The sequence below is a fragment of the Peromyscus eremicus genome, chromosome 16_21, assembly GCF_949786415.1.
Source record: "Peromyscus eremicus chromosome 16_21, PerEre_H2_v1, whole genome shotgun sequence".
Taxonomy (NCBI): domain Eukaryota; kingdom Metazoa; phylum Chordata; class Mammalia; order Rodentia; family Cricetidae; genus Peromyscus; species Peromyscus eremicus.
The window spans coordinates 53,904,804-53,976,892 of record NC_081432.1 but is presented as its reverse complement, the minus strand read 5'-3'; the positions used below and the strand labels follow the sequence as shown (position 1 = coordinate 53,976,892).

Genomic DNA, 72,089 nt, shown 5'->3' with positions numbered 1-72,089 from the left:
GGGGAACTGGGAGGAGTAGAGGTGGGGGAACCTTAATCAGGGTAAATTATGTAAGGAAAAAATATATTTTCAACCAAAGAAAAAAATTAAAACAAAAATTAAATACAATCTATGAAAATTTAATGAGTACCTATTTGGAAAGAAAAAGAAGGAATTCCTGTTTGGGCAGGTCCTTCTTCCACTTTTCCTTCTGCCTAATGTCTGTGCTGCTCATAGCCAGGGCAGGTGCTGAGGTTGGCAGACTCTTCTCTAAGTTATTCCATATTCTGTAAAATTGCTTTTCAGCTTGTACATTGCCCTTGGTGGCACTTTTGACAAACATTCCTGTCTAACAACACCCATGGGGCACAGACTTTAGTAACCTTTTCCTATAATAAGAAAAAGTCTCACCTCATAAGTTCACCAAAGCATTTTGGGAGTGTGTGAATACATGGGTTTTTAAACCATTTCAGGAGAACCAAGTCCAAGAACCTACTAGAGCTGTTCCAGGAATAGTGGAGGACCCTCGCTTTGGTGAATATAAAACTTAACACTACAGTGGGGGTGGCTCTCACCCTGTATGTGCATCAAGGAACTCAAGAAACAGAGAATTCCTGACTCTACTATGGGTTTCAGCTCATTCTCCATTATTGATATGACCTCCTTAGGTTGGTCACATGTCTGTCCCTGCAGACACAATTCTATGACTAGAATCCTCAATATGACTCAAGGATGAAGCCAGTTTCAACCCTATGACCTTGCAGCATAACAACACCAATACCCAGTTGTGGTGATATTTTATTTGTGCTGAAATGTGATTTTATGTGTATGTTAATAAATAAAGTTGCCTGGGGATCAGAGCTTTAGCTTTTAAGCAAGCCATTTAGCAGAATTCCATTTGTAATGGCACACGCCCTTAGTCCAATCACATGGCAGGTAGAGTCTCTGCATAGTCAAGGACACAGCCAAGTGGTGGCCCTAACCTTGAATCCCAGTATGAACCATAGAAACCTGGAGGTCTATATAGACAGGCAGTGATAAAGAAACCATATGGTTGGGTTTAGAGCCAATGAGAAGTTAGAAGAGAAAGGCAATAAAAAGACAGTTCACACAGGAAAAGGTCTATCTCTGAGGGGAAGGACAGCAGTGACTGGTAAGCTAAAGCCTATTGGCTAGTGCTCTGATCTCTTGGGCGTTTAACTCGGTATTTGACTCTGTGTTTCTTATTTAATAAGACCTTTTAGAATTTGGTGCCCATGTGGCAAGAATTCATTAAAAACCGTTGGTGGCCTCAAAGGCCAGGGTTTTCAAGCTCCGGCTCGGCCAGAGTTTACAGGCCCCAGGCCCTGACGGAGCTACTGGTCAAGCTGCATGAGGTCAGAGCTGCACTCAACCGCAGCTGCAGCAGCTGCAGCTGGAGCTGCTTACGGCCAAATCACCAAGTCACATGGTCAGAGCTTAAGGAAGTCGGGACTTGCCGGGCTTGGTGGCATACACTTTTAATCTCAGCACTTGGGAGGCAGAGGCAGGCAGATCTCTGTGGGTTCAAGGCCAGGCCAGCCTGGGCTACAGAGTGTGTTCCAGGACAAGCTCCAAAGCTACACAGAGAAACCTTGTCTTGAAAAACCAAAGGAAAAAAAAAAAGAGGAAGCAGGGGCTTAGGCCTGAATCAGCTCAGAAAGGAGCACGTGGCTGGATTTCAGCTTTTAGCCAGAATACATGGCTACACTTTCTCTCTCTCTCTCTCTCTCTCTCTCTCTCTCTCTCTCTCTCTCTCTCTCTCTCTCTCTCTCTCTTGCATGCATGCATGTGTGCACAACCACAGATTTCTACTATTCTATGCAGACTTGGTAAGTCAATTAAGATATCAGATATTTTAAAGAGAAAAACTACTTAAAAGAGAAAATTTTTTCCACATTTAAAAAATGGGTAATATCTGTACAATAGAAGGAAATTGGTCTTTGTTTGATAAAACATTAGGCTGTCTGAAAATGGAACAATTACATAAGAGGATTAATGTTGATGGGACATATGTAACATCATTTATGCATATTATTAGTTTACTTATTCTTATTTTACAATTTAAAAAAGTCAATTTAAGTGTCAGTATAAAAGCTTTAGATAAATGTGTTAAAATGAATTATAAAGAAATTCAGACTCAGACATAAGAATTTAAGGATGAAATCATTTCAGGATTGGATTATAAGGTTTCAGAAAACCTATTTTCAAACAATCAAACTTAATAAATCCAGTAACCATACAGCAGCTACCTGATCAAGTAAATATACAAACTAATTGGACTCCAGTTAAAATGTTAGATTTAAGAAGGTTTAAGGAGGCAATAGTATCTTATGGCATGCATTCCCCATTTGTGAAGCAAATGTTAAACTCCTGGTCAACTTGTAATAGGATTATCCCTCAGGACTAGAAATAACTTGTAACTGCTGTCCTGGAACCCAGAACGCAGATGCAGTGGTGTATGTGGTTCAGAGATGAGGCTAAAACCATAGAAAGTCAGTGGAGGTCTGGAGGTGTGGAAATCTCTCTGGATCAGCTTCTAGGAGAAGGCCAATATGCTGAAACACAAAGACAGTGTTTATATGATAACCAAACCCCAATTCTATGTCGAATGGCAGCCATGAATGCATGGGACAGAATTGAGGAAGCAAGAAAAAAAACTGAGTCATTCATAAAACTTACACAGGGCCTGAAAGAATCCTTTGCAGATTTCTTACAAAGACTGTCTTCAGCAGTAAATAGAATGGTCCTGAATTCAGAAGCCAGCCAGATAATAATCGAATCTTTGGCTTTTGAGAATGCAAATGCAACATGAAAGAGAATTATCAGACCATTAAAGGCAAGATCTGCACCCTTGAAGGGTTGGATCAGAGACATGATTAATGTTGAGTCTCATGGCCATGATGATATGTGGATAAGAGAAGCAATTTCAAAAGGTTTGAGGAATGTTAGATGTTTTGGATGTGGAAAGCAAGGACATTTGAAAAGGGACTGTAAACAGGGCATTCCTAGAAACAATTTTTCTTCAAGGACCAATGGCAACAGAATGCCCCTTCCTTCTGGAGTATGCAGAAGGTGTGATAATGGAAAACATTGGAGCAACGAACATAGATCAACAAGGAACAAACAAGGTAATCCTTTGCCTTGGTCATTGGGAAACTCCCAGAGGGGCCTCAGGCTGGTCCCCACAGAAAATTCAGTTCAGACCCTTCCTGCCATCATAGAAGAAACCCCTACTCAGAGCAATTAAATAACCAAATGCCTATTGGAATAAACCAGGCTGCTTGGGGTGATGGAAAAGCTGAGACAGAGAGAACAGAAAATTCAGGAGAAAACATAGAGAAATTTTTTTTGGCAAGCTTCTATAAATGAACAAAGATCGAAATTACCAATAAGAATAAATGATGTTTTGTTATCTGGTCTAATAGACACAGGTGCTGACATGACCATAATTGCACCAGAATTTTGGCATCCAACTTGGCCTCTTCAGGAGGTAAATGTTCACCTATTAGGGATTGGAACATTATCTCAAGTGAAACAGAGTGCAAGATGGCTTGAATATACAGGTCCAGAAGGACAGAGAGGAAAATTAAAGCCATATGTGTCTAACATAGCTATGAATTTATGGGGCCGTGGTCTGTTACAACAATGTAATACTCAGATTAACATCCATCCAACAAATAAAAAACTAACATATGTTTCTGAGAGAAATATTAGAAGGTATTATTCTAATGAGTGGTCACCCCGCCATTCAAATTGTACAAGAATAGGGCATAAAAACTGATGATATTCCAAAGACACCAACTAACTTTAAAATGGTTAACAGACAAGCCTGTATGGTTTGAGTAATGGCCTTTAACAGTAGAGAAACTCCAGGCTTTAGAAGAGCTGGTAGAAAAATAGTTAAATGCTCAACATATTGAAGAATCAACCAGCCCTTGGAATTCTCCTGTAATTTGTTATTAAAAAGAAATCTGGTAAATGGAGAATGGTAATAGACCTTAGAGCAATTAACAAAGTAATTCAACTAATAGGCTCTCTACAGTCTGGAATTCCGTTGCCTACTCTGTTACCTAAAGGATGGCCTCTTATAGCTATCAATTTAAAGATTTAAAAGAATGTTTGTTTTCAATACTCTTACAAGGAAAAGACTGAGAATGATTTGCCTTCATGGTGCCAACATAAATAATTCTCAACCAATTAAGAGATATCAATGGCAGAATCTCCCACAGGGAATGTGGAATAGCCCAACCCTGTGTCAATATTTTGTACAACAGCCATTGGAAGTGATATGTAAAAAAAATTTACTAAATTTATAATTTATCATTATATGGGTGATACTTTATGAGCTGGCTCAAATTCAGATACTTTAGAAAGAATGCTTGAAGAAGTAAAGAAAATTTTGCCTTGCTGAGGATTACAAATTGCTCCTGAAAAGATACAAAGAGGAGATTCTATTAATTATTTAGTACATAAAATAGGTCTACAAAAAATTAGACCACAAAAGGTACAAATTAGGAGAGACTGATTATGGACTTTTAATGACTTTCAAAGATTATTCAGAGATATTTCTCTTTTATGAACTATTGTTGTGGTAAAAAATGATGAACTGAGTAATTTGTTCAAAAACTTAGAAGGTGACAAAGACTTCAATAGTCCAAGATGATTATCACCTGAAACAGAGAAAGAATTGGCCTTGGTAGAAAAGAAAGTACAGGAAGGACATGTGGATTGGGTTGATTCAAAGCTGGATTGCATTTGGTTATTTTACCTGCTAGATATTCTCCTACAGGAATTTTAATGCAGAGGGAATATATTGAATTGGAATAGATTTTTTTCCAAATAAACAGAGTAAAAAAATTAAAAACTTATTTGGAAAATATCTCTGACTTGATTTTGAAAGGAAAACTAAGACTTCATCAATTAGCAGGAATAGACCCAATAGAAATTGTCATACCTTTAACTAAGGAGGACATTGAAACGTTATGGGCAGTAAGTGAACTTTGGCAAAGAGTTTGCAGTAATTATTTGGGAGAGATTAACAGCAAATATCCCAAAAGTGACAGAATTATCTTATGAAAATAACTAATTGGATTTTGCCTCAAATTGTATGGGAAACACCCATATCTGGAGCTCGTACATTTTATACAAATGCAAACAAACAAGGAAAGGCAGATTACAAATCAGAAAATTTAAGTAAAGTGGTTCAAAGTCCTTATAATTCAGTTCAAAAATCAGAATCGTATGCTATTCTGTTGGTATTAATGGAGTTTTCAGAACCTCTCAACCTAGTTACTGACTTTCAGTATGCTGAAAGAGTGGTATTACATATTGAGATTGCAGAATTTATCCCTGATGAGTCAGAATTAACTTCACTATTTATTCACTTACAAGATATAATCAGGAATAGGAATTATCCTTTATATATAACTCACATCCAATCCCATATGAGTCTGCCAGGCCCTCTAGCAGAAGGTAATGATGAGATTGATAAATTATTTCTATGAAATGTGCTGGAGGCCTCAGAATTTCATGAAAAACATCATGTTAATAGTAAAGGTTTAAAAAAGGATTTTTCCATAATCTGACAACAAGTCAAGGAAATTGTAAGGAAATGTCCTACTTGTTCCTTTTACAATCAGACTCCATTACCAGAAGGATGTAATCCAAAGGCTACTCAGAAGAATGAAATCTGGCAGATGGATGTGTTTCACTTTGCAGAATCTGGAAAATTGAAATATGTAAACCATATCATTGATACTTATTCAGGATTCCAATGGGTAACTGCTTTGAGTTCTGAAAAAGCTGATTCTGTCATCACACATTTGCTAGAAGTTATGACTATCATTGGTATACCTGCACAAATTCAAACTGAGAATGCTCCAGCATATGTCTCTGGTAAAATGAAACAGTTTTTTGCTTATTACAGCATAAAGCATATTACAGGTATACCACATAATCCTACTGGCCAAGCAATTATAGAAAGATCAAACAGAAATCTAAAGGATATGCTAAATAAACAAAAAGGGGTAACAAAACCCCCCAGAAATAGAATTCATAATGCTCTATTAACTTTGAATGTTCTCAGTGCTAATGAGATAGGAATAACAGCTGCAGAGAGATATTGGATAATAGAAAAAAAACTACCAAATTAAATCAGCTTATATACTTTAAGGACGTGCTGACCTCAGAGTGGAAACCAGGATATATGTTATGTTGGGGAGGAGGTTTTTGCTTTTGTTTCTACTGGAGAAGATAAGCTGTGGATACCATCAAAATTCATAAAGGTTTGATTTGAACAAGAGAGACCTCTTAATCAGAAGAGGTGATAGTTCATCAACCAGCATGACCATCCAATTTAAACTAACTTATACCATTAACACATGCCTTTTCATTTAATCAGATGTAACTTGCCAAAAGGGATCCTCTCCAAAGTTAATCTTGGGGAAATGTTTTTGTTTTTGTCTTTTAGGAGAATGAAGGCTAAGGAGTCTGAAGAACACTGGACAAATGAGACAACTGAAAAAAAAAGGACAAATCAACTAGAAAAAATGTCCCAAGAAAAAGAGTAAGTTGGCCTACTGGTATATCATCTATAAAATTTCATAAGTCTTCCTAAATGTTTGTTTCTGCTCTTCTCTAATGACATTTAACACTATTAGTCTTCTTGTAGTCTCAGTTCAATTAAAAATTAAAGGTGGCTTTGGAGTTGGAGAATGGCTCTCTCCTTCTTCAAACCCAAGTATGTTGTTAAAAGGAAAATGCAAACTCCCTGTATCATGCCAGAAGAAAGAGCCATCTTGTGATATGAGACAGGAAAAAAAATTAAGGGACTTCTCTATTGCTGCTAATCTCAATTCTTTGATTCTATTCTGGTTTTTAAACTTTTCTTAAAGTACGAATTTTATATCAAAATTTACAAGATTAATATATTATATATAATATATTATATATTTTAATTTTTTAAAGGTATTAATGATCATATAGAGTATTAACTAATTTTAGAAAAAAAGGCTTCAATTAGCTAACTATTCATGTCTTTGTGTTTGACTCTATCAATTTTCTGCAGGGAATCATGGCCAGGCCTAACATCAGCTGAAGTCTCCAGGAAGAAGATGGGGCCCCACAACAACAATAATTCCACGTGAGCAATAATAATACCACTAAGCTGACAAACATCATCTACAGATCAGCTTTGGACTACAAACTGCTCAGAACAATTTTGAGATGACTAGCTGAGATGATCCAGTTTCACAGACTACTTGAACAAGGACTTGAGATAAGCCCTGAACTTTAGCATTTTACAGAGACTGGACAACAAATGATATAGCTGCCTTTCCTAGAATTTGACAGATAACCCAAAATTTCTCTTTTCAGAATAAAGATGCCTTCGCCCAGAACCAGCAGGAAGCAATTTTAAGAACATGATGCCCACATTCCCAAAGAGGTGGTGTAGGGCAGGTGGTTTTTGGTCTTTCAACTGGTTTTGGGTCTGGAATAATTTTCATTGTGTAGGAGGGCTGGGTACAAGCTGTTGTTAAGGGTTAGGAAAAGGGCTAAACAAAGGAGATTAGATTTAAGGTTCTTATTTTTTAAAAAAGATATATAGAAATGATAGAATAGAGGGTAGATTATTGAATCTACTCTGAAAAGTAAAGAGAAGATACAAATATGATATAGATAAAAAGATATATTATTGAATCTACTTTTGTTAGTTTTTAAATACTTTACGTTGGACTGGATTTTTGTATATTGTATACAAATTATATATATTAAGATGGAGATTGTTAGAAAACTCTATATGTATATTTCTAATCTTGTTCAAGATATTGTACTTATACAGTTCATTTAACAATATAATGCAATTTGCTAATCCTTAAATGTTGTTATTACCAACTATTAGGATATAAAGAAATGAAAGTTGTTAGTTAGACATTGCACTTGAATTGTTAGTCATATTAGGTATGTTTTCAACATTGAGCAGATATAATTTAGATAGACAGGTCATCTTCAAAACCTTCAGAGATCTACAGAATATGGCACTTAAAATGTTTTAATAACTTAGAAAATTTTTCTTTTTTTATGACTATGAGACATGTTAGCTCCTGGCAGCACCAATCTATGTCAGAGAAGATATGGGCACTGAAGAAACTGTATATGGAGTTAACTTTCATTGTGGTGAAAGTTAGCCACTGGACAAAAAAAAAAATGTCCTCAAATTGACTGCTAACAAATAGGAGAAAATGGACAGACAGAACATGAAACAAAGGACTACTGATTCTTGCCAAGACAAGTGTGGTTGTGGCTTTAACAACAGGCATCTTCTGAGGCCAGGACAATATGGCACCATCCCTGAAGTGTCCTTTGCAATCCAGAAAAGGTACAGTTGCCCCTTTCTTCAAAGGCAGCTGAACTGGCAGTAGACCAATGGCTTCTGATGTGCAGTAGAACAGCAGCTGAAACAGTTATTCTTGAAAGAATAACTAGGCTGACAGAGTCTAAGCTCTCAATGGTAGACTGCCATTTAATAAAATAGATGAAGCTACCCACAAGCCAAGAAGAATGATCAGCTGAATTCAAAAAACATCAACAATTTCCAGAATTTAAAACTCTGAATCATTACAGGACACTGGTGGAATTCAGGTATTTCTGATACATGGACTACTCTCACCAAATGTGAGGTCAAACCGTAAGCCTTGTGTACATTCTACTTCACAAGTAAATCTATCAGATATGTCAAGCCTATTGGCTGAAGATAATGCCTCAATGTTGCGGAGAAACCTCCAGTGACTGTCCAGGCAGCTGGCTGTTTCTGTCAACTCACAATTGTTTCAGGATCCACTTGCATGTACTTCCTGTTATTTTAGGTAATATTATTTCATTCTTGTGTCTCTGAAGGAGTTGAAGATTAGATAGTTACAGTTATAGTTTGTTGTAGATTAGATAGTTATAGTTTTCCTTGTTAATAACTTCAGAAAAGAAACTCACTAAAGAGGTATAAGTGTATAAATTTGAAAGACATTATAAGATAGTTCTATTAGTAATATAAGTTAGGATAGAAAGTAAATCAGATACATTTTGGATTTACCAGACTAGGATAGATAATGGAATACTTTTTCTGAGTTTCTCAAATGCAAATGGACTAGACATTGTTTAGTCATTTATTGCTTGTATATATTGTATATAGTTATTGTACTTATTGTATATAGTTTTTCTTATATTAGTTATAACTTTTTTCCTTTTTTATTAGAATAGAAGGGGGAAATATGGTGATATTTTATTTGTGCTGAAATGAATTTTATTTGTATGTTAATAAATAAAGTTGCCTGGAGATCAGAGGTCATAGACATTAAGCAGAAGTCTGGAAGTGGTCGCACATATCCTTAATCTGATCACATGGCAGACAGAGTCTCTGTGTGTTCAAGGACACAGCTAGGATGGTGACACATGCCTTTAATCCCAATACCAACATAGAGACATGGAGGTCTGTACAGACATGCAGTGACGAGGAAGTCATGTGGTTGGGTTTAGAGCCAATGAGAAGGCAGAACAGAAAGGTAATAAAAAGACAGGACACAGGAAGAAGGTCTCTATCTCAGGGGAAGGACGGCAGTGAGTGGTAATATAAGGTGATCTTAGCTTTTGGCTACTGCTCTGATCTCTGGGCTTTTAACTCTTTATTTGTCTCTGTGTTTCTTACTTAATAAGACCATTTAGAATTTCGTCTACACACATTCATTAACTATGTGGAGGTGGTAGTGGCCTTTAATCCCAGCACTCTGGAGGCAAAGGTAAGTGGGTCTCTGTGAGTTCAAGTTCAGCCTGGTCTACAAAGTCAGTTCTAGGACAGCCAGAGCTGTTACACAGAGAAACCTGTCTGGAAAAACAACAAAGAAGAAAACAAAACAACAACAAAAAAATGCGGAGGAATTATTGACCTTAGTAACTACTGTATTGATTTCCAGACCATGTTAACTAGGAGCCACCTTGTGTCCTGTTCACTTTGCCCATTATTATGTTCTCATTCAAGTCCTATGTACTTTTTAGTTAAATATCCAAATACAAGGAGAATGAAGACTAAATAAATACAATAAACTAAGCTAATCAGTCTCTCTGCCTTGAGGCACAAAAAGGTGTTCTGAACAAGCTGTGGATGAAGCAGGCAGCTGGGAATTAGCATCACTTCAGAACTCATGGCCTAACCTTTCTTTCCTTAAACCAGTAGTCCTCACCTTTCCTAATGATGCAATCCTTTAATACAGTTCATCATGCTGTGGTGAACCCCAACCATAGAGTTACTTTTCTTGCTTCTTCATAACTATAATTTACTGCTGTTAAAAATCATAATATAAATATCTGAATGAAGGATATCTCATATGCAAACCCTATGTATGGGTCATTCAAACCCCAAGGAGTTTGACCAATAGGTTGAGAACCACTGTCTTAAATGTACATACCATTTCATGGCAGGATTCCCAGTAAAATTGGCATGAGCCTCCCACTCTTTTTTACTATAGCCTGATCACACTTGAATAGAAATTCTTTAGGCATCCGACTATGGACATTGTGATTACAAATAGAAACTATCATGTGGATTTTTTCTTTTATGTTATATTTTATAATTTCACACAAGTATATGATACATTTTTATTACACTCAGATCTCAAATTCTCTTTTTCCATCCATCTCCCAATAATTATAAAATTCACTTCCCAATACACTCTCCTGCTTCATGTCTCATGTTGTTTTTGAGCTCACTAGATTTAAACAGGGTTACACACATGATCATGTGTATGAAGTGATCCCTGGAGCAAAGGCAATCACCAATGGCTAAGCCACTCAAGACAATAACTCCCAATGCTCCCACAGCTATCAACTGCCAATGCCTTCTTAGAGAGCACCTAGTCCCTATGAGACCCTCCTCCATCTATGACTAAATGCTTACAATCCCAGTGTTGTCCAGGTCTTGCAAAGGCAATCATATGTCCCTTTCTTCCTGTTGAAAAGAAGAGTAAGTGTGAGCTGTATCTGTGGTGATATTTTATTTGTGTGTTAATAAATAAAGCTTGCTAGAGATCAGGGGAAAAGACCAGTCATTTTAAGTAAACAAAGAAATCAGGCAGCAGACACCCTTAATCTCTTAGCAGGCAGGATCTCTGTGTATTCAGGCCACACTATGGAACACAGCCAAGCTTGGTGACACACACCTTTAACCCCAGTACCAACCATAGAGACCTGGAGGTCTGTACAGACAGAAAGTGACATAGCTATGCAAGAAGAAGTGAGGTAGCTGTAATAAGAGCCATTGAGAGGACAGAAAAGCAAGGCATATTCAGGAATATGCATAGACAAGAAGTCATTCTCTTGGGAAGGTGCAGAGTTGGTGAGGTGAGGTTATCTGGTGGCTTTCCGTATTTCCCTGATCTCTCTAAGGCATTAACCCAATTTTCTGGCTCTGTGTTTTTTATTTAATAAGACCATTTATAAATTTGTTTGCATGTGCCATAGTTTTGGGGAGTACCTGTTCCAAGATTATACCCATGGTATGTCAAAAAATCCATAATGTCAACAAGAACTAACCTATCTGAGGGGTGTTAGGCAAGAAATACATGCATTTTGATGCTAACTTTCTTTTTTAATTCATCTTGAAGAAAAATTTTCTCTCCTTTTTTTTTGTTATACAGCTCTATATATTCCAAACAGAAAGCTTACATTTGAGGGTCACATTACATTTATTCATTAAACAATAAGAAGAGTCATTCTGATAACACATGTGAAATCACATGGTTTTTCTTGGACTTGGAAAATTACACTGCTTATAACAATACTAATGTTTGGCTGTCAACCAAATTCCCTGGTAAGCCAGCAGGATGCATATAGCACTCAAGTGTTCCACATTTTCTTGAGGGACAGTGACCTTAAAAGTGTCCCAGGGCCTAAACAATAAACAGTTAGTTGGCTGAACCTTGAGTCTTTTATTATAAAACTGAGGTTTAGGAGTTCACACAGAGAGTCAGTTGCTCAGAGATTATGTTCAGGGAGTTATGTCTTTAATGTTACCAGCCAGAGTTTTGCAAGTGAAGAACTGGCACTAAAGTTGTTTTATGCCTTACCTGGGGTCAACAACCAGACACCTGTGAATCTGTCCTTGTGCAATTAATTTGTAGGAACAACTGGTCTATTTTGAATTTGCTCTGAGGTCTTTAATCAGCTAATTGTGTAATAAGCTGTCTTTGTAGCAGAGAATACTGCTGTGGGATGGTCTGTATGTTAAATTACTCTGATTGGTCAATAAATAAATCACTGATTGGCCAGTGGCTAGTCAGGAAGTATAGGCGGGACAAGGAGGAGAATAAAGCTGGGAAGTGGAAGGCTGAGTCAGAGAGACACTGCCAGCCACCACGATGACAAACAGCATGTGAAGATGCCAGTAAGCCACGAGCCACGTGGCAAGGTATAGATTTATAGAAATGGATTAATTTAAGCTGTAAGAAAAGTTAGCAAGAAACCTGCCATGGCCATACAGTTTGTAATCAATATAAGTCTCTGTGTTTACTTGGTTTGGTCTGAGTGGCTGTGGGGCTGGCAGGTGAGAGAGATTTGTCCTGACTGTGGGCCAGGCAGGAAAATTCTAGCTACAGAATACTGTTATTTTCCTATGTCAGCCTGAACTATGAAAAAAATCCTATTATTATTTCTATTCATCAAATTTATACAGATTAAGAAGAAATCATCTTTAGACAGTCTACCAAATAAATGCCCAAGATTGAGATGTAATCATGAGATTACATGTACACATTACATGAAAATGCATGGTAATGGGGAGTTTCCATGGCTGTTTTTGCACATGAGAAGTTACAAATAGAAGCAAGCAGTTTTCAGAGTCTGTGTCCTCGTAAGCCTTGCTTCATAAGATTTCTCCATCAGAGAATTGCCCATCTGGTAGTTTGACCTTATGAACATAAGTTGTCATCTACTGTAATATGCCATAGACCATGGCAGAGCTGGATGTTTATGTATATTCAAGTCATTTAAGAATTTAGGAAATTCAGTTAAGAGATTGGTAAAGTACTTGTTTTTGAAGACAGGCCTTTGTAAATAGAACAGCATTCACTAGTATACTTCAAATTTACTGGCCACCCCACCACCAAAAACAACTTCTTCTGAAGGTCTGGTAGGGTTATTTCTCCCTAAATCTTCACTGTTCATACCAAATAGAGCACTTGAAAGAAATCTTTGAAAATGTTGAGGTATTCCTCAGAGAATGGATCTCCTTGAAACTCTTATCACAGAAGTCCTCAAAGCAAATGAAAGATTCATAGTCTGGCACTGCTTCCATTGGAGCTGTTTTAATGGTGGACACTTGCTGTTTGATTTGTTATCAACTATACCTTGCACCCAATTCTTATTTGCCATGATGTAGTGATTTTTAAGTTTGTTCTTTTTTTTTTTTCAATTTGGCAGGGCAGAGTATCAACCACTAAGCCTTATTATACAGTACAAGACAGCAAAATCTGCTTTTAATTTTGTAATTTAAACTGCAGTTTCAAACACATTTTAAAATTATAAACATAGACATTCACATATTGTTTTAGGACAGGAAAGAAGGGAAAATAAAATCAAAGAGTATAAATCTGATAATGCCGACTTTTCTGTGAATAAATTGAAGCAAAACATGTTTTATTAAATTACACCAGGTACTTCCCATTCTATAGTGTAACTCACACTCTCTAAACTGCACAAATCCTTTGCCTTTTACCTAAATACAACTCAGCCTCACCACCTTCCAGTTCAATAACAGGAGGCTAGTCTGAGGCACTTTTTGTAATAAAGTTCTTTGTTTTCCTGTCTTCCTTGAGGGCATGAGCCACATGAGTTTTCTCACGTGAAAATATTTTGTTACCTGTTCCTGTATCTATTCTTTGTTGTCTAATACTAAAGTGCAATATTTAGTAAAATTCTGAACTACTGGGTTTTGTCTTGTCATTGTAGTGTTTTCTGCTTTTACTTTTAATTCTTTTTGAGTTGGTAATCAAAGAGCACTAGTTAGACTTTTTCTCATGAGGACAAATTCCCAACAACATTTTAGAAGCTATCAATAAATCTTTATTTGTACTTAAGGTTTCAGGAGCTTCAGTCCGGTTCTGTAACAATGGCAGGGTGAACTGCATCCCTCCACTGAAGGGAAGAAGCAGTGGGCAAGATTTGGGATCTTTCTCCCACTTTTTCTCTATTCATTCCTCACACTACCACTGATGCCATGGTCTAGGCCCTACTCAAAGACACTCCTCATTGTAAAGACCTGTTTTGCAACACAGCCTTTCCCCTGAGGGCCTCTATTTTGCAAGTACTAATTATCTTCCTTTACAAATTAATACATAAGCCAAGTGATGCTCTACCTTCATGTGAACATTAAAACCGTTTCTGCCCATACCACCCATGAGGAAGAGAATGACAAGAAACATATTCTCCAGTAAAATACCTAGTTTTAAACATATTAAATTAGACTGGAACAGTCCACACACATGAAAGCTTTCAAAATATGTCAGGAAAACTAAGGCAAAGACTTTCAGATCTGCTCTTGCCATGAAGAAGAAACAGCATTGAGATGTAGGTGGTATCAGCCCATTTTTATGTCAAGAGACAGAAATGCAAAGAAATTCTGATTCTTCTAGGGACTCTACCTCACCTTATTTCCACTGTTAACATGACATATTATACTTGTATCATACACTTACCCACTAGTCTATCCAGATCTGACCTTCTATCTTACCTCTGGAGTTGAACTGATCTTTGGGGCCAGGTCAACCCTTTAGCACTTGGCTTAGCAACATCAAGACCTACAAAAATTTAGATACATTTTCAGGAATATAGTTAGCTCTAGAAGTGTCCATATAATCAGATTTTGTTATTTTGACATTTATGTAATGGAATGCAGCCTGTGAAGAGTTTAACTTAGTAGAAAGGGACCAGGGAACCCACCCCATAGCACAGCCTACCTGAACTGTGACTCCTCTGTAGGCCTTGTGTACATCCATCTGCCCAGTCTTTTGTTCTTCTAAATGGATACTGCCTTTCATTTCTATGGCTCCAAGTTTGTGTATCTCACTTTGTCTCAACTCTGATGCCTGGTTCAGTGCATTGACTTTGTGAATTGATTCTGGAGTGGAATACTTTTACATCTGGAATCATTAATATCTCATCTAAATAGACAGTGGATCTCTTTTGGCAACACTTATTAGCCGTAAGAATCAAGGGTGTCAGATACTTTGAACCACTTTAACTCTGCTTGCAGCTGCCTTAGCACTGTTTTGGCCATAAGGGGTGTGTGTGTGTGTGTGTGTGTGTGTGTGTGTGTGTGTGTGTGTGTGGTGATAGAATACACATGAGAAAGAGAGAAAAGGACACCAGTGGAATTCAGGTTTATCTGGTACATGAGTTACTCTCACCAAATGTGAGGTCGAACTGTAGGCCTTGTGTACATCCTACTACACAAATGAGTCTGTCAGATACACTAAGCCTATAAGCTGAAGATGAAGCCCCAAGGTTGCACAGAAACCTCAGGTGACTCTCCAGGCAGCTGTCTGTATCTGTCAACTCACATTTTTTTGGAAGTCACTTGTTTGCACTTCCTGTCTTATTAGATACTATTATTTCCTTCTTGGGTCCCCAAGGGAGCTGAAGATTAGATAGTTATAGTTATAGTGAGTTGAAGATTAGATAGTTATTGTTATAGTCTTCCTTTTTAGGAATTTCAGAAAAGAAACTTAATAAAGAGGTGTAAGTGTATAAATTTGAAAGACATTATAAGATAGTTCTCTGTTAGTAATATAAGTTAGGATAGAAAGTGATTCAGGCACATTACTTACCAAAATAGGATAGATAATGGAATATTTTCTGTGAGTTTCTCAAATGCAAATGGACTAGACATTGTTTAGTTATTTATTGCTTGTATATATTGTATATAGTTATTGTACTTATTGTATACAGTTTTTCTTATATTAGTTATAACTTTTTTCTTTGTATTAGAATAAAAGCGGGAATGTTGTGATATTTTAATTGTGCTGAAATGTGATTTTATTTGTATGTTAATAAATAAAGTTTGCCTAGAGATCAGAGGTCACATAGTGAGGTCTCATAGCCATTAACAGGAGTCAGGCTGTGGTAGCATATGCCCTTAATCCAATCCCATGGCAGGCAGAGTATCTGTGTGGTCATGGACACAGCCAAGCATGGTGACATGAGCCTTTAATCCTAGTACCAACCATAGAGACCTGGAGGTCTGTATGGACAAGCAGTGACAAGGAAGTCAGGTGACTGGGCTTAGAGCCAATGAGAAGGCAGAGCAGGAAGGCAATAAAAACACAAGTTAGATGGGAAGAAATTTAATCTGGGAAAGTGACAGCGGCAAGGTTGTAAGATAAGGTAGTCATGGCTCTTCGCTAGTTCTCTGATCTCTTTGGCTATTACCTCTGTATTTGGGTTTGTGCTTCTTAGTTCATAAGACTGTTTAGAAATTTGTCTACAAGATAGCCTTGGGAGAGCCTGGGTCCAAACGTACCAGCCCCTTCTGTCTCCACTAAAGGGCTTTTTAAAGGAATGTCAAGGGGTGGAGCAAAAGACCTCCCCCAAGCATAGAAAAGTGCAGACCATTCCAGACACCTAGTGACCATACACCTGATCCAGCCATCCCCTAATGCAGCCTTGCTGTATAAAGAAAGCTCAGATCTCACTTGAAAACCTTTGTGGCCTCCCACAGGTCCCTCCTCTTAATCTTTTAAAGTGCCTCTCAGGCTCCATTGGAGAGACTGAGGTCTCTGTTAGGTCATTCTCTATGATTATTTCTTCTATTACCCATCATGGAGCTATGCTTTTCATCAAGCATACTCTGTTTTAGGATGGAAGCTATCAAGAGAAAGTTGTCTGTTCTTGGCTCTCAGCCTCTGACAGTAGGGAGTACTGAGCTTAACTTAGCCCTGGCCCAGGTTCCTATTGAGCTTACAACCTCCACAGTGATCTTCATAGCTGTGACACCTCCCAGAACAAGAGTAGAGGATGATAGAGATTGCATATCTTTTCTGGAATGGGTCTCAAGACGTCTATATCAATTTTAGGTGTGCCAAGCCATTTTTAAATTAATAAATTCTTGATGAAACTGCACTCAATAAACTATATCCAACTTAAATACTCCCTTAGCTTTTTGCCAAACTCTTGTTCATTAACCTTAATATAATTCTGGTATAAACATCAACATATATATTTACAATTCTCTTAATTGAACTATTATCACTATACATATTTACACTTCTTGCAAACTTACATTAAACATTTAAACTTACATTCAATATTTACACCTCACAAATTCACATTGAACATATACTTATTTATACTTCTTACAAGCCTGTATTCATAAGGAAACTCTATAAGACTACCTTAGAAAATATCTAGGAGAGATTTCATAGAAGAGCTGTAAAGACTCTTAGCAGAACTAACTTACAGTAGAAAAAACCTCTTAGCAGAACTTAGTAGATATACTTTTTACAAGCATATATTCTTAAGGAAACTATATAGGACTACCTTAGCAAATATTCTTCTTAGAAAGACTCATACAATATCCTTATGCCTAAAGCTTATTCTACCCTAATATAAACTTACATTCTATATGACTACTTTCTTAAAACTATTAGAAAGACTCTCTGAACAAGACAGGAAGTATACAAATCATTTCTAAAGTTCAGAGTTTAAGACAGCTTTGATACCATTGGGAAAGTGCTTCTGACAGTTGGAAACAAGAGCCTAATTCTGCAACGGATTTCTCTTAACTCTGGGATATAATGAGTGTTGTTGCTAAACAGTACTTTATGCATTCCAGATCTTTTATAAAAACTCTATTAAGAGCTGTCTCAATTTACAGCAAACTCAAAAAAGGAAGAAAAGAGATGAGAAGAAAAACCTCCTAAGGAACATTCTGTTTCTGAACTGCTTAGCAGGCAACTCAACAGACAATTTCTCATCAGGAGAAGATAATTGTCTAAGATGGAGTGGGGTTCCAGACCTACAGCTTTCAGCAAAAAAAAAAAAATGTTGAAACTTCACTCAAAACTCCTCAGCGGTATAGAAGCCTCCTTATTCTCCTACCATCCCCAGACTGCAAGATGGAACTTCAATGTCAGGAAAATTGATTTAGCTGCTTTTTAATCCAGTTCCTCTAGAAGAGTGGCATTGACGCTGACATTCCTCTGTTCTACACTCATCACCAAACTCTCAGACAATTTTCCCCTTCTTATTATTTTTAAAGCTGTATTTGTTATGAGTTCCTTTAATAATTTTGATGTTTCTCATAGATTTTTATTAGCCCAACATATCTGGCAAGATTATTTGTCTACCAAATCTGTTACTATTCAAAGGAGTCAAGAACATAGATGTTGTTTTATGAACCACATTCTTCATTAGCTTACTCTGAAGAAGAACATTTTCATGATTTAGTATTTTCACTTCATTCACTAGCTTCTCACAAATCTCAGTGCCTTCACTAAGCAAGCATTCTGATTTAGCATTGTTTTCTTATAGGGAACTTTCAAGTGAGGCAACTCTATTTTGTAAGATGGCTAGATTTTTTTGAGGCTTGATCCCCTCTACAAAGCAGTCATTCCTTTTTGAGTGTCTGCTTCATTGTCCTCTTATTAGATTTGCAAAGGAATCACTCATTGCAGGTTGTTTGTTCAAGAGACAAAGACTTTTTTTTATTTGCCCATAAGTTTCTTCATATCTAAAATAATGTTCTATGTATGGACTTCTTTCTCTTGCTTTTTAAAGGATTTTAAAGTGGTTTGTTGATAAACAGTATTAGCATTTAATTATCTCCTGTTAGGCAAGCTTTTGATCACTTGTTTGATTTTTGGGAGGTAAACCCAAACTTTGTAGCATCACTTGGAAAAAAAGCAACGTTTTAAGCTGAGCACTTGAAAGTTTCTGTCCCAATATGTCTGCCCTTTCTCCATACCGGTTTCCCTATGCTGTCTTGCTTCTATGCATTATATTTCCCAGGATCCATAGCATCATTATGTTTCAGACTACCTTTACCTTAATTCGTTTTGGGTCTGAGCAAACTTCCACTTCTGCCTATACGCTTTGTCAAATTTCTGCTTTCAGCGTGGGAGGTTTGAACCAAGCTTTTGGCTTTTTCACCACTGGAGACTGAGAGATTTTTGTTCTCCATTAGCTGCCCTTGCTAGGTATTTCTCTTTCATCTGATCCTGGCTCCAGATCAGAATAGCCCCTGCTTCATTAGCATGCATTGAGGCGGCCATCCCTGATACCAAAATTCCATCAGGGCTTTCTCCTTTGCCCCAGACAGTCAGTGGAAATACTCAAACAAAGCTTTCAGCCCCTTCAGAGAGACTCCCTCACAGACATCTCCTGGTTTGGTTTCTTTTTATGTTGACTGCTTCTGAAGGTAGGGGCTTCTATCTCAATTCGGCCTCAGTTTTTCCCAGCACAGCACTGCTTCTCTTGAAACTGCCTGATCACTGTAGAAATCTTAGTATCCCCAGAATGCACTCAAACTTAGAGGTGCTGGCTCTCTGGCCCCTTGCTAATTGCTTCTTGGTTGCTGGTTAGAAACAAAATTCCATGCTAACAGAGAGGGTTTGCATTGCTTCAGGGAATCTTTGTGCTAGAACAATTATGAGGGAGCTTTTCATTCTGATAGATGCTCACCCAGAACCAAAGTCCCTGATGCCACAGCTCCACTGCAGCCAAAAGGCTCAGCTTTACCTTCTCCTCCTCATCTGTAGCCTCCTATCAAGGGAGGCAGATCCCTTGGCTCTTTGCAGCTCTCAGCCTGCACTCTCTCAAGCACTTATGGTTAAGTTCTATCTAACCTCAGGGGATTCTGACTGCTGCTTCTCCTGGCTTGAAAGAAAGACAGAGCTTAGCACAGAGGTTTGTTGTTTTTTCATAGAGTGAACCACAGGTGATTTTCCCATAGATGTCATTAACAGACAAATCTAATTTGGCCCTTACAGGAGAGAAATTACTGAGAAGCAAAGACCTGAAAGGGCTTTTTTGTTTTTTAGACAGAGAGAGATTGCTAAGTTTTTCCCAAAACTTACATCCTCTAAACATTGGCTTTCATGGCCAAGAGGAAACTAATTCTTCATCCATATTTGCCTCAGGGGAAATCTCTTCTACTGCTTGGACTTAGCATTTTAGCTGTTCCCAGGCCAAAAGCTTCCACAAAATTCTTTTCTGCACATTTTTTCTTTTGCTCTGATCTTTCCCAAGGATTTTGTATTCATATCCCCATAGTTAGAAAATTAAGTACCTAGTTTCTGTCTTGTAGATTATCTTATTCCTAAATATTTTTTTTAAGCTACATTACTACACTCTACCTTCCTTAATTTTTCATAGATAGAATTTCAAGAGAGAGAAAGAGGGAGAGAGGGAGAGGGAGAGAGAGAGAGAGAGAGAGAGAGAGAGAGAGAGAGAGAGAGAGAAGAAAAGAAAGAAACCCAGACAGGCTTATTCAGGCATTTTTCAGCCCCTCATTCATCCTCCCTATAATAAAAGCCCCCACCTTTACATCTACTACAAAGCCAAACCAATCCAAATACTTCCTGTAGGGCTTTCTCCCCAAGCTTTCACCAAGTCCGTGATCCCTGGGTGAGTGCCATTTCAGGGAGACCAGCTCCCTCTTATTCCCTTAGAGTACTCTTGAGCAGAAAGAAATGAGGAATTTGTAGATAGAAGCATAGAGAGAGACAGACAGAAATGACAGGATAGCCTAAGGAGGGTCTGGGTCCAAACCCCCCAGCCCATGCTGGATCTACTAAAGTGCTTTTAAAGGAATTCCAAGGGGTGGAGCAAAAACCTCCCCCCAGCATGGCCAAGTATAGACTATCCCAGATGCCTGGTGACCATGCACCTGGGCTAGCCATCCCCTAATGCAGCCCTGCTGTGAAAAGCAAGCTCAAATCTCACTAGGAAGTTTTTGTGGGCTCCCAAAGTGGTGGAACAACCACCATGTAGTTAAATAGAACATATGACTGTTGTTTGGCTAAGGAGACTGCGTGACAAAATTCCAGTTTTCATAACTTAGCTAAGGAGACTGTAGGACTGTTGTTTGGCTAAGGAAACTGTGTGACAAAGTCCAGTTTCTGGTTGAGTGGATACAGCCCCACTTTCTCCTTTAGATTTTTACTCAAAAAATAAAATCATTTGTGTGGTAGTTTTAGGATTCAATGACTTGTTCCCTTTTGCCCTCAAAATAGTGATGGTCTGAGATGGTCTTGGAAAGGAAATAAGATGAATAAATTTATTGAAAAAAGTAATATAAAACTACACATTTGAACATAGTAATAATGATGAAATGACTGAACAGAATTTTCTAATTAGACCACAGAAATAGAGATGAAAATCAAGACAGGAAAAGTACAAAAAAACTCACAAATAAGTTTGGGAACATTTTCTGATTTTTGTAGTGAAGATATTAATGGTTTCATAGATATAAAATGCAAAGTTGAAAAGTAAGAATCAAGAAAAAGGATATGATTTCATGTTATGAGTTAATCATTAGAAGATTATAAAAATAAGAAAGATAGGAATGTTGCAGAAATTATATAGATATATAAATTAGGATATATATATGTTTAAAATAGATTTTAATATAATTTGATAAGAATTTTTTTGGCTTTTTATAAGTTAGGAATTAGCCTTTTAGAGTCTAATAGTCTGGCAATGGCGACATGAAGGAAAGATAAAAAGCCTCTCCTCCCCCGCCTAGTAAAACTTTGTCTACTTGCTTCAGGAACTGTGATCACTGAATTTTATGATTATGACTTTTTAAGGACATTTTAATTCATGTTGGGAAAATAGTCACGTATTCGATATTTTTTGAAATGCAAATATAGACTGATATAATCATTGTTGTAGGATATAAAAATAAACTCTGTGGCCCTTGGAAGAGAAAGGTTTACATATATTCTCTCCTATACACTGCCTCCCAAGCACAGTATCAAATAAAATATTCTTAGAGGCTCAGAAAAGATTCAAACTGCTGTTCAGCACAAGTTCTTTACATCGCCTGCTCCATCCACCCTTCTCCCGTCCTGATCTCTGCTGCAGCTGGTCCCCAGCATAAGCGGTGCCTGAACAGCAGACCTGAAGTAGGATAAGTATTAATAAGGTGTTTCTGGTGTGGCGAGAATCCCACAAGGGTACTGCAGACCCCCTGTCAAAGAGTTGGGCTGGGTGAGAGTGGTTAATAAGGAAGAATTAATAAAGATCCCTGGTCATCAAATAGGGCCGGGGAGAAAAGAAAAAATAAATATAATGGGACAGGTGGAGTCTAAGGAAAGGAGATATTTTTGTTGATATTTTAAAACATGCTTTGAAAAGGAAAGGAATAAAAGTCAATGAAAAACAAGTTTGTGAGATTTTACAGTGTGTGCATGAGCTTAGTCCTTGGTTTCCTGACCAAGGCTCCGTAGATATTGATAATTGGGATAAAGTAGGAGAAGATATTAGATTGTGGTATGAATCCAATGGACCACAAGGCATGTCTGTAGATGCTTTAGCTTATTGGTCATTAATAAAACAAGCTTTGGTGCCTATAGAAGTTGGGATTTACCTAAATGTAAAAAAAATCTACAGAAACCTCTCCTCAAAATAAATCAATTACTCCTCTTTTATTTAAAAATCCATTAGGAAAAGTCATTAATAATGAGAAGAGAAGAGATAAGAAGATTAAGGAGTCTTTTCAAATAGAAAGTGATGGAGATGAAGAGCAAATTAAAAGTTCTAAGGAGGATTGGCCACCTCAGTATCACCTTTTCTAAAGAAATCTAAAAAGAGGCCAAAAATAAAAAATGAGCCTGTAGGTTTTCCTGCAGCAATTAGAGAAGCTGACAGAACAGGGGAACCTTTGGTTAGGTGTTATCCAGTAATGATAATACAAATGATCAAGAGACGCCTGTGTTGGAGCTCCTTATGCAATTTTACATAGTGAATCCATTGGTTCTTTATATACTTTTGAGACTAACAATGGTTCATTTAAAATACTTTGTAAGTATTGTGTTCTTTCCAATTGTATTGCTTCTAATGTAACAGATGAGGCTTTTGCTATATTACACCAACCACCTTATGTTTTACTTCCTGTTAATATTACTGGAGATTGGTATGCTAATCCTGGTTTATAGGTTATGAATAATGCAGTATATGCTTTCTGCAGAGGTAAATGTTTTGTGGGAACTTTAATTTTAGGAATCACTGCATTAATTGCTACTGCAGCTAGTTTTGTTTCTTTTACTGTTGATTTGGTTAAAGAAATTCATGCAGCTCGACATGTGCATCAATTATCAAAAAATGTTTCTATTGCCCTTATGATTCAGGAACATATGGACAGAGGTATTCAGGGAAGACTTAATGCTTTGGAAGAAGCAGTGCTTCATATAGGAAACCAAATTCAAAATATTAAGGTTAGATTATCAATAGAATGTCAGTCAAATTTCACTGGATTTGTGTTACCTTTTTTTATCATAAAATGCTTCAGATCATTCTTGAGGTAGAATTCAAGGTCACCTAAAGGGAGTTTATAATTAATCAATTTTTTCTTCACATTTTCACAATCTACCTGAAAATAATTCTGGTATAAGTAAAACTCATATTGAATCTTTCAAAGGGAAGAAGTCTCAACTTATTTCCTTTAGGCTATTAGGGAATATATAGGTTCCAGTAAAGTTTGGCCATTTTTTATTAATTTGGAATTGATAATTTTTATTTTCTTACTTATAGTTTTTGTTTTTCCAGTCATCTTACAGCGAATAACATGAGGCATAAAAACACTGACAGTGAAATTTCAAATGGATCGACTAAAAAATAAAAAAGGGGAAGATGGTGGCACCACTCAACATTTAGCTAAATAGAATGTATGACTGTTGTGTGGCTGAGACTGCATGACAAAGTTCCAGTTCTCATAACTTAGCTAAAGAGACTATAGGACTGTTGTTTGGTAAAGAAACTGAGTGACAAAGTCCAATTGAGTGGATACAGCCCCACTTCCTTCTTTTGCATTTTTACTCAAAAAATAAAATCATTTGTATAGTGGTTTTAGGATTCAATGACTTGTTCCCTTTTGCCCTCAAAATATTGATGGTCTGAGATGGCCTTGGAAAGGAAATAAGATGAATAAATTTATTGAAAAAAGTAATATAAAACCTACACGTTTGAAAGTATTAATATTGATGAAATGGCTGAACAGGATGTTCTAACTAGACCATGGAGATGGAGATTAAGATCAAGATTGGGAAAGTACAAGAAACCCACAAATAAGTTTGGGAACATTTTCTGCCTATTTTTTTGTGAAGATAATGCTTTTATAGATATAAAATGAAAATTTGAAACTAAGAATCAAGTAAAAGGATATGATTTCATTTTATGAGTTAATCATTAGAAGATTATAAAAATAAGAAAGATAGGAATGTTGTAGAAGTTATATAGATATACAAATTAGGATATATTTTTATAGGTTTATAAGAGACTATAATATAATTTGATAAGAATTTTTGTTTTGCTTTTTATAAGTTTGGAAATAGCCTTTTAGATTCTAATTGATTGGCAATGGTGACCCTGAGGATACATTAAAGGCCTCTCCTCCCCCGCCTAGTTAAACTTTGTCTACTTGCCCCAGGATCTGTGATCATTGAATTTTATGATTATGACTTTTTAAGGTTATTTTGGTTCATGTTGGGAAAATAGTCACATATTAGATATTTTTTGAAATGCAAATATAGACTGATGTAATCATTGTTGTAGGATATAAAAATAAACTCTGTGGCTCTGGGAAGAGAGAGACATATATTCTCTTCCATACACTGCTTCCCAAGCACAGTATCAAATAAAATGTTCCTAGAGGCTCAGAAAAGATTCAAACTGTTGTCTTGTGCAACTTCTTTATATTGCCTACTGCATCTACCCTTCTCCAGTCTGATCTCTGCTGAAGCTGCTCCCCCGCAAGGCATGGAAAAGCCCTACTCACACCACAGCAATTCTCAACAACTCAAACACTTGGTGCTTTTTCAAAGTAGGAATTACACTGGCCTAATAAAGTAATGGTAAATTCTTCTCTAAGACCCATGATCTAAGTAGAACTGGGTAGTTGGCTAGGTTTCTAGTACCAAGCATAATTTACTCCTTATTGAGGGGTCTTTAGGTATAATTAGATGTTGTCGGTTACAGAGAACATACAAGTGCTGCTATTGAACCTTTCAGGCTATCTTACCATGCTTTTCATTATTGTGGTTTATAGGTATAACAGCTGATTAGGACTACTGATTGCTATTCTCCACTGGCATTTTGCATAGCAACTTCTGGAAGGAAGCTTTCAGACCAGAGCCAGTGAGACACAGCCCTGTATCTAAAGTACATGGTGTCATCAGAAACAGAGACTTAACTTTAAATTCTGGGCAGCAATGAAGGGCAACATCAAAAAGCCTATATTATTTTAGGAGTCACCTGAACTCCCCTAACCAAAAGTTGTATAGAAATTTCTAATGCCTAGTACTGGAGTGTTCCTTAAATAATATATGATTCTTATAGAGTGTTGTTAGACTCACTGGCATAATTAAGGTGTGTGTGTGTGTGTGTGTGTGTGTGTGTGTGTGTGTGTGTGTGTATGTGTATATGTATATACATACATGTAGCTGAGTTTTCCTGGTCCTGCCTGGCCCAGAGTCAGGACAAATCTCTCTCACCTGCCAGTCCCGCAGCTGCTCAGGCCCAACAAGTAAACACACAGAGACTTATATTGCTTATAAACTGTATGGCCGTGGCAAGCTTCTTGCTAACTGTTCTTATATCTTAAATTATCCGATTTCTATTAAACTATGAGTTGCCACATGGCTCGTGGCTTACCGGTATCTTAACATCTCATGGCGGCAGCTGGCAGCATCTCTCCACCTCAGCCTTCCACTTCCCCGAACTCTCTTTTCTGCTTGTCCCACCTATACTTCCTGCCTGGCTACTGGCCAATCAGCATTTTATTTATACAGATCGATATCCACAGCACATATGCTTATATGTATTATATGTAATTTTATAAAAATATGAAATAACATGTTTCTTTAGTTTTTTCAAACCTTCTTGCTGTTATATGTCCCGCCTCTTTTGTTGTTCTTCTAAACTGGCCTACTTCTCCCTCTTTTTTTTTTTCTCATTTCTTCTTGACTTAGATATTCAATAATTCAATATGCAGTTACAAAAACATGTATGTGCTCAACTTTGGATATGATAATGGGTGAGTCATGTATAAAATAAATGTCTTAACCATTCAACATTACCTTTGTGATATGTTCTTTTGTAACACTGCAAATGTCATAGTATGGTAGAGTCTATTTGTGTATCCCAAGGGGACTGTGCAGCACAGCAGGAAAAAGGACTCTGAGAAGACTGTATCCTCAACTGTTGTATGTGTTGGCCAACAGGATTGACTTCTGGCCCTGATCAAGTGATTTCCTTGGGTCAATAAGTGCCATTTTCCCAGGAAGTCTCATCATCCTGTGGAAGACATATCTACACACCAATATTTGTCGTGACTTATTATAGTTTAAAAATGTCTTTTCTCATCATAGATGAGAAAAAAATCAATATGGCATGATGTACTCGTTCAGGTATGTATTTCTAAATGAGTGTATGAGCTACGCTTCAATAGTTTTATTAAACAGCCAGCTGATTGGAGCTAATCTATTCAGAAAGTAAGATTTGTTTTCTTCAGTTATCTTAGCACTCTTCCTGAAAGTTTTAAAACTAGCATGAAAGAGAACTCAAAGCCATAAAAATTAGGATCAAATTTTAACAAACAAGTTACAAAATGCACAAAACCATGTGTCTTTTTTTGTAAAATAGCTAAAAAAACAATCATCTATGTACTAAAAAATGCAGAAAAAGAAATATCATTTGTACTGTGGTTATCTCTACAGATTTGCAAACTGAGGGAAAGTGATAGAAGGTGATTTAGTGGTATAGGCGCATAAACCTACATTGTATCTTGAATCAGTTATCAACCTCCAGGAGAAAGAACTTATTTCTGAGCATAATTTGATAGATTAAAAAAAAACAAACTGTAAATATGAAATTATATCTTCATCATTTAGATTGTATATTTAAACCAATACATGAATTTGCTTTGACTCACTGTAACTCAGGGATACTTAATGAGAAAAAGGAGCAGTGTGGAGAAACTGTGGAAGAAAATCCACTGAATATTTACATATATTTAAAAGAAATGCTATCGTTCTCAGATTATACAAGTTAGATTGCCCCTCTGGACAATTCTTAGCTGCTGAGTAACAGAACTGGGAAATAATTCCTGTCATTTATTTATCTATTTTTCAGTAGAGAGATTGTCTTTGTTGTAATTATGTCTCAATATACCAGATATGTACTGTAATGCCACAGAAACTCTGTTTAAATGTATTTATTAAATGTATAACATTTTGATTAAGGGAAAAAGCAATTTGAATTTGGAACAACTATCAAAGGCCATGGTGTATAGTAGAATAAAGTTAGAGAGAATGTTCTAAAACAGAGACAAAAATAATAAGCTCTGATGTCTTATGGCATACAAAAGGATCACCATGATGACTTGCTATAGATATTACAAATAACTAGGAGATACAAATTACAAGTTGAAAGTAGGAAGTCATAATGATAAAGATAAAATTGCTAACTACCTTAATTTTCTCATTTCACATTGTACACATGAATTGAGTTATCATGCATTATCCCATAGACCTGTAAATCTAGAAGACATTTTTAAGGGGTTGTCTAAAACATTAATCATTTTGATTGGATTAAACTAGAATTTACCTAAATGCATATTGTTCTCTAGATATTTGACATTCCATGTCTAGATTCACTGCTTTCCTTACAGATTTTTGCTGAATTATGGTTGCTCAACAAATCATATGTACACAGTTACAAGTTTTATTATGACACTAATATAAATATATATAGTGTAGACTAAGTTCAGTTTACCAATTTAACTTCCCAACCAAAAAAGTGAGCTGTAAGCTGTAGCTTCTCTGGGGTTTATAATTAAGAAACACGAGTTATGAAAAATTAATATTGGCTATAATATATGTCAATGAAGAAAAGTCCACAAAAATATTGAGAAAAGGGGAAACCAAATTGACAAGCAACAACCACATTGAAAAACTAATATCTTCTTTTTTTTTTTTTTTTGGCCATACTTTTATTTACTACATATACTATAAACATATACAATATATGCTACAAAAAAAAACATTTTTTAAAATTTAACTGTCAAGAAAGTGTATAGTGTTATAATACAATGGCACATGTTCATATTTTATTTCAAATTGGTTTGCTTATCACCCATTTCAAACCATTAATAGTGAAATGTTACTTGTGGAAAATTAAAATTATCTATTTGCATTATTAATAAACAATTCCAACAAATTAATAAGAATTAACCATGTCAAATATTAGTATCCAAAAATGGGCTCTTGCAGAAGTGATTATAAAAACATAGCAGCAAATTTCAGTTTATTTTGCTCTGTGACAATGTACATATGCACTTGACTAGGATTCTAGCACTTGCTATTTTTGGAAGATATCTGTAAGAAGTCCTTTGATCTCTTGAGGTCCAATAACTGCTACACCCAGCCAAATTCAACCAACAGTTTGTGTAATGGCTCTGAACAACTAGTCACTGAGGAGTTCTTCTGATCCCATCAACACCACACACAATGAAGACAGTACAAGCCAGCAGCAAAGGCAAAGGCAAAGAAAATACAAACATTCAAATCAACTGTGACAAGGATTTTCTACAAGGAATTAAGATGCCATAATTTCAGGGACAGATTTTTTTTTATTTAATTAATTAATTTATTTGGTTTTTGAGACAAGGTCTCACTTTGGAACTCTGACTGTCCTAGAAGTAGCTCTGTAGACCAGGCTGGCCTCTAACTCAAAGACCCACCTGCCTCTGAGTGCTAGGACTAAAGGCGTGTGCCACTATGCCTGGCTTAGGAAAACAAGATTTAATGTTCTGGGATTTACAGTATCTATACTAACTGAAAACTGAACCAAGTAGTCAGGTGGAATATACCACATACTGCAAATCTGAATATCTTCTTAAAGTCATTTTTTTAAATTTTTTTATTTTTATTTTGTAATACAATTCAGTTCTACATATTAGCCACGGACTCCCTTCTTCTCCCCCCTCCGGCCCCCCTCATCTTCTCCCCAGCCCACCCCCCATTCCCACCTCCTCCAGGGCAAAGCCTCCCCTGCGGACTGAGATCAACCTGGTAGACTCAGTCCAGGTAGGTCCAGTCCCCTCCTCCCAGGCCGAGCCAAGCGATCCTGCATAGGCCCCAGGTTTCAAACAGCCAACTCATGCATTGAGCACAGGACCCGGTCCCACTGCCTGGATGCCTCCCAAACAGATCAAGCCAATCAACTGTCTCACCCATTCAGAGGGCCTAATCCAGTTGGTGACCCCTCAGCCATTGGTTCATAGTTCATGTGTTTCCATTCATTTGACTATTTATCCCTGTGCTTTATCCAACCTTGGTCTCAACAATTCTCTCTCATATAAACCCTCCTCATTCTTGCTAATTGGACTCCCAGAGATCCACCTGGGGCCTAGCCATGGATCTCTGCATCCAGATCCCTCAGTAGTTGGATGGGGTTTCTAGCATGACAATTAGGGTGTTTGGCCATCTCATCACCAGAGTAGGTCAGTTCGGGCTGTATCTCGACCATTAAAGTCATTTTTATGGTAGATATCTTCTGTTTCTTCTGTGTTGGGATGTTCAGGACTTGCTAATGTAGGTTCTGATGGAGCCATATTGGTTTTTATGTTGTTGACTGTATTTTTGCACTGGTATCTACCCATCTCTTTCTCCACTTGGTGCAAGTGGTATCTGTGTCTGAGGGAGCCTCTCTTGGTCTGATTGATACTCTTGATCCAGTAGGAGCTCTTGGTCTAGTCGATGCTGATGAATTTTTGTCTTAGGGAGCAGCTCTTAGTCCAACTAGTGCTAGTGGGCTCTGTCTCAGGGAGTAGCTGCAGTCTTAGCATGTGGTAGATGGTGATAGTCTGACCTGTCTGCAGGAGGTGCTCCTGCCAACTGGCCTCTTAGTTCAGTCGGGTGCTGGCAGGCTCTGTCTCAGGGAACAGTTGCAGTCTCAGAGGGTGGATGAGATTTGGGGAGGTGGGGCTGGGGTTACAGTGTCTGATGGGGGATGGTGGTAGTCTGTCCTCTGTGCAGGAGGTCTGCTTGCCAACTGACCTGAAACTGGAACTGCAATGGGTGGGGTTGTAGGGGTGCAGGGTTGTGCCCCTGGGCCCACAGCCTAGGGGCTGGGGTGTTCAGGTATGAGGATAAAGACTCACCTCTTAGTCCAGTTGGGTGCTGGCAGGCTCTGTCTCAGGGAACAGTTGCAGTCTCAGAGGGTGGATGGGATTTGGGGGAGGTGGGTCTTGGGTTACAGGGTCTGATAAACTGATAAACTCTTTCAGTAAGGTAGCAGGATACAAGATTAACTCAAATAAACAGTAGCCCTCCTATATACAAATGAAAAAGGGGCTGAGAAAAAATCAGAGAAACATCACCCTTTACAATAGCCACAAATAATATAAAATACCTTTGGGTAACTCTAACTAAGCAAGTGAAACATGTATGATAAGAACTTTAAGTCTCTGAAGAAAGAAATTGAAGAAGGTATCAGAAAATGGAAAGATCTCCCATGCTCATGGATAGGTAGAATCAACATAGTAAAAATTGTCAATCTTGCCAAAAGCAATCTACAGATTCAATGCAATCCCCATCAAAATCCCAACACAATTCTTCACAGACTTGGAAAGAACAATATTTAACTTTATATGGAAAAACAAAAAACCTAGGATAGCTAAAAGAATCCTGTATAATAAAGCAACCTCTGGAGGCATCATGATCCCTGACCTCAAGCTCAACTATAGAGCTATAGTAATAAAAACAGCTTGGTACTGGCATTAAAAACTGACATGTGGACCAATGGAATTGAATTGAAGACCCTGACATTAATCCACACACTTATGGATATATGATTTTCGAAAAAGAAACCAAAACTGTACCATGAAAAAAAGAAAGCATCTTCAACAAATGGTGCTGGCATAACTGGATGTCAACATGCAGAAGATTGCAAATAGATCAATATCTGACGCCATGCACAAAACTCAAGTCCAAGTGGATCAAAGACCTCAACATAAATCCAGTTACACTGAACTTGATAGAAGAGAAAGTAGGAAGTAGTCTGGAACGAATTGGCACAGGAGGCCACTTCCTAAATATAACACCAGTAGCACAGACACTGAGAGCAACAATTAATAAATGAGACCTCCTGAAACTGAGAAGCTTTTGTGGAGCAAAGGACATGGTCAATACGACCAAATGACAGCCTATTGAATGGGAAGAGATCTTTACGAACCCCACATCTGACAGAAGGCTGATCTGCAAAATATATAAAGAACTCAGAAAGCTAGACATCAAAATACTGAACAATCCAATTAAAAAATGGGCCACAGAGCTTAACAGAGATTCTCAACAGAAGAATCTCAAATGGCTGAAAGGCATTTAAGGAATTGCTCAACATCCTTAGTCATCAGGGAAATACAAATCAAAACAACTCTGAGATATACCATCTTACACCTGTCAGAATGGCTAAGATCAAAAACACTGAAGACAGCTTATGTTGGACAGGATGTGGAACAAGGTGAACACTCCTCTACTGTTGGTGGGAATGCAAGCTTGTACAGCCACTCTGGAAATCAGTATGGTGGCTTCTCAGAAAATTGGGAATTAGTCTTCCTCAAGACCCAGTTATACCACTACTGGGCATATACCCAAGGAATGCTCAATCTTACCACAAGGACACATGCTCAACTATGTTCATATCAGCATTATTTGTAATAGCCAGAACCTGGAAACAACCTAGATGCCCCTCAACTGAAGAATGGATAAAGAAAATGTGGCACATGTACACAATGGAGTACTACTCAGCAGTAAAAAACAATGATACCATAAAATTTGCAGGCAAATGGATGAACTAGAAAATATCCTGAGTGAGGTAACCCAGACTCAGAAGGACAAACATAGTATGTACTCACTCATAAGTGGATACTAAATGGGAGGGAAGGGATGACCAGACTGCAACCCACAACTCTAGAGAGGCTAGCTAACAGGAAAAGACCATAGGAGGGACACATGAATGACCCTGTGAAGGAGAAGTGGATGTGATCTACATAAGTGGACTGGGTGTGGGGGGCTGGCAGAAGGCGAGGAGTGGGGCATGAGAACATAGGGAAATGGGAGAGTCAAGCTAGAACAGGGACAGAGTGGGAGGGCAGGGAGGAAGATACCATGATAGATGAGGACATCATGGGAATAGGAAGAGGCAGGGTGCTGAGGAGGCTCTCAGGAATCCACAAGGTTGACTCCACTTTGGTCTGCTGGCAGTGGTCTAGAGGGTGCCTGAACAGGTCTACTCTGGTGACCAGCCTAGCAAATAACCTAGCTGTCATCATAGAGCCTTTGTCCAGTGACTGATGGAGGCAGATACAGAGATCCAAGGCCAGACGCCAGGCTGAGCTCCAGGAATCCAATTGATGAGAGAGGAGAGATACTGCAAGTGAGGGACGTCAAGATCATGATAGGAGAATGTGCAGAGATGACTGGCCACACTAGTGGAAGCCCATGAACTGTGGGCTGGTGGCTGTGGGGCCCCCATGGGACTAGACTAGGCCCTCTGGACACGGAAGACGGTTGTTTGGCTCGAACTGTTTGGGGGGCACCCAGGCAGGGGGATCGGGATCTGTCCCTGGTCTATGGGCAGGCTTCTGGAACCCAGTGCCTGTGGTGTGACACCTTGCACAGCCTTGGTGCAGTGGGAAGGGGCTTGGACCTGCCTAGGCTCAGTGTGCTGGGCTCTGCTGACTCCCCACGGGAGACCTCGATTTGAGGGATGTGGGGATGCGGGGTGGCTTGATAAAGAGGGTTGGGGGTGGGAGGAGGGAGGAGGGAGATCTGTGGATAGTAAGTGGAGTGAGTAGAAAATGTCTTAATAAAGAAAAATGAAAAAAAAGAAAAACTAATATCACTTTGATGCTTGAATGCACATGTGTTATTTCATGAGCAACAGCATCCTTATATTTCTTAGCTTATTTAATGATCATAGAGTATTAAATTTAAGAAAATTCATAAAGCAGGAATCATAATCCAGGATATCTTTGCCTTTCAAACCATTTTCATCCACTTCTTGTGGGAATTTCTCACAGAACCAGCTATTCCCTATTGGTTAATAAAGTCATCTTATTCTCACTTAATTCACAGATGTATGAAGTACTTTTATTTAGGTAAAAAAGAAAAGATGCATTAAACACAGAGAAAAAGGCCTTGAAGATATCTGCTACATGGCAATGGATGAAATGTACTCTATCATCTTATCACAAGTAAACTAAACAGTACTTCCCCACATATACTTTAAAGTAGATACCATTATAAATATTTCACCAATGTTCATGAGAACTGAAATCTCGAGAATATGACAATTTTGCACACTATTAAGCAGACATCAGGGTGAGGATAGAGACTTCTCTGATCATGCTCTTAACACGTTCTTCCATAGAAAACTGGAGTCAGAGACAGCAAATCCAAAGGTAATGTAATTCAGGAATGTTATTTACTTACTTAGAGCTCACATTTGACTTACATATCTATTTTTATTTATTATATTTTTGTGTTTTTAAGACAGGGTTTCTCTTTGTGTAGTTCTGGCTGTCCTGGAACTCACTCTTTAGACCTAGCTAGCCTCAAACTCACTGAGATTCACTTGCCTCTGCCTCCCTAGTGCTTGGATTAAAAGTGTGTACCATCACCACCTGGCTGTCCTTTGTATAGTAAAAAAAAATCACATGAGGAGGTGATGAAAGACAGTTAAGAAACCCGTGAACCTTTAATTTCTTTTTTTTTCTTTTTTCTTTTTTTGGTTTTTTCAAGACAGGGTTTCTCTTTGTAGCTTTGCGCCTTTCCTGGAACTCACTTGGTAGCCCAGGCTGGCCTGGAACTCACAGAGATCCGCCTGGCTCTACCTCCCGAGTGCTGGGATTAAAGGCGTGCGCTACCACCGCCCGGCGAACCTTTATTTTCTTATGGTCAACTCCACCCTCAGCTTTAAAGATTGTCTTATAAAAGTATGCAATAGGTAACCATATTATTAAATACAATTAAAACAGGTATTGTTTAGATTTTGTTCTCTGTTACATCTTTTTCACATAAATCAGTAAACTTAAAGGTAAATGAGAAGATATTATTAAATTATGTATGGCATAATTTAATGTATAAGACAGCATGGGCCTCTAGAAATGCCTCTCAGTGCTATGCATGTACTACCTGTGATTGCTGAATTTATTCTTGCTTATCTATAAAAAAAAGTTTTCTTAACATCATTGCCTAGGAAATTTGTTGTTGTGAGTGCATCCTGCTTCATTTTTATGAAGTGAAAACAAACAGAAATCACAAAGCCTTCTGTGGATCTACTACTCAAATGAGCAATTTGATATGTTGCTCAATGTTGTGATTGGCTTTGTTCTATCAGAAAATGAAAGCTAATACTGGGATCCTTAAAAATACCAGAGGGCTCTGGGGTTCTTCGCCAATATACTCTATAATGCACTATCACATTGAATTTACAAAGGCAAAGGACACAATTACTTTCTAGGGCAATATGGTCCAACAATTAGTAATGGATGCTTTGGATTTCTGTGAAGACATCTTGAATTCTCTGGAGATCATGAAAAGTATAATCTAACACTTATTCTCAAAGAAATTATTTTTTAATTATGTATATATGTGTATATATTTGTTTCTGTGTAGAGGTACATGCATGTGAATAAAGTGTTCAGGGAGACTAGACGGTGTCAATTTCCCTGGAGCTGGAATTACAAGCAGTAGTGAGACAAATGACATGGTGAAGGAGAACTCATTATTGTCTGTTAGAGCATAAGTTACGCTTAACCACTGAGTCGCATCTGCAGCCCCCTTAAAAGAGAGAAATACAGCTCTGATAAGATGAAAATGAGTTGGTTATGAGCGTCTACTGACAAATATATAGATACCTTATAAAACTAGGAAAGCACTAAAGAGCTAGTAAAATTCTCTAATAATTTGTTTCTGATAGCCATACACAGAGTCACCATATGATATCAAAATTTCAGTTAGATGATCACCTATACAATCTGCCATGACAGATTTTGTGCCCTACCTTTTAAATCAAGATATGCTTGTTTTGATGTTCTAGCTCTGCTAGCCTGGGTACCCTTGGAGGCAAGGGGTGAGAAGATGCATAATCAATGGCACAGATTCTGAGAGTTGCAAGCAAGCTCATTTATTAAACAAAGAGTGAGGTATTCATGTGTGAGCTGCTGGGAAAGCTTCGGTTCTATGGCTATTGTGGCATTTCTTGACATGGCCCTGGGTCTTAAGTTGGCAGTTGTCATCTTAGGGGTCCAGTTTTAGGCTCCTCTAGGTCAGGTGCTACTATGCATGTCACAGGTTTTTTTTACTTGAAGCTTAGCCCACTCATCTGGCATGTGGGATTTATCTGCCTCATTTCATCCTTTTATTTTGAATTTTTTAGGCAAGCAGTGGGAATTGGGGTCTTTGGCTCCAATCTTGTCGTCCCCACCTCAGAGGGCCCACAACATGGCTGCTGTGCCTGTCTTAGGTTGGTCTTACCTATCTTTGACTACCAGCCCTCAGAGAGTAGCACCCCTGGAGTCTGCCATGTTTGTGCTGGACACATGACCTATATTGGATGCTATAATTATGATCATGCCATCAGACCTTCCCATGTCATACGCCGTGCCATTCTCTATTGCATCAGCAACATTTTTTTCTGCCTAAAAAAAAAGCTAACAATTTCTTAGCAATATCATCATATGGCATTCTGGTATTATAAGTACCCCCTGATTCGATTGGTGGGATTCTTTGATATCTCACCCACATAGTCTGGACTTCAAGCAATGCTATTCTTTTCTGAAAAAAGGTCATGGCTCTTAAAGTGGCATGGCACAAATGCTAGCAAAAGCAATATGATCATAAGTGGTCCCAGCAGTGTGGAAATCAGCATGGTCAGCCAGGATGATGAATAGAATAAGGAATCAAACCAGCCCTGGTTCGCCTCTCTTTCCCTTTTTCTCCTGTTGAGTCCTTCTCTTAGTTTTGCCATGGAATCTTTCACTACACCAGAGTGATCTATATAGAAGCACATTTCCTCTCCTAGGGCTGCACATAAACTACCTAATTTGAAGGTGCATTGAACCCAACCCCTGCCTTTTTATGCAAGAGAGGATAAAGATTCCTGAAGGTGGGAGATAGAGCTCTCCAACCTTTCTATATCAATGTCAGTGGCTGTGCTAGGGCTGGCATAGTGTTGGTTTTGAGTAATTAATAAGGCTGTTCCTGTCCCAACTCCAGGCAGGCTGGCTCCCAGGAAGATAGTGAGTGTAAGTGCTGTTAATGGCTCTCTTTTTATGCGGCTCCTTGAGGTCATGTTTCATCTATTGAGAAATTCTTCATTCGAGTGATAGAGGAATCTGGGGAGCAGCTGTATTAGCATGCAGAACCCTTTTATATTGAGGAGCACTATGGTGTAAGCACAAGGTGTCAATCCTATAGAACAGGCCCATCAGGTATTGAGGGGAACAAGGTATTGTGAGCTATTGGACAGTTCATGGGTCTGGTTGCAAATATTTAGATGAGCAGAGGGAACTGTTCCCACACAAAGGCCTTACACATTACTTGCTGTAGAGTAAGGGATGCTCTGGAATTCCAACAACAAGAGTTTGAATCAGTACTACTTGTAAAAGAGCCCATTGTTTCTATTCCCTCATAATACAGTGGGCCTGTATTGTAACAGAGTCAGCAAAAGATGGTTATATTAGGTATAGAGGAGTTTAAGACTCTGTAGGCTCTCTTTGCTAGTTACCAGAGGGTCAGTATTAGGGTCTTCTGTAGAGATTCTTTCCAGGTTGGAGGTTTTTGGGGGTTACTGTGGTATAGTGGTAAGTATCATGCAGGAGACGATGGTAGAATTTTCTCTTGCTGTGGTTAAGGATGTGGTAGTAGTACTTGGAGGCTGGGAGGTTCTTTTGAGGGGGGGGCAAGGATGGTGTTAGGTTCAATTGTCATTCTTATGGGCTTTTGGAGGTGTATGGTAAACAATAGTCCAGGATTATACCTTGAGCAATATAATCACAAACTCCATGTTTTGCCTGCCAACCAGCCTTGCCTTTTTCCTACCTCTGTGAATTTGATAGCTAGTTGACAGCATTTTTCCTTTTGAGTGGCACATGGGTGATAGGGGAACCTCTCCTTGTCATAACAGGGACCACAGTCCACTTGGTTCCCCCCAAAGTGCAGGTGCCAGTACCTGTTGTTTTCATGTTTCCTGAATGTTGTACAGTAGCTTGGCGTTCAAGCTATCCCACCTGTGGACTCCAATCCCCAGGCCTTGCAAAAATAGTCACTCATGCCACCACATTGCATCATTTTTTCTTTGGTTTGTTAGTGCCCTGGACACACATAGAACCCAAGACCTCTGGTTTTACTTCAACCCCTGGGGGAATTACAACCATATCCTGGATATAGCTTTTGATTGGAGGTGTCCCAAGCTTCTACTACCAAGTCACATAGGTCTGCATAAAGAGAAACCAGTCCCTCCAGGATGATATAAAGATTTGGTTCTATTTGCTATGTCCCCTGTCTCTGTGTTGATAATGAGCCATGTCTGTATGGTTGGAATATGGGGACTGCCCAAGGTTGAACCCATGATTACATGAATTATACCAAGGATATAGGCAAAGGTGTGTCTTCCTGGTCAGGTATGTTCTGGTCTGTGGAAGGTCTGACATCTCAGATAGCCACATATCAGATTGGTCCGATCCTGTGGAAAGACATAGCTATAACCTTGCCCACATGTCAACAAGGGTTGGCTGCCAGATATTAGTGAGGAGATCCCTCCATCTTATTATAGGGAGCAAGGTTTCCCTGTGGATGGATGCCCAGTGTTTGTATGCTGGGCTAAGTCCTCCATCACCAAATGCCAAGAAGATCTTTTTAAAAATGATCTCCACTATGGCTAAATGTGGGTCTCTCTTGAATTCTGATGGTAATTTAGATAGCTCCTCATTAATTGAGCAGTTTGCTCTGTCCACATTTGCTTCTCATTGTGGGTTATAGGAGATCCTCATCATGTGGGTTATAGGAGATCCTCATCATGTGCTAGATCCCTCAATCATGCAGAAATTTCTTGAATGATTGGGAGGTATATGTGGGGCCATTGTCTGTTTTAAGTGCTCAGTGTACTCCCATTACCATCATGGCTGCTTTTAGAGCTTTGATGGCCTGTGATGCCTTTTCTTCCATTTGGGCTATTACATAAACAAAGGTGGAGAAGGTATCAAAAATCACATGCATGTACCTAAGATTGCCAAAGGGGCAATAGTGAGTAGCATCCATTTGCAATTGCCCATTAGTTACTAGGCCTCTGGGATTTACTCTCATTTTATTCAGGGGCCCCAAAGGTGCTAAGGGGTGCATGTGGTACAAGTAAATGCTAGGTGCTTCCAGCTTGACAGGGGCAAGTCAGACATAAGTTTTTGGAAGTTGTGAAGTAACAGGTGGAATTGTTGGCATAAGCACCTGTCCTGCTCCAGCATTGGCAGCAACAATGTCATGATCATTTTATCTACACAGTGGTTGCCAGCAGCCAGCATTCCTGGCAATCTTGAGTGTGATCAAATATCCGATACATATCAGGGATGCCTCCTATTCTCCAGCATGTCTTGTATTGCTTTCATGGTCATGAAGGTGGGATCTCTAAGAGTTTTTAGTTTAGCAAAGGACAATAACTTGCATGCCTGGGTTATCTATTGGCTGTCTGAAAAAAATGTTTATGGGCATTGACTGGCTCAACTCCAGTACTTTAAGGATGGCCAGGAGTTCTCCCATTCGGATGAAGCCTGGGTTGAGTTGGGTGTGAGTTATTTCTTTAACATTAGGCATGGTTATTATTAAGCTGAAATTGTTCTTATTGGCATCTGTAAAGGCTATAGCCACTTGAGAAAGAGGGACATTTGAGAAATTAGCATGAGGAGTGACAAGACTGACAAATGTTCATCTTGGGGAAAGTCCATATGCAAGGTCCCTGGAAAACCTATCATTTTTTGGAAAGGAAGAGAGCCTGCCCATAAGGGCTGAGTATTTTGGAGGAAAAAGAGGAAGATAAGCTTGTTTGGTTTGTGGCCCATGCTACTCCAACTTTAATGGCTATCACAAAGACCATATCAAATTTTGAGGTGATATGGGATAGCTCAGAATGTGATAGGTGTATCCAGATTAGGGAGCCTAATTGCCACAGTGCTTCCAATATGATGCCCTTAGTCTAAAGGACTAGTGCTATCTGAAGAACATTTGGATCGTGTCTCCTCAGGGAGGCATCATAGGCAAGTTCACCAGCCCTTTTTAAGAGATCCCTGGCCCCCTTTGCCGATCATATTTTTTGTAGAGGGGGAGGTATGCCCCTTGAGAAGGGAGAATAGTTGTTTCATATCTTCATCAGGAATTGAGATAAAGTGTTTGAGCCAATTAATGGTGTTTTAGAGTTCCTGGAGGTCTGACATGGAGTATGACTCTTGTATTATAAGAGAGGTATTGAGAGATTAGATGACTTGGCCAATTTGGTAACCCAAGAAGGCAAATGGGGGCAGCCATTGCATCATTTCTGGGACTACCTTGAGGCAAAGAGCTCCTAAGTCCTCAAAGACCTGGGGCAATAACTCCTGAAGTCTCTGTTTGCTTAGGTAGGCCAACAGGATATCATCCATATAATGGATCATTAATACCTCACCAGGAAACCTAGCTAAGGCCTGTTGAACATACAACTGGCAAGTAACTGAACTATTTTTCATACCTTGTGGTAGTACCTCCCAGTGACAAAGGGAAGCAGGTTTTTGAACATTGGGCTCCCAGACAGTGAATGTGAAGTGCTCTCTGTCTTCTGGAGTCAATGGCATTAAGAAAAAACAATATTTAATATCTATTACAAGAATATGCCATCCTGGTGGAATAACACCTGGATACAGTAGCCCTGCTTGAGGGGAGCCCATCTTTTCTATTTGTGCATTGATTTGCCTTAAGTCTTGCAGAAAGCAAAACTTTCCTGACTTTTTCTTAATTACAAAAATGGGGGTACTAAATCTACAGCAGGAAGTCTCAATATGGCCCAATGATAATTACTCTTCAACTAACTTTATTAACTCTGATAGTTTGGGTTCTATAATAGGCCACTGGTCCACCCACACAGGCTTCTGTGATGCTCAATTTAATGGTATGGGCCTTCGAATATTTATATCTTTGCAGGGGGCAATGGCCCTTAGAATTGGGGATGAAGGCTAGAATTTCTACCAGATTGACCTGTTATGTCATTTGTTTCTACATCCTCATAAAAGGCCTTATCATCTGTGGTAAGCATAGCCCCTATTTCCTCTAATAGATCATGACACCAAAGAGCACAGGATGTATCAGCTATAATTGGGCAGAATCACCCCTGATTGCCATTAAGGTCCTTCCAGTGAACAGGGAGAAAGGTGTTTTTTGAAAGCTTATGCCTTCCTACCCTGGTAATGGTTGTGCCATCTTTAAGTTTCCAATGTGGGAAGGCTTGAGTATCATTAAGAGATATTACAGTGGCTTCTACCCTTGCATCCAGCAGTCCCTTGGTGGGTCTGCCATCCCAGGTATATAGTCATCATGGGAGAATGGGGGAATATGAGAAGGGTCCACAACAGTCTGGGTTTGAGGACCTCACTCTTACTTGCTGGGTTGAGGGGTGCCTCTCCTCATGTTTAAAGGAATCTGGGGAGAGCTCCTGCAATAATGTCCCTAATAAAACCCTTTTTGGCATTTGGAGCATTTGGTCTTGGGTTGAGCTCTAATACAGTCTCTACAAAAGTGACTTGACTGACCACAGCCCCAACAAGAACAGTCAGGTGGGTGGGGAGAGGACTGCCCATGATCATTATCTTTGGAAGCTAATAATGTGTTGAGAGAGTCTATAAGGGCAGCTATGGGTCCTTCCTGGGGGTTGAGATCTCAAGTAGTGATCATCCATTTATGGATGTCCTCAATACACACTGCTGCAACTGCATTGAGGGTAGAGGCATTAAGCCCTTCCCGTGTTAATTGCTTTAATGAGTATCTCCCTGCTCGAGCCAGGATCCACCCATTTCTCCATTGTATCATTGACTCTGGCTAGGAAGTCAGTAAACAATTCCCCAGGCTGCTATATCAGAAAGTATGCAGTCAGATCCAGGGAGTGCAGGATTCCAAGGCTTTAAATGCAAGGTCAGAGACCTACTGAAGATAGGCATGCAGGCCAATTTGGGCTTGAGTCACAGGATCAATATATTGGCTCCTGCCATTCAGCATGTCTAGAGAAACAGCAATATTATATTGAATATTTAGGTGTGCCTACTCTTAAGCTTGATCTTCATAGGACACCTGCCGATTAAGAAAAACAGCTAGTTCAAGTATGCTTTCATTAGGTTTGTAAATGCATTGTGCATTGTTGCAGCACTTGCTCAAAATATGCCAAGTCTGGACCTGATTCATTAGTGGCTTTACAAATCAAAGACAGATCAGTAAGAGGGGTGGGCATCCAGGATTGGTTAATTGCATTAGGTCTCACATTGACTGGAAAGGCAAAAGGATTAGTAGAGTGATATTTAATTGTTGAGGCTTGCATAAGGGGATCAGGTACTGGGGCTAGATAGTCTTTAATTACTGAGTGGGATTTTGGCTTAAGGGAGTCACAGTGAGGCTCTTCATGGCATGAGAATGAGGGGAGTCCTGCCCAAGGATAGAGAGCTCCCTCTGTAGGAGGTGAGGTGGGAGGGAATTGTATGGAAGGTTTCTTTGCCTGGTTGTCCTCATCCTTTGAATCTGGATCTACATATGGAGACAGGAAATCAAGCTAGATGGAATTGATTTTTTATATCTTACAGTGGTCATTAAAAGCTCGAAGAACATTGTCCGTGGTGCCTGATTTTATACAGGCTATCATGCCCAGTAATATGGATACAAATGCCAAATGAGGGGATTTCCCTTCTTGAACCTCCCTTTTCCTGGCCAAAATAAGATTTGCATCCATAAAGAAGGATTGCAAATGTTCTCGGGGGATATCGAAGGTGCTATGGAAGAGGCTTCAGCTCTAAAACTGACCAGGTGTGAGCACTTGACTCAAATATCTATGGTCTATATCAGAGCTTTAAGTGTCACCATCTGAGGCTCCTATGTGGAAGAAGGAAAGTTGCCCATTGTTTGTTAAATGGGTAAAAATGCACTCTCTTGGGAGTTTGGTGCTTTTCAGCTACCCTCTCCTAATCACAGCTGCAGGGGAGTGCAAGGGAGAGTGCACATGTCTCAGGTGGCCCGCCTCCTCTCCTGTGCCACTGGTGTACTGGTGGAGGGGGAAGAGCATGTCTCTGCTGCCGCTTGGGAAACAGGCTTATCTCAGGACAGGCTGGGGTGTGGGGGGAAGAGCAGGACAGCATGCGTTTGCTGCCTTTGTAACTTTGTTGGGGAAGGTGGAGTAGGGAGATTGGGCACAGACTGAATGCCAGGCTGGTACCACCTGAGCTATAGGCATGGGGTAGGGGGACAGCATGTTTCTGCTGCCACCCAAGGCTCGCATACTGGGAAGTGAGCTGTGCTCGAGATGCCACCCATCCATGTGTGGGCAGGGAACAGTTGCAGCTGGGCCTCGCCACACTGCGCGGATACCCTGTGCAGCAGTGGAGGCAACAGTGGCAGTGACTCCCTGTGCTCTGCTGCGGCACCAGGGACAGGCTGGTGTGGGGAGATGCCACCAGGTGGGCGGCCAGGCAGATGAGGGAGGTGGGGAATGACAGTTGAACAAGGAAACTACAGAGAACTGGTAAACCTTGAGAGAAAAGTTCCCATCCCTTCCTGGGGGAGAAACCATGGGTGGGACTCCTGCAGGGGATAGACAGAAGCCTGCTCGTGAGTTTCAGAAATCAGCCACTGCCTTTTTGGCATTTAACTTCTGGTCACATAACCAGATTGAAGAATAGAGTAATAGACTAAAGGCCTTCAACCACACCCCACGAGAGCTGTAGGGGTCCTGCCAGCAGACAGAGATCCATTCAGTCTCTCCTGTAGAGTAGCCCCAGGCAGGAGACTTCAATTGGTTCAGATGCATGGAAAGTCTCTTATGAGGTCTTAGGCCAGGAATAAGAGAAAAGGCTTGCTTGGTATGGAATGTAAGTGCTTTGTGTGTGTGTGTGGGGGGGGGCTTCCACAGTTTTTTAGGACATGGCTGCTTGCCCACACAGTGTCTCCAGAGAGAAAAGACCATTCAGGGCCTCAGTACTTGATTCCATTTCCTGGGTGGCCAGCCCTTATGTGGAAATATAAGGATTAATTGAAAATAAACTATGTGCCCTAAAGAAGAGCGAGAGGAAAGGAATGAAAAGAGGGAGGGAGGGAGGGAGGGAGGGAGGGAGGGAGGGAGGGAGGGAGAGAGTGAGAGAGAGAGAGAGAGAGAAAGAGAGAGAGAGAGAGAGAGAGAGAGAGAGAGAGAGAGAGAGAGAGAGAATGCAATACTCACCAATTAGAGGAAAAACACAGAGACTATGAAATAGGGTCAATTCACCAAAATCAGCCAGAGGGGATGAATCAAAATGCTGCAATGAAGTCGGGGTCTGGTCAGCAAATCAGCCAACAATAAAGAGATAAAAACAACCCATGTTGGGGTTCAGAATTGTTGCTGTTCGGGCTCTCCTAGCCTGGGTACCCTTGGAGGCAGGGGGTGAGAAGACACAGAATCAATGACACAGATCCTGGGAGTTGCAAGCAAGCTTGTTTTTTTAAACAAAGGGCTGAGGTATTTATGTGTGTGCTGTTTGGCAGGCGTTGTTTTTATGGCTATTGTGGCATTTCTTGATTTGGTCCTGAGTCTTACATCAGCAGCTGTTATCTTGGGTGTCCAATTTCACGCTCCTCTGGGTCAGGGCACTGCTGTGCATGTCACAGCTTTATTTAACTTGAGGTTTAGCCCATTAATCTAACATGTGGGCCTTATCAGCCTCATGCCTGTGTGGTCGTATTGTGTTCCCCAAAATATTGTGTACCTTAATAAACTTATCTGGGGTCAGAGAACAGAAAAGCCACAAGATATTTAGGCTAGAAAATGTTAGCACACGCCTTTAATCCTAGCATTCCAGAGACAGAAATCCCTCTGGATCTCTGTGAGTTCAAGGCCCAATTGGAAACAGCCAGGCATGGTGACTCACGCCTTTAATCCCAGAAAGCAGCCTTTAATCCCAGGGAGTGGTGGTAGAAAGCAGAAAGGTTTATAAGGCGTGAGGACCAGAAACTAGAAGCATTTGCCTGGTTAAGCATTTGGCTGGTTAAGCTTTTAGGTTTGGAGCACAGTTCAGCTGAGAGCCATTGGGATGAGGACACAGAAGCTTCCTGTCTGAGGAAACAAGACCAGCTGAGAAGTTGGCCAGGTGAGGTTAGCTGTGGCTTGTTCTATCTCTCTGACCTTCCAGCATCACCCCAATAACTGGCCCCAGGTTTGATTTTATTAATAAGACTCTCTAAGATTCATGCTACATGCCTGTACAACCAGATTGTGCCAAAACTGGAAATAGGTAGAAGACATATATACAGTTCTGACTCTTGTCTGTTACCATGTTCCTCTTCCAGCAGAACAAACACTTCATTCTGCTTGGATACCAGCAGTAGGTAGCACTCTTTTATTTGAAGATGAATTTCCTGATGCCAGTGCATTTATAACTCAGCAGCAGCAAAATGTTATAGTTAGTGATTGCACATCTGGACTGTTGTCAGGCCCCTCATGATAATTTTATTGAGTACAATGGATTTTATTTAATCTCTAAAGCTAAGTATACATGATTTAAATAGCTTATTTGTTATCCTGGAAATGCTTTTGTATAGAGATGTGGGAATTAATTTCTTTATTTTAAAATTAGAAATAATGGCTGTGACTTTTCAAAGTAGTTATATTAGAAGTATGATTACTAGAACTACTATTTAGGAGTGCAGGGATTTTTCTGTGTACTAATGCAAATATTATTAGATTATGGATGAGAAGGTAGCCTTACTAATGATTTTAAATTGTCCAACTCAACATTATAGCTCTGAACTTGAAATAAATGTGTTATTGGTGATGATAAGAATATATAACTGGGCCGGGCGGTGGTGGCGCACGCCTTTAATCCTAGCACTCGGGAGGCAGAGCCAGGCGGATCTCTGTGAGTTCGAGGCCAGCCTGGGCTACCAAGTGAGTTCCAGGAAAGGCGCAAAGTACACAGAGAAACCCTGTCAGAATATATAACTGGTCCATAAAATACATCAAGGCAAGCAGAAAACAAAACATTTCATTTTCTGATCATAGGTGAATATACTCAGGTAACTTGTAGGTTCTCTACATGTATAAAGTATGTGTATATCTTATATGACAAAGCAGTTTCCCTCATAGATATTTATGTTTGGGACAGAAAAGAAATTATTCTGGAGAAAATTGGATATTATGATACTATTTAATATCAATTAAAAGGGAATTATATGATTTTAGAGAAGATTATAATTCCAAAAGGAATTAATTAAAACTTTTCTTCATGGGTTTAAATGATGTACTCAACTAGTCGACATCTGAACCTATAGTACCTGCCAATCTAGCTAAACTTCTGATGTTGGATCAAAATCAGTCAAAGTTATGATAAGTGTCAATCCTGAGAGCAATTTGATAATAGACTACTTTGTAGTAAATTTCAATCCTTGAGGTAAGACAGCTCATTTTACAAAAGACAAGGGTAAGTTGCATAAGTGAGTACCAGAAATTTCAAGTATTGTAGATCAGGAACAGCTCAGAATTCCAGTGCCACTGCTTAGCAAATTCAAGGAAGCAGGGGTATTCATGCTTGTAAAATAAAAAAAATTAAAAAAAAGAATGCTTCTCAGGAATTGACAAGGCTGTTTTTCTTACAGGATATTTGTCCAGATTGTATCCATAATGACTTCTAGCTGTTCTGTAGAATTTATGTTCTGTGCTGACCTCTTCATAGCTCAGAGAAACACAATAAAGCAAACTGAGTGATGAGTGAATATAACACTGGAATTTAGAAACTATTACAGTAGATACTCAGGAGAATGTGACTAGTTACCATGTGATTCTTCCAGTAATGCACTCACCTCAGGCACCTCTTCTGGGGTTTGATTGACATATTTCCTTGTCTGCATAATCCTCTAAGCACTGCAGTCTCGGGCTCTCGGAATTGAAGGCTTTGATGCCACAGAGCTGGTTCTTAGATTTCAATTGTGCTCCCAAAATTCTTATGACGTGTCAGTATTAAATCTCAAACACTGAGATTGCTCATGTGTAAAGTGGGCTATTGAGTCACAGCATCTCACTATTAGGTTTTTATGAGTTTTAAACGAAGCCCATAGAGAGTCACATAACAAGTGACACCAAACATAGCCATGCTATTTTGTGTGTCTAAATTGCTGTGACAAAGAGTGCTTTGGAAAGTTTCATGAAAATTACCTATTTATGCATTGCATCCATCTATATAGGCCTTTATTAATTGTAGAGTTGGGAAAACTTTTCTTACTGGTTAGGAGAAATCATTAAAAGCAAGCTGTAGATGCTGCCAGTTTGTCTCAGTAGAGAATGCACTTGTTATGTAAGCATGGACACCATATTTTAAATCACCAGAATCCATGTAAAGCCAGTTGAGTGTGGCTGCATGCTAATAACTTCAGTGCAGGCAGAAGATAGAGACACAGAATATCCAGAGCAAGCTGTGTAGTCAGACTAACTGAAATGATGAGCTCGGAGCTCCCTCACAGATGCTGTCTCAACTTATAAGATAGGGAGCAATTGAAGACACCTAATGTCTGCCTCAGGTCTCCACATGCACGCATATATATACAGACATGCATACCAGCACACATTCAACTATGTATATGTATGTATGTGTGTGTACATATGTGTTTTGCTTAATACCCTTACTAAGAGAATGTGTTCCAAATTATTTAAATGGTTTCCCTAATGTTGAACATGGCATTAGTTTATCATACATTTACCATTATATGTAAAATATGATGATGAAAGTCCAAGATTATCAAGGTTCAGTCTTGGTGTTATGGATCAGACTTTGAGAGTAAATGTGTTAACATGTTGGACACATGAGCCAAGTTAAGAACATTGATTTAAAAATATGACAGAGTTTTGGGTGGTAATGTACAAATATGTCTCAGCACTTGAGACTCTGAGGCAAAGTTGTAAGTTTGAAGCTAGACTAGGATACATAGCGAAATCTTGTATCAAAAAGAAAAGAAAAACTTTTGAAGAATGAATAACAAACAAACATCATATAATAGAGTAGGCAGAGCTTAAAATATCCAACAAGGGTTAATTGTATCATAGTAGTGCCCCGCCATGGTAATAGTTTGGTGATTTTGCAAATCTTGAAAGGACAAACAAATAATTCCTAAATTCCTAGAATCTGAAGAGAGGACCTCCATGGATTAAAGTGTGACAGGGGAGGAGAACATAATTGCCCAGATTATTCATAGGTGTATGCTTCAGGGAGTTTCAGTTAGGCACTTTGATTAATTCCTTATTGCACCAGCTGGCAGCAAGCTTCCTGAGTTCATCATTTTGATGACATAAATAGTATGTCCTCCTTGTTAAAGTGCTAGTAAATCTAGGAAATGGATCTCATTACTTCCCCCATACCTTCTTTGCTACTCAGAACTCCTTGTAATAAACATTCAATGCAGATCATTTTTCTCTTCTTTGTTTTCTAGACATGACATTATTCCCATTGTTGTTGTTCCTGGCTGCTGTGTTATCCTCATCCCTTCTTCAAGATGACTATGAGGTATGGGTAAGGTTTAGTATCTTATCAGAACAATTTAGGCAACAATGAAGGCTGGGAAGCTATCAGATCACTCTTTAAAACTGTAAAAGTCCAGAGTGTGGAGTAAGTCACATTGATCCTCAGCAATTACCACCCCCCAAACACACACACACCAGAGTAGTTAAGTACATCTATTATGTAAACAATAAGTGTGTACATGAGCCAAATATTTATTATTGGTAATATGTTCTTCTGCTTAGCAATCCCAGATGAGACTCAATCATCTTTAATGATGGAGTGTGTAGTACCCGCAAAGATTCTCTCCCCTTAGTTAGAAAGCTACTCAAAGTTAGAAGCATTGGTCACTGCTGAAGCCTTCATTCTGTTCTTTGGCCTCTGCATTGAAGACTATTAGAATTCCCCAAGAGTAGGGAGTACCAATAACTGGTAAGCGTGTTTTAGAAGATCAATTATATGTCTTTTGTTACCATAATCAAATTGGTAATCTGGAGACTATTATCTAGGTGTTCTTTCAAGTTGTTTGCATTCCCAGTTTCTTTCCTAAAATGATTGTATTTTATGGCAGTTTTGAACCATCTATTCTTCTTCCCTTTATCCCTTCCCCCTCCCTTCTCTCTTTGGTCTATTGGTACTTTTTTTTTTCTTTACAAATTTTTAAGATCCAAATAGCAGAGAGATTCAAGACATGTTTTATGAATGAAGGCTTCTTTGAGAGTTACCATGGAGAACTGATTCATCTCTCAGTGTCATTTATTGTTGTTATTCTTGGTTTTACTTTGTGGTGTTGTAATTATTAGGGCACATTTCTATCCAAAACAAACCCTTTAACATTTCATTCTCACATTTCAGTGTTTTTAGTATGTTTTTTCTTTATATCTGTACAACTTCCTGTTAAGAGAATACAAGCACACTTACTGTTTTGTGGCTGTGAGAGATCTCTTGTCACAAGGCTTTTCATTAGTGCCTTCAGAACATAAAAAAATTATGGAGAGATGGACATGTAGCAGCCATGGGCAATGCAGTGTGATTAGATCCATGGGTGTAATGTCTCCAGAGACTTGAGGGCAGTAAAATTGTAGGAAGGAGCAACTACTGATGCCAGCACTGAGACAAAATGTTAGAATCAGTCCACCAATAGTTATGCTGTAACATCTTGCTCTGTAAGATAAAGCAGCACAGTCTGGAGTATGTTTATATAAGCAAGTGACTCTTATCTCGGCAATTCACAAAAAAATCACTCCATCCACCTGTCCCACACAAATGCAAAGATGTATATTTAAATATCAGCATCTGAGTTAACTTAGCTGGCTTATCGCTGTCCAGTGAAATGTAAAGTCAACAATGCTAAACTATTTTCAAGCACCCATTGCCTCTAAATTGGAGGATATTCTATTAGATAAACATGTCTTTGAAGTGATCACAAAAAAACTGTTACATATTAAATTCTCTAATGCACACCTGTACTGGCTCTGGGCCTCACATTATCTCACAAGCTTCCAAACTCAGATGTCTGTTGCCTACAAAGGTCTATAATGAATTATGTGTCTTCATCCTTAGCACTTCCTTGCTACAGCATGAGTGGGAATGGCTACCGTGCGTGGCTATCATTACAGATCGCTCTTAAATCAAAATTGACATTTGTAGCCTCAAAAGAGTTTTTACTTTGACATGCCATAAATTCATTCGATTCTCAAAATTTCTATTTAAAGTGTTTCTAATAAAAAAGTCATAGATTTTCTTAACATTTATTGTCAAGGCTTAATGACTAACATGGGCATGAGTACTTTAAAAATGACCTTCCATCTTCACTACAAAAACACACTTTTCCATTGCTGTCTTATTGTATCACAGCTTGAGCATTTAGTGTCCCAGGCTCTGGCAAAACAGATTTTCTTTCTCTATTAGTAGTAATGCTTTGTTAGTCCCAATGGTTGCTGTTCACAACCATATGCTGCGGAAAAATGAAAAAAATGTCAAAAGACAGAACTTGAAAGAAAACCTTGAGTTCATATTTAAATATTATCTCAAAGCAGACACAGTCATTCAAAGAAAATGGCGTTTTGTTTATCAAAATTTTATATTTAAAAATTCATGTACATATACTCTGTCAGCATTCAATGTCTAAACTATTGCCATCAAATATATTTAAAATGTGTATAAGCAATTGAAGAATGCTCATCACAGAATCATTTGTGATTGTAAAAGATTGTAAATATAATTACAGTACAAATTTGTATCACAATCATTGTGTATCTGTTCAGCAAAGTACTATGAAACTATTAAAAAAATTTTAAATTAAAAATGACCTTCATTCACCTTAGACAACTTATTCACTTTTTTATGCAATCTTAACAAACACTAATATGACTTTAATTTTTTTCCCTTTAGAATAAAAATCTTGAGGATTTGATAACCTCTAAAGAGTCAGTCCAAGAAGAGATTGTAAACAAGCACAACCAACTGAGAAGAATGGTTTCTCCACCTGGTAGTGACTTACTAAAGATGGTGAGGGCTCACAACAGGACAGTGCATTTGGAGAGCTGTGTTTGGAGCCTGTGGATAGCATCTGGCTTCTGCTGTGTGCTTTAAGAGGTTCTGCCTCTATTCTAGCTTCTCTTTTTAAAAAAAAGTATTCATTGTTTTGTATATGTGCGTGGGGGGGTATGTTCATATACTATGTCATGCACATAGATAGAGTTGGTTCTCTACCTCTATGTCTTTAGCTGTGCAATGACCAGAGAAGAATTTATTAAATTTCTTTTAAACTTAATTGATATTAAATTACTGGTATTATGGAGTTATATCAATTATAGTGACTGAAATAAAACCAAATCTTTTGACTCTGGTCTCCAGAGAAAAGTTACCATGTTATTTTGGCTCACTCTTTTCTCTCTTAATCTAGGGTCAGAAGATTTCTGCTTTAAAGTCCAATGACCCTTAATCTAAATAGTCTACCGTCTGGATCTAAAACCAAAGTCCATGTGTCTTTTAAATTAATTCAGTGAGGGAAAAAATGAAGCCAGGATTTATGAGGCAACTTCTTACAGCTGTAAAAATAGTCTTAGTACTTCAACATGTTTAGTGCTATTCGCTCTACAGCAATTACTCAGTCTTTAATGATTCCTGTTGTGATTTCAGTAAGTCATTAGATCATTAAAGGTTTTAGTATTTTTTGTGGTCTTGGGAAGACAGACTACTTGTATTTATTTGGTACAGAAAAGGCCAAAAAAAGTTGGAGTAACTTAGGACATAGGATATGAAACTAGTAAGAAGATCAGTGTTGGGGGTTGGGAAGGGGCTATAGAAGCCATGGGAAGTAGAAGTAAAGAGAACATGTATGACATCAAATGGAGGTTGTGGGTGAGAGGGCATGCATAGGACGATGGGCAGGGTCAGGAAGAGGGGGTGGAAAATATGCAAAAATAAACTTGTTTATAAATGCCACCATGAAAGCTGATAATATACATGCTACCATAAAAATTTAGACATATACTATATTACATACTGATTATGATGAAAATCAGAAGGTGACTACAGATATTTTGCAATGATATCAGCCTGTCTGAAAAGATCATGTGAGTTTGACATTTGAGTTATTCCATGGCACTTCTTTCTTTTTCCTTTTAGCAATGGAGTGATGATGCCCGAGTGAATGCACAAAGATGGGCAAGCCAATGCACTTATGAACACAGTTCTCCAGAAGTCAGGACCACCAGTATGTAATCTCGAAATTACTTACAAATGAGTGGAGAGTCACATAGGAAAGCCCATTTTCTCATATTGTGCTAACAAAACATTGCAAATAAACACGTATTGTGATAGTAAAGCTGGGAAATGGAAGGCTGAGTCAGAGACACTGCCAGCCGCCACGATGACAAACAGCATGTGAAGATGCTGGTAAGCCACGAGCCACATGGCAAGGTATAGATTTATAGAAATGGATTAACTTAAGCTGTAAGAATAGTTAGCAAGAAGCCTGCCACGGCCATACAGTTTGTAAGCAATATAAGTCTCTGTGTTTACTTGGTCAGGTATGAGTGGCTGTGGGACTGGCAGGTAAGAGAGATTTGTCCTGACTGTGGGCCAGGCAGGAAAACTCTAGCTACATGATAGTGCCTTTTTTAAAAAAGTTAAATATCTCTGGAGCAGAGATGATGCTGTCTGAAAGGCTCCACTTTGTGCTTATTGGGTGGTTTATATTTTATACAAACTGTCTTTCCTGATGCCAGCTTTGTGCCTTGAAACCAGATTGCAATTGAAGTAACATATGGATCATCTCTTTCTCTGCTTTTAAGATTAGAAACTAATGTCTTGATAAAAATAATTACTAATTAAGGCCTTATAAAGGAAATTTGGAATTAGAATCTCCTTTTTATTTTATCTTATTATGGTTTTATTTATGTGAATGTGTGTCTCTGTGTATTTATGCACATGTGTATGTATATAAAAATGCTTCTAGAGGCCAGAAGAAGGCACCAGACCCTCTGTAGCTTACAGGTTAGAGGTGGTTGTCACAGTGTTGTTGTCACAGGTGATGGTAAGCTACACTGTACGGATGTTAGGAGTTGGACTCAAGTCTGCTGAAATAGCAAGATATACTCTTACATGCTCAGTCAATTCTCCAGCACTCTGAAATTAGAATTTCTATCTTTAATCCAGTATCTTAATGATGTGGCTTATTGTGTTTACAAGCTATCTTTTTAATTATAAAAATATATTTAATTTGATCAACTAATTCTTCATTTTTCCTCAAGAAATGTCAAATATCTTGGCATTTACATTTACTACTTTTATTATTTTTGTTGGGGAGGAGATAGAGCTCACTGTATAGTCCAGGTTATCTTTAAATTTCTCAACTTCCAACCTCAGCTTCGTAAGTAGTGGGATTTTGTGTATAAGCCACCAATGTGTGTTCACCCAGCTCTTCTTTCATTTTTTGTGAGATCAACTTTTGTACACTCTGAGTGCCTAAAAGGCAAATTGTGTTAAATTAAAAATAAACTATGAAACATAATCTTTACATAAGGAAGTGTAAAAATGATAACAACATAAATAAATGTCCCATGAGATAAAATACTTTGTAAAACATTAAGAATGATCACTGAAAGACCCTAGCCCTTCAGGCTTACACCCCCAAGCCTCAGGAAATGAAAAACTTCAAGCACCAGGAAATGAGAAACTAAAAATCTAGTTCCGAGGGCCACCTGACTGAGCCACTACTCAATCACCCCTGTAACAATATAACAACGTAAAAAGATTTCTGTTAAGAGATGTGCTCAACTGTGACTGGGATAGTTGCAAGTGTTCCAGGAAGGACCACTGTGACCTGTGTGTAAACTCCACTCCCGCCCTGGTACCCCCCCTTGAGGTTTCAGGAAGAATGTGCATGCGGACGTGACTGTACCCACTCTGTGATCACCCTGTGATCAGGCCATGAAATTGTATGGGAACTGTAATCTTGTGGGTTTTGTGGGGTTTTCCTTTAAAAGCCCTTATGGGGCTGCAGTAAGATGTGACTCTTGCTCTTGGGAGCAGAGGAGCCCTTCTATATAGAAGCTTAATAAATCCTCGTACTGTTGCATCAACTGGACTGGAGTCTGGGTTCTTGGGGCACCCACTTGAGACCCTAAACTTTGGGGTCCAGCAATCACCTTTGACCCAATTTGAACCTAATAAATTAATCACCTCTTGTCAAGGTTTTACTCTTTAGACATTTCTAATTTAATAACATAATGACTAAAAATTAATTTTTAAGGCCACAATATTCAGTTAAAGTTTAAAGTAATTTTTTATTTACAGAGCTTGATAAAAATTCCAAGCTATTTGGGGGCATTAAAATATGCTAATTCCTCATTCTTTGAAGAAAATCTGGCCCATGAAATTTTAAATTTCTAATTAAGACATGACTTATAAACTTTGAAAATATAATTCCTTCTGTTTATGTTGTGTTATACTTGTAATTTTTAAAGACTGACTGTAAAGAAGGCTCATACAGAACAATGTAAATATGTAAAAGTATTATACAAATATCTCTAGCTACTCAGGAGAGAAATGAAAGGAGTCAGTCTTGGTCTTCTTTAAGACTGCAAGTCCACATTTGCTACACATGAGGCACAGGCATGCACACACATGCACATACACATACAGATGTACACACAGATGTGGAGAATTTAATGTGTGGAAGAATGAGGTCGAGGAGAGAAGCTACTGAAGAAAAGACTTCTCTACTTAGTGCTTATTGTTTTTAGGGCACACATATTGAATATCTATGGCTACTGTTCACCTAAAGGTTCATCAGGTCTGAATCATGCTTCTTAAGCAATATTCAAAAGGAACTGTGAGCAATGACTTTAAAAAGCAGGGATTCTGAGCACACACACACACATGTGTGTGTGTGTGTGTGTGTGTGTATGTGTATGTGTGTGTGTGTGTGTGTGTGTGTGTGTGTATGTGTGTGTGTGTGTGTGTGTGTGTGTGTGTGTTCCTCTTTTTTTCTTTATTGCTCTCTTTATGAATGGTCTGTCTTTTTCCTTAGACATAAGATGTGGTGAGAATATCTTCAGAGCAAATTACCCAGCATCATGGTCTCATGTAATCCAAACCTGGTATGATGAAGTCAATGATTTCAGGTTGGGCTCAGACCCAAATCCAATTGATGCAGCAGTTGGATATTATACTCAGGTAAGAAAAAGTACTCTATCTGTAAATGCTAAGCAAGAAAATATTTTTAATTACTTGACTGATTTCAAAGCAGAATGTTGGTGCAGAGATTTTTTATTTTCTTTTTGAGACAGAATCTCATTATGTAGCTAAGATTGGCTTTGAACTTCCTGTCTTCCTATCACAATCTCCCAATTTCAGGGAATATAGAGAGAGTGCACATCAACCAATCACAGGGAGAGATCTTGAGTGGTTGGTTGTACAATGGTCTTGACAATCATTGGCTATTTGAGCTTCTATATTTCAACGGTTTATCTAATCTTTGAAAGGGAACATACTTGATTTTTTTTCTAACCCTAATTTCTTAACTCCAGTCACCAAACAAGGTTAATGACCTATATTCTAAGGCACCTCCACAGATTTTAGCAGGGCTGCATATCAGGTCTGTATGGCTCCTGAGTGAAAAGGGAAATGGCACCTCCTGGACTTTTATTATTAGAAACCTTGACAGCTAGCTTCCTGCTGGATTCAAAGGCCAGTTGCTGGGCCCTTTCCTATCAAATAAAATGACTCTTTTAACAACAATTATATGATTGTGATTCTGCCCTGTCCATTGTCAAAGAGGGACTACCAAACCTAGAAAGAAGCTGATGTGAGGATCTTGCTTGGCTGAGTAGGGAGAAGATCCAGATGTGGTACAGGCATGGAGTAACTCCAAATCCCTGGCCTGATCAGACCCTGAAGGCTGAAAGACATGAGCTGAAACACAGTTTCAAGTGGGAACCAGGAAATCCAAGGCCACAGCTCCATACAGAAGCTCCTACCATGTACAACATCTAGGAAACATGCTGAGTGGCAGCCTTCCACTCAGCTGGACTAGCAAGGCTTTGCAAGCCATCCATGATCTCTGCCCTCCCAGGAAGGAAGATACTCATTTTCACAGCTTAGTATGAAACTAAACAGTCTCTTCTATGATGCTGGGAGGAAATTCTGGTTCATCTTCAAGGCCAGGGCTATATGGACACAGGACACTTGTTTTTGCAAAAGCATTTCAGTGTACCAACCTGCAGAGTAGTCAACAGCAACATCTTGGTCAGTTTGATGTCTGACCAAAAATTGACCTGATATCCAGGTTCCCCTCTAGCTGTTTATGGTCACATGCCTGTAGAGTTGGAAACAGTGTCAGAGAAATTCCACATCACACCAGGGTCCTCCTGGTGTCCATAGATTCTTTGACCTCTTCCATTTTGACACCAAGCTCCTTGGCCTCAGCCCAGCCTTCTGTATCCTCATCATCTTGGAAACTGTCAAAGATGACAAAGAAGAAGAAAGCTTCTCTGAGATGGGGCTGAAGCCACTGCCATCCTTCATAAACTCCACTGGGTACTTCCTGAAAGTTTTGCCAGACTAGCTGACCAACAGCAGCTCCTTAAGAAGGTTCTCAAATCTGTAATTTGATTCAATCACTTAAATATGTCTATAAGGCATATAGAAACAAAGAATACCAGCAGTGTTTTAAACTTTCATTTTGTATTTTCTGCTCTGACCTGTGCCCTGTCTTCATCTCTGTGTGCATAGATTGTTTGGAATTCATCTTTCCAAGTTGCATGTGGAGTTGCTGAGTGCCCTGACCAATCATTGAAATTCTTATTTGTTTGTCACTATTGTCCTCTGTAAGTATCCACTTCCAAGTTCATTTTCAACAATGACAAATGCAATTTGACATTTTAAAATTATCATAGTATAAAAACAAACTAAAGATATATTTTACACCTGGAGAGGGGAGTAAAAACTTCTAAATATTCCCTAGAGATGAAACTTAGTTGACTAAATTTTTGAAATGTTCATCTCATCACTTCCATGAATCACACTTGGAAGCATTTTCCTTATCTTAAAAAAGGATTTCTCTTCCCTCCTCCGTTGCTGTTTCCTGGACTAGTGATGACCTCATGATTACCCAATTATAAGGATTGTGAATTCATATTGTCAGTTCATGCTATGTTCATAGGCTACAAAGCAAACTTTTAATAGTAGACCAGGAGTAAACATGAATTAATGACACAGGTTAGTGATTGTGTTGCTTCTATTTAAATTGATCCTACCCCTGATTATATATGTTATTGAATCTCCCTTATAAAAATTAATTGTTTAGGGGCGGTATAGTTTCATGCCTTTAATCACAGCACTTACGAGGCAGAGATAGACATGTCTCTGTGAGTTTGAGGCCATCCAGGGCAACACAGAGAACCACTGTCTCAAAACCCCAAAAAAAAGTAATTGTTTTATTTTTGTAAATTTCACGTAGGAATACCATATTTCCATCATTTCCAGACTTCCCTCTCCTCCTCCAAATCTTCCTACCGCAAATCATCTCTCAAATTCATGATCTCAGCTTTGTTATTATATACACACATAGCCACACATGGACAAACATAGACTCAGATGTAATTAAAATATTTTTAAAGGAAAATTAAGTTTACAGATTATGAATATATATTCATTTTTGTGGGAATTTTTTTAAGAGCTCAAACAAAACATAGAAGGGAAATGGGTTTCTGGCTTTAAATCAAGATCTAGTGAATGGGTTTTTCAGATTTTTTTAGGAAATTCCAAGGGGAAAAGAGTTAAGATTATAGCTTTCTTAACTATTTAAAACATATTAAGGACCTCTCAAAGAGTCTTTGAAGTTTAAGACTTAATAAATTCTTATAGGTATAAGGTAGCAACATAGGGCTGTGAAGTTGACTCAGTGGTTAAGAATTTTTGCTGTTTTTGCTGATGAACCAAGTTTTATTCCCAACAACTAAGTCAAGTAGGTCATAACTATTTTTAACTTTAGGACTAAGGACCTTTTCTGGCCTTTGTGGGTGTATGGGTGTTCACATGCATAAATGAAGCAACAAAAATTAAGTTTAGAAAAATAGCAACCAGGCTAGTCATTGTTATGGTTTTGGAGAAAGATAACTATTGGTTATTTTCTCCCTTGGCAGCTTACATGGCATATTCTAATACTATGAGAGCTAATCTGCAAGAAGGAGGCTTCTAGGTCAATTCCACCTCAATTCCTCTAACTCCTGTGTCTGAAGTTGGTGATGTTTTTAACAATAGGCTCTTATCATCAAGTTCAGGGAGGTAACCAAGGTTGATAAAAAAAAAAAAAAAAAAAACGGCTACATTGCCCTGGATATGGAGCTATGGGTAATTTATGGGTGTTGAAAAATGATCATTTTTCTGCTGGGAGGAAACTCCTGATAGGTTATCCAGTCCCAGGTGGTCAACCCTAAACACTTGTGGACACCAAAGTCATCAAATCCCTTGGAACTGGAGTTACAGACAGTTGCAAGGCACCTGAAGTGGATGCTGGGAACCAAACCCCAAGTCTTCTAAAAGAAGAATATGTACTCTTAAGTGCTGAGACATCTCTCCACCTTTATTATCCTTTTAATACGAGAAACTTATACTAGAGGCTTAGGGTCTTCAAATCAAGCCTTTTAAATGATTCATTTCTAATATGTCTATGGGTTGAATAGTAGGATCTTCAAAGAATTTTCAAGCTTGTTTCTGCTGGCATTAAGTAACACAGAGAAAAAAGCCACTGGACTCCACCCAGCTGCCTGGTCCAGTAGCATCTGGAGCCTGGTACCTAGAAGTGTCAGATGAATAATGAAGAGGAGCAAGTGGCAGATCTTGTACACTGCTTTATGACTTTTTCATTCTTAACATTGCTCATACACCTATAGCTGTGTTCTGCATATAGAGGAGAGTTTCTGCTGCAAGCCCTTGGGCATTGCACACACACCCCTGCCACCCTTAGTGCAATGGAGAATCTGACTTTTCTAATTTCCTGTGATGATCAGGGAAGTGATCCTACTGAGGCGTATGCTTGGCACTTTCAGAGTACTGCATCCTTTAGATAGTTTATATAAAGGGTTTTTCTCATTACCATTCTCATTTTTATAAGCGTAAAAGTCACAAACCTACATGCTGCCTTCAGAAAACCCCAAACGTTCCTAAGCATGAGGAATTATACATTTAAATACTTGAAACTCACTACATCATCAAAGGGACCTCCTCCATACTATAGGAATCACAGCATGTACCTATATCTAATTCTCTCTATAGGAAATATCTTTTATACTCAAGCAGCATTCCTGACTAAAGTATTTTCCAAGTTTATCAGGAAATGAAGAGAGTGTTTCAACATTAAAACATTTCTAAACCTTTAGATTCTTATTTACTCTATTTCAGTTTCTCAGGTTCTGAGACGATGGTTGAGGGAGTGAACAAATGGATTAATTTTCCCATTATTTCACATTTTTATCTGAATACTCTTAGGAAATGTTAGGTTTATTATGGCATAGCTAAAGCTTTTAATAGGAACCATGTATATATGTGGAGATATATATATATATATACATATATATATATATGCAAACATTAGAGTGTACAGAGAAAAATTAAAAGTATTTGAATTTTGCATTTCAATTTCAGTGGTAATACTGTAAGAAGGCAATACATCCCCTACACAATAGGACAACCATGTGGACTTTGTCCTGATCACTGTGAAGATGGACTCTGCAGTAAGTTTTATTAACATACTAATATAATTGTATCAAATCTGTTTTAAGATTTAATAGCATGGCCTTATTTTCAAGAGACAAAACATGTACTTAACATAATTTTTGGAATTACAACTTTTCCTTCATATTTTCTATGGTAACATCTAAAATCAGTGCATGCTTGTAACTATGTTGGTATTATTGCTATTGGAGTCTACAGAAATATTCCTGTGGCTATAATTCATTAAAATTTAAAGTGAATTTTCTTATCCTCAATTACAGTAGGATCTTAAGGTTGGCATTTTAAGAAGAGAAAGCAATACAAATCTAAGTGGTTGAGATAATAGTACACAGGTGAGCCCAGAGAAGGGAGAAATATGCTACAATTCTTTGCCCACCATGGAGCTTAATGCAATAAATTCTCAAGGTCCTCCAGAATATCATTTGAATTTTGTGTTACATTTATATTCATTCATAAATGGGTATTTGTGTCTCTCTGTATATGTACCAACACATGCATGTGTGCCATGGCTTCTGTGTGTGATTGTGTGTTCACATTAGAGAACAACTTGTCAAATTTGTTCTCTCCTTCCATGATAAAGGTGTGAGAGAATGACCTCGTGTGGCTTAGTGGCAAGTATCATTATTTTGATCCATCTTAATGACACTAGGTTGTTATTTGAATGTCTTTCCATTTAGTTATCAGTTACATGATTTTTTGTTTTTTAGCAATTTTCTATGTCTTTTTAGAGTCTAATCAAATCTATACATATTATGAGTTCATTAAAAATGCTAGTGTTTTATCACAGAAAAGGACTGAAATGAATGTCATAGTATTTCGTTTTTAGTATTATTATGACTATAAGTACAAAGAATAAATGTAATCCCAACATCATGGGTCCCAAGGAAGGAACATCAGGAGTTCAAACCCAGGTTGGAATATTGATCAAACTCCAGGTTAACCCAGGCTATATAAAGGAACTGTAACAGCAATAAGGTATTTATGAAAATGGAAAATAATATCAAAATTAATATGAAAAATCTGGTGGCCATTTGCTGGGAATTTTGTGCATTCTCCACTGAATTGCAGAATTCTTTATTGTATATTTGTTTAGATAAAGTTTAAAGTACTAATGATATTAAGATCATAAACTAAAATAGGGAGAGCCAAATATTCACATGTCTGCTGAATGTGCCTTTAAAGGAGTCAGTCCTAGCAGTAACAAACAGCCAACTGAAAAACTTTAAACAGAAATAGAAAGGAAAAGATCTTCATTTTTATTTAGCAGTTTTTAAATTTCCTTATTTGTGGTTTAGGGTGTTGTTAGTTTTGAAATAAGGTCTCACTACATAACCAAAGTTCACATAGAACTCATTATGTAGTCTAGTCTGAACACAATCTCCTGGACCTTCATGTACCCATCTCCCAGATATAATGGAAATCATATTCTCCAAAGAGCCTTAGAAAAAGCAAGATGAAAGAGGCATGTAGGAGATATAAATTCAGAACTAGTCATTTTGAGTTATTAATGCAAAAGTTATGAAAATGGGTTGCAGAGAGAGGAGGCAGAACAATACTATATTGTTAACTGTGCTTGTTCAGTGATGATGAATATATACAAGTATATGGAGATGTATAAAGGGCAAAAAGGCCTTGTGCCCACAGATATGCACCAAGGAAGTCAGGAAAGTTAAACATATACCTTATCTCTTCAGTGGAATGAGATGCATAACTGCTCTTTCTGGAATGTCAGGAATTACATGGTTTTACACCCTGGTGACCCTTTGCTGTCTGATGAGACAGTCTCCACCGTATCTCTCAGAATTTGTTTTACTTATCCTAGACCCTTTATCTGTAAATCTTCAGCATTGATGTTAGGTCATAAAACCCATTCTTATGAGTGATGTCACTTGTGCTTTTCAACAGCCTAAGTGACTTCTATGTCATCTTAGGGCCTGGCCAATCCTGACACCTGCAGGGTTTATGTTTACTTCAGCATCTTCCTAGGCCCTGAAACTGGGACACTATCTCTGAGTCAACAGTACCCATTCTTATGAAAGAAGGAAGATGTAATTTGTAAAGAATCTCAATGAAAACATGTCTTCAATTGCTGTGTACTTGGGACTGAGATAATTGCTATCAGAAAACTTTTTTTTTACAAAATTGTGCTGGACTTAAACATGGCTAATATAAAATGGCCTGGGCCAGACTCTAGAAGTCCTGGCACAATACTGTTACCATAAAATCAGGCTGACTTTCATTCTTATCTCTTCATGGATCATATTTTTCCCCTGCCGGCTGGAAAGCCTACAGAGAACCACCACACAAAGTGAAAGAGGACTAGCCATGTGGCTGTAGTGGTGCTTCTCTGGAGGTTGAATTAGCAGAGGTATGTGATTATATGGGCTAGATTCTAGCCTGGGCAACAAATAAGACTCTGTCTCAATAAACAGTACCAAAAGTACAGAGGAATAAACAAATTATTTTGTATGATTTGGTAATTATGAGTTTCCAATTCTCTAGGACTGTGTTAGCTGAATGGAGGTCCATGAGCTGTCAATATACATCAAAGATATGACAAAGACTGTAGGGTCATGAATTTCAAATGACTTTTATCGGGTTTGTGGTCACTGCTGGATATTTGAATATAAATATCTAATAATCAGAACAAAATTCTGCACTACTTAACTTTCTAAGTCTCTATTTTCTTAAAATTAGCTCCTCTGGTATGAAAAGCAGAATCAAAGTCTAGGGCAATCATGGCCAACAGAACATTCTGGAATGATTTAATCGTGAGTAGTTTTACATAAGGAGGCTGGCTGCTAGGCACAGTACCTATAGAACATGTTAATGAAACCTGATTTGTTGAGAATACAGATTTTAAATATTAACCATATTCAAGTTTAGAAAGTACTTGCATAATGACTGACATTTTAAATAGTGAGGTTCTTTTTTAGTATTTATGTTTATTTTATGTTTATAAATGTTGGTGTACACGTATGTATTTATGCACACCATATTTGAACACAGTGACCACGGAGGACAGGAGAGAGCATTGGGTCCCATGGAACTGAAGTTACAGGTGGTCTTAAACCATGATGTAGATTCTGAAAATCAAAACCAGGTTCTCTGAAAGAAGAGCAAAGACTCTTAATCACTGAGCCATCTTTCTAGCCTCTAGATAGTTTAGTTCCTCAAAGAATCACCACGTTAATTTTCTCAAGCCTTTTGTGAGTGAAGAAATACATTAATTCATCTCAAAGATATCTTACAAAGCTCTAATTTAAAGGATATCCATTCATTTGCTCAATCCCCTTCTCCCAATTTATGTGTTTTATTTTGTCACTGTTAATAGAGGAAAATAATAACAAAATAATGAATATCTTTGTTCTGTTTTCAGCAAATGGTTGTGAATATGAAGATAGATTTTCTAACTGTGCAGAAGTGAAGGCGTCAGTAATGTGTGAAGACCCAATTGTTTTAAAAAACTGCAAAGCTACATACAATTGTGAAGGCAAAATTCATTAAATTTCCAGAACAAATGAAGAGGAGGGCCTTGTGAAGAAAGACCATCTCTTCTACTTAGGCTTGTCACATTCCATCAGAAATTTAGAAGTATAGGTACATTCAAATGATTCCAAACAGTAAACATTCCTTTCTTCTGTATCATCCCACTTAGCAGAATTAATTTATATCCAAAGATTTTAAAATACCATAATGAATAATACTTTTGGACCTTGACCTATGAATTGTGTGACACATTTATGGAGTTGAGTCAAGACCAAGGTTATACAGCATCTGTATGACTAAGGTCACTGAAACTCCATCCTGAAAATAAGAATCAGGTTCCCAGAGCACAACAGAGTAAAGAAACAGCATATACTTCCACTGTAACTGTCAGTCATCTTTCCTAGCTCTACCTAGCTAACTATATCTGAAAACAATCCACATTAGCTTTCTTTGATTTCTTCCCACCATTTGCTCTTCTTCACATGTGCCGGAATTTGTGGTTCAAATTTTAAACTTTAATTTAGATTTTAGTTGTTGGGCTTTTCAAGCACCATATTAAAATGAAACTTAATGAACATAATTTGTATGTCCAGGTGACTGCATTGACACTGATTGTTTCAAAAAAGTTAAATAAATCTTACTATTTGGATATTAATTCTCCCTTAGTATTTGCTTGAACTGGTGATTTGGTGTTTGTTTATTACATGTAGTATTACAATATTAATAATACCGTTTACTTTATTATTATTTACATTAAGGTTCATAGCCTTCACAAGAATTTGCACTACTTCAATCAGTATACACTTCAATTCATAAGTAATAGTGTAGTCCAGTTTGATAAATATTCCTGACCCTACCCACCTTCATGCCTAGCCCAGATCATATATTCACTATGCTCACTAAGACTGGTGAGTTCAATAGACCCTAGATCACCTGTATAATCTCAAATTTAAGATATCCTGTGTGCTGGGATAACTCTGAGACACCCTAGAATCTAAAATCAGACATACAACCAATGAAAGAATTCCACATATCCTGGTCTTATTGCTAAAACACAATATGTACAGCCCCAGTGGTGTGACCCCATCCCACCAAATCCACCACATTTACAGAAATGTTTTACAATGAGAATGAACCTCAGGACACAAAATCTTTAAAAAACTGTAAAATTTTATCACGGAAATTGAAGATTTAAGGAAGACATGAACAAACAACTCAACATAAAACAGTGCCTAATAAAATAGTGCCTAAGTGATGTCTAATATACATATATATTGTCTAATATACATGTCTAATATATATATATATATATATATATATTATGCACGAGAATGAGTGATTGGAGGGGTGAAATTAGGTGTGAGAGTCAGATGAATGGAACTACTGGAGATGAGGAAGGGGCAAGAGGAACTAAAGGAACAGTTGTAGGTTGAGGTCAGAATATTGCGGGGTTTGTTAGCAGAGTCCAGAGTAGTGGAAGGTTCCTCTAGTTCAGATTGCAAAGCTAAGAGGACATGAATGGGTGAACAGAAAGTGCAGAGAGAGGGTTTGGAGCTGAGGTAAGAGAAAGCTTGGACATAGGGCACCTCCTTCCATCTACCTGTCCACTGGCAGAAGAAGTTGGAAAGGTCCCGTTAAATATTGTAGTCCAAATTACTATTAGGCAGCCATTTTGACTGCTTATCTAATGAGTATTTGGGCCATGTCTGAGTACAAAGGTGAATGAGTTTAGAAGCCTTTAAATCAGGTCAATAAGCATAGAGGTTTGAGGTTTTCTAAGATAACCCAGAGGAGATGTTGGGCTTTTGTTGCTAGACACATTCCCCTTGAATGAGGCAGGAAAAACAATGAGATCCAAGGCCTGGAAATTTTAGCATCCCAAAAAATTCAGGGAGGATCAGTTGAGAAGGCACAGGCTGCTCATCAAACACAGAGCAGGGGCCCGGCCTCTGAGCTCAAGAGACACTTGGGGTCTGGTTCCAGAGAGAGCTTGTGGGTAGGATCAAGAGGAGAGAAACCAATGTCAAGAGATGAAGCCTCACTCATGGGGAATGGCCAGAGGTGGTTGTTGGTGAAGGGGGCCAGCTCTAGCCTTAAAGACAGTGGCTGGTGGTTCCCCTGCCTCCAAGGACACCGGTGGGATGCCTAAGGATCAATGATCACTCCCACTGATCCAGGAAAGCATTTAAGCTGACCAGGAGAAGGGAAAATCACCAATTTTAGCAGGTGTTGTATGGAGGGCACAGAGGTCAAGCAGTTGGAAAGTGGGCTATCACAAGTGGACCAGTTCCAGGGTTCCTGCATGCCTCAGGGCACCAGGAGGGCCTGCTGAGTTTCACAGCACCAAATGTCGTAGTTTAGAGGCAGCATGAACGAATCACACTATATAATAAACCCACACTGGAGGTTTATTAAAAGGGTGTCAGGGGAGAAGGGATGTGGAGACGGGCTTCTGAAGGAGAAGTGACAGGAAACGGGGAGGGGAAATGGGCAGAGATCAGTTTTAAAGGAGGCTTAGCACATGCGTATAGAGACTATGCATGTGTATAGATGACTTAGTGATGCACAGCTGTAGGACCCTGGGCTGGCTAGGCATCTGCCTGAATGTTGACAATGCATGCGTGAAGGAGGTGCTCTTAGTGGTTTTGGCTGAAGTCTCTGGGAGTAGGCCAGATGATTCCTGAAATGCTAACACACAGTGTGTACCCTTGGGGCCTAGGGGCTAGAGAGCTGGGCTATCAAACCGGGAGCTCAGAGTCTCACCTCTTCTTCCAAATGGTGCAGGTGGGATCTGTGGCTATGGTGGTCGCTGGTGCCATGGGTGGTGGTTGGTGAAGGGCCAGCCACTGTCAATTTTCATTGGCCTGTAAGGATCTTGTCTGCTGGACCTGGGATCTGAGGACCTGAAAGAATGGGGTGGACTATGGTCTAATACTATAGACAACATTATTTGAGTTTCAGTGTACTTTTATACATGAATGTGGCCTTCTGCCTTCCTTTCTTGGATATAATCTATAGAACATGCCAGACAATTGTGTTTGGGGGGCGGAGAGGCAAAACAGCTTGATTACACAGCTGCCATGACAGGCTTAGAGGCCCAGGCACACCTTCTGGCAGGTAACACCTAGACCCAGGAAGAGCCATAAGCTGACCCCACTCAGTGGGGCCTGCATCTCAGAAGAAATATCTGACATTACCTATACCCCTAGACAAATGTCAGCCAATTGGAGTCCTGAACCCTGGAAATCTCCTCACCCCAACCTCTATGCTATGATAAAAACCCCACCTTGCCTGGGCTCAGGGCTCTCTGCTCTCACTGCTGTGTGGGATAGGCAGAAACACCAATCCCCAGAGCTTGAAGATAGTAAAGGCTCTTTGCTTTTGCATACAGGATTCGGTCTCTGTGGTGGTCTTTTTGGGGTCGCTGTGATCTGGGCATAACATGTTTAAATTAGTCTGTCCTGAGAAAGTTCTGGGAAAGAGCTACCCTGTTAATATTTAGTATGTTCTCTCTGACCTGTATTTATGTTTTTCTGAACCCAAAAAACTTTCTTTGGATCATTGTTTTCTTAGTTACATTAATGTATAAAAGTACACTGAAACTCAAGTAATGTTATCTACAGTATTAGACCATAGTCCACCCCATTCTTTCAGGCCCTCAGATCCCAGGTTGGGTTCTATAGCTATGTTCTGACATCCAACAAAAATAAATGTTTCTTATAAATTGAAATGTAAATGTTTGTCACAAGAGGCACTAAATCATGTCCTGTGGGTCTCCTTTTCCTCAGGGGTCATTGGCCACCAGCCCATGAAGGCAAAGGGAGCAGGATTCAGACAGCTGTGAACATGATGGAACGAATTTTCTGGAGTCAGCTTCAGAGAGATAGCTCATTTTATTGTTCCAGGGATAAGATGTAATAAGGGTTCATAGGGTTGTGAGTGGGAAGGGCTTAATTGGTCATGACACAGCACCTATCATATGGGCAGGAGGAAAGAGGAGGACTTACATGGTGAGTCGTACAGAGTTTGCAAGGAGCTCTGTGCAGGGTCATCCTCCAAATAAGGTCAGGTACTTGAGCTCAGAAAAACTCTCCAAATAAGGTTAGAAAAGAGGAGGCCTCACTGAGAAAAGGAGTCCTCCATTTTGCTCTGAGCTCAGAGAGCTATTTGGACATGGTGAATTGCGACCTTAATAGCAGGGTTCTCCAACAATGTCCAAGAGCAATCCAGGAGGAAAATGCACTTGAGGCAAACATGCCCTCTACCTTTTTGCCTGGAGCCTTTCTCACAGTGCCCCAAGGCACTGTTCATCATGGATCATTCTTTTAACTGTGTTCTGACAGTAACTGTGGCCTCATCAGATGAACTGACCAGTGTTCCTTCTATTTCTATTTTGTGTAATAATTTGAGGAGTACTGGTATTAACTCTTTTTGAAAGTCTGGTAGTATTCTGTGCTAAAACCACCTGGCCCTTGCCTTCTTTTTTGGTGGGAGACTTAATTAAGGCTTCTACTTCACTAAAGGTCATAGCTATGTTTGAATTACTTATCTCATCTTGATTTAACTTTGTAAGTGGTATCTACTGAGGAAATGTTCCATTTCTTTTATATTTTTCAATTTGGTGCAGTACAGGTTTTTTGGGTATATCTTTATAATTTTCTGGATTTCCTATGTGTCTGTTGTTATGTCTTCCTTCTCATTTTTTATTGTGTTAATTTGGATCTTATCTGTATCTTTTACTTAATTTGGACAATGGTTTGTATATCTTATGAATTTTTTCAAAGACCCAACTCTTGCTTCATGGATTCTTTGTATAGTCTCCTTTCTCCTTGTTTTATTGATTTCAGCACTTAACTTGATTATTTCTTCCCATTTATTCTTTTAGGGTATGATTTCTTCTTTTTTTCTAGAATTTTCAGATATGCTATTAATATATAGCTAATATATCTCTCCTGTTTTTTTACTTAGTCACTTACTGCTATGAAATTTTGTTTTAGCACCAAATTGATTGTGTCCCATAATTTTGAGTATTATGTATATTCATTTTCACTCAATTCTAGGAAGTCTTTAATTTCTTTCTTTGTTTCTGTATTGCCCGTTTTTCACGCAACAAAGAGTTGTTCAGTTTCCATGAGTTTGTAAGATTTCTGTTGTTGTTGAAATCCAGCTTTAATTTGTGATGGTCTGACAGGATATAGGGAGCTATTTCACTTTTCTTGTATCTGTTGAGACTCACTTTGTGACAGAGTATGTGGTCAGTTTTGGAAAAAGTCCCAGAAGGTGCAGTGAAGAATGTGTCTGATTTTGTGTTTGGGTGAAATGTACTATAGATATCTCTTAGGTCTACTTGTTTTATAATATCTGTCTGCTAGCTCTGGCACTTTCCTGTTTAATTTCTGTCTGGATGACCTGTTTATTGGTCATGGTGGGATGTCAAAGCCTCCCACTATCAGTTTGTAAGAGTCAACATGTGATTTAAGTGTAGGAGTGTTTCTTTTACAAATATGGATGCCCTTGTGTTTGGGACATAGGTGTTAAGAATTGAAATGCCATCTTGGTGGATTTTTCCTATAATGAGTATGTGGTGTCCTTCTGCATCTCTTCTGATTACTTTTAGTTTGATGTCTATTTTTTTAGATATTAAAATGGTTATATCAGCTTATTTCTTAGATCCATTTGCTTGGAATACTTTTTATCCAATCCTTTACCCTGAGTTAATCTCTATATTTTGTAGTTTGACTTTCCTGTCAGACTTCCTCTTTGGGACCACTAGCTCAAAAAATAATGATGTAGAGATATATTATTAATTATGAAAGCTTGGGCCTAGCTTAGATCAGTTTCCACCTAGCTTTTATAACTTAAACTAACCTGTTCCTATTAATTTATATTCTGCCATGTAGTTCTTTACCTCTCCTCTATTCTATATGTCCATTTCCTTCTGTGTCTTGCTGGCATCTCCTTCTCAGATTTTCACTCTCTCCCCAGAAGACCTACTTATTTTTTCCTGCCTAACTATTTGGTTTTTATTAAACCAATCACAACAACACATCTTCAAACAGTGTGAACAAATATCCTGCAACTTTTCCCCTTTGGTCCCTAACTCTGACACAGTATATATATATATATATATATATATATATATATATATATATATATATATATATATATATATACATATAAACTATATATATATATATATATATATATATATGTGTGTGTAATTATTGGGTAAAAATTGCATTAACAATGTCTAGTCCATTAGTATTTGGCTAATTCAGAAAAATTACTCTATCGTCTATCCTATCTTGATGAGTCCAAAGTTTTATACCTAAACCACTTTCTATCATAATTTGTATTACCAACCTAAAAATATCATTTTAGGCCTTAAAACATTTTCCTAGGTAAACAACTTTTAAGCTTTTATATTTCCCAACCTTATGAACTTTACATCTCTTTTTGTAAGTTTCTTTTCTGAATTTGGTAACAAGGAAAATTGTATAACTGTAACTATCTATTCCTCAACCTTATCAGAGACCCTAGAAGTATATAATATTACCTGAGTAAACGGGAAGTTCAGAGTAAGCAACTTCCAAAGCTATAGAAATGATGGAAACAACCAGCTGCCTGTAAAGGCACCCTAGGTTCTTCTACAATGTTGAGGCATCCATCTTTAGCCTACAGGCCTACAATACCTAACAGACTTTTCTGTGAAGCAGGAATTTTGAAGGACTGTTCTACCATGTCTTGGCAAAGTTTTGGTAGTGTGTCCTTTGTGTGTCCTGATTGTTCAACTTGGACAGCATACTGTCAGCAGTTGAGGCAAGGGCAGTTAGTTGCCCAGTGGTTAACATTGCCACAATGAAAGAAAACTTTACATCAAAGTTATTCAATGCCTTCAAAAAGAATTGGTGCTGCCAGAGGCAGATATGTCTCACTGTCATGAAAAGCCTTATGTTATAGAAATATCTTAAATGCCATATTCTGTTGGTCACTGAATATTGTCTATCTATCCAAAATATATCTCTGTTTGACCTTGAAAACATAAAATGCCACAGCCTTGAACACATTTATATATGAGCGAAGCAGTTTTAGAAGTGATCAGAAGTTGAACTTAAGGCTGGGACAATAAATCTATGTATCCTGGACTTGGCAAAACAAGATATGTGGAGTAATGGCATTGAAAACCAGGAGCTAAACACTAAGATATGGGAGGGTAAAATTTGTTCAGGGCCGGGCCTGACTTACTGTCCCCTCCTCGAGAGTAGGAGAACATAAGTGGCCCTAAGATACAGCAGAGAGAATCTTACATAGGTCTTTCATGACCTTAGCAAGCAAGCGAAACTCAAACAAAAGCAGAACTTTTGCTCTTAGCATTTAGCACAAACACATTGTCAAAGTCTTTGATGTCATGGTGATTGGTCAGTTTCAGAAAGCCTTGTCAAGTCGATCTGCTGTTATAATTTGTAGCCACTTCCTAGCGGCACGATCGCTCATGCGCTGTCGAGCAGTCAGGTAAAATGCGTAGTCACCCCAGGGCCTTACGTCCTCAGTAATCCATGTACCTAGTGGTCACATAATCTAGGCACATGCATGGCATAGCTACTTAAGCCCATGTGCACATGCTCAAGGTGACCTATAAAAGTAGCATCTACCCATTCCCTGCTCTTTCTCCTACACTATTCATTTCTGGTAGGCCCATTCACGTTCTTATACTTTCCCCTCCCTAATAAAACTCTTAATAGTGCGTTCCATTGTACCTTGTCTTCTCTCTTGCCTTGTAAAGAGTGCCACAAATAAATAACATTGGTGCTGTGACAAAGCAGACTCTCCCAGTGCTCTGAACAGGGATTCTGGACCCAGGTTGGTTCATCTACAAATGCCCACTTTCCATCTGCCCTGGTGCCAACTTACTTTGCACAGCACCGGCTGCTTTGGTTGGTGAGTTTTCCCTTTATCAGCCAGCACAAACAGTTCCCTGGACCTGTGGGAATGACTGTCGATCATCTTTGTGGCTTGTTGATTTGAAAAAACAGACTACACAATAGGAACATAATTCTTATTTCACCTAAAAGATACAAGAAGTACAAACATCAAGATTCTGGGAACAGGTCTGGGAGTTGAATAATAAGAGGAATGCAGCTTTTTTTTTTTGTCTTTTTGTCAAATGAAGTAAATTATGTAACTCATACTGAAATTAATAGTGAAAGCAGAGGTGTGGAGTCAGCCTCTAATAGTAGGGGCCCCACACCTCAACAAACACATACATACACATATGTGAAACGCACACGAGCGCGCGCACGCGCGCGCACACACACACACACACACACACACACACTCACATACACACACTGGGAGGTGCAGGTGTCCTATTTAGGGTTACTATTGCTGTGATAAATCACTATGATCAAAGCAACTTGGGGAGGAAAGGGTTTGTTTGGCTTACACTTCCACATCACTGTTCATCACTGAAAGAGGTCAAATATGGCAGGAACCCTAAGGCAAGAGCTGATGTAGAGGTCATGGAAGGGTACAGCTTACTGGCTTGCTCCTCTGGCTTGTTCAACCTGCTTTTTTTGTAGAAGCCAAGACCACCAGCCCTGGGATGGCACCACCCTTCAATCAACAAATTAAGAAAATGCCCTGCAGATTTGCCTATAGCCTGAAATTACGGAGACATTTTTTAAAACTGAGGTTCTCTCCTCTCAGATGACTTTAGTTTGTCTTAAGTTCACATGAAACTATCTAGCACAGTATGTAAAGAGAGAATTAAGAAAATTATACAAGGCTATACACTCAAAAACATTACAAATTAAGTGAAAATGCAATTCTTTAAAATATTCTAATGACTCAGAGGAAGTTAAGGAATGAAAACAGAGAAAGGAAACACAGGCGCTCTCTCTCTCTCTCTCTCTCTCTCTCTCTCTCTCTCTCTCTCTCTCACACACACACACACACACACACACACACACATGCATACACCATACACACATACACATGAATTAATATAATAATGGACTTAAAACAGCAGTAATGTTTTGAGGTAAAAACGGGGACAGTGAATCTCTGGAAAGTAGTGACCTAGTTTAGCCAAGGACTGCATTTGAAACTTGGCTACAGTGTAAGCTTTGCTAAGATAACACCACCTAATACATTACATTTAAACCTGTACTAGAGAAGTCTCAAAAAAAAAAAAAGTTTCTGACCAATGGACTTGGCGTGATAGCAAGGTACTTGACTAGCAGGCTCTGACCCTGACAGAGAGGCTTCCAGTGGGAGCAGGCCAAGGTTTCACATACTCTTTCAA

The 72,089-nt window shown here is 38.6% G+C and overlaps 1 protein-coding gene across 1 annotated transcript; it reads left to right on the top strand.

Annotated features, from left to right (window-relative positions):
- Nucleotides 1–21,959: 21,959 nt before the first annotated feature.
- Nucleotides 21,960–56,392, top strand: LOC131926147 (cysteine-rich secretory protein 1-like). Its single transcript, XM_059281430.1, has 6 exons — nucleotides 21,960–22,163; nucleotides 47,982–48,055; nucleotides 50,444–50,560; nucleotides 51,683–51,770; nucleotides 54,591–54,736; nucleotides 56,294–56,392. The coding sequence occupies exons 2-6, from the start codon at nucleotides 47,984–47,986 to the stop codon at nucleotides 56,390–56,392; spliced, it is 522 nt and encodes a 173-aa protein (XP_059137413.1). The 5' UTR covers nucleotides 21,960–22,163; nucleotides 47,982–47,983.
- Nucleotides 56,393–72,089: the final 15,697 nt, after the last annotated feature.

Bases quoted from the DNA above. Each gene is read 5' to 3' on its own strand.
- LOC131926147 (XM_059281430.1), top strand. From the start codon at position 47,984: ATGACATTATTCCCATTGTTGTTGTTCCTGGCTGCTGTGTTATCCTCA. The intron at 48,056-50,443 runs GTATGGGTAAGG...TTTTCCCTTTAG, and splicing joins TTCTTCAAGATGACTATGAG to AATAAAAATCTTGAGGATTT. The intron at 50,561-51,682 runs GTGAGGGCTCAC...TTTTCCTTTTAG, and splicing joins GTAGTGACTTACTAAAGATG to CAATGGAGTGATGATGCCCG.